This window comes from Bombyx mori, chromosome 24, assembly GCF_030269925.1.
Source record: "Bombyx mori chromosome 24, ASM3026992v2".
In the NCBI taxonomy this organism is placed as follows: domain Eukaryota; kingdom Metazoa; phylum Arthropoda; class Insecta; order Lepidoptera; family Bombycidae; genus Bombyx; species Bombyx mori.
This window is the reverse complement of record NC_085130.1, coordinates 12,987,929-13,060,017: the sequence shown is the minus strand read 5'-3', so window position 1 is coordinate 13,060,017 and position 72,089 is coordinate 12,987,929. Positions and strand designations below refer to the sequence as shown.

General features: G+C 48.3%; 3 protein-coding genes across 3 annotated transcripts; 2 read left to right on the top strand and 1 right to left on the bottom strand.

Annotated features, from left to right (window-relative positions):
* Positions 1 to 907: 907 nt before the first annotated feature.
* Positions 908 to 9,533, top strand: LOC110386554 (uncharacterized). The gene is made up of 7 exons (XM_062675810.1): positions 908 to 950; positions 2,259 to 2,384; positions 2,822 to 3,032; positions 4,307 to 4,414; positions 7,601 to 7,748; positions 8,640 to 8,829; positions 9,395 to 9,533. Exons 1-7 carry the CDS (start codon positions 927 to 929, stop codon positions 9,515 to 9,517), a joined length of 930 nt encoding a protein of 309 aa, XP_062531794.1. The 5' UTR covers positions 908 to 926; the 3' UTR covers positions 9,518 to 9,533.
* An 11,577-nt stretch (positions 9,534 to 21,110) lies between these two features.
* On the top strand, positions 21,111 to 52,782 carry LOC134201321 (uncharacterized). The gene is made up of 4 exons (XM_062675846.1): positions 21,111 to 21,462; positions 38,820 to 41,552; positions 41,671 to 42,635; positions 52,744 to 52,782. Exons 1-4 carry the CDS (start codon positions 21,111 to 21,113, stop codon positions 52,780 to 52,782), a joined length of 4,089 nt encoding a protein of 1,362 aa, XP_062531830.1.
* A 25-nt stretch (positions 52,783 to 52,807) lies between these two features.
* LOC134201320 (serine/arginine repetitive matrix protein 1-like) lies at positions 52,808 to 63,608 on the bottom strand. The gene is made up of 3 exons (XM_062675845.1): positions 62,930 to 63,608; positions 61,612 to 62,392; positions 52,808 to 52,991 (listed from the first exon to the last, which is right to left on the bottom strand). Exons 1-3 carry the CDS (start codon positions 63,606 to 63,608, stop codon positions 52,808 to 52,810), a joined length of 1,644 nt encoding a protein of 547 aa, XP_062531829.1.
* Between the last annotated feature and the right edge of the window lie 8,481 nt (positions 63,609 to 72,089).

Here is a 72,089-nt window from a genome sequence, read left to right as displayed (position 1 = left end):
GGTTAGCAAAAATCGGGTTACTCGAGGTTTTTATTTTTTTACTAGTTTTTTTTAAGTATGAAACTAACAAGTATTACCGTTTTAAAATTCTGATTAAATGCGCAAACTTTTAATGGCACTTGCCAAGGCACTTTAGTACTTTTTTTTTACAGGAGATCCTTTCAAATCGACAAATTTTGAAAATTTTAGATTCATAGTTTAACAAATAGTCTTAATTCCTAGAAAACTTGGGGCAGTTGTGTCATTATTTTTGACTGTGGTTCTAGAAATGCTATTTAGGGTTACGGTTCCAAAGTTTAAATAAACAAAAATAATAAAAAATTAACCACAATAACCGAAAAATGGTTGTAGTTTGACCAAATTTCTAAGTTTTTCTTAAATGCCCATAATTTCCAAACTGCATGGGATAGATTTTTTTCTGATTTTTCTCATGATGGTTACAATTAATCCTGTCACCCCGTTTCGGCTTAACGTTGAGTTCTGGGACACCCTGTATATATCGACGCTTGAAAGGCAAACGTGGCTAAGCGACAATGCGTAAACTTTACAGTAGACTAATTTAAAGTTGAAATACTTAAAAAATATATATATTTTAACGGATCTAGCTGTAGGATTGAAATGATTTTAATATACCTAGAAATAATTTTTTTTTGCGCATCGAATATGGTTATTGCCTATCATTTATGTACAAAGCAGTTATTGTCGCTTAGTCACGTTTGCCTTTCAAGCGTCGATATATATATTTCATAATATGGACTCCAAAACGGCGGATGAAATTTTGAAGAAATCTTCAGATTGGCGCAGCGGGTAGTCCGGTGAAGCTTGGTAGCCGCCGGATCAAGGTCAAATTAGAGATCAGCCATTATACCCTCTTTAGTATGCCTATTTCAACGAAAACCATGTTTTTTTCCTTTCAGCTAGCACGAATGTCGTTTCCTACAGTCGATTCGGTTAGTATTTTATTTAAAATAAACAATTTTACATCTTTAGCTTTGATGGTTCGTTTGTATTAAGTCCTGGGAAAGTGACGTCATCTCTGGTGCAACCAGTATTATGCTTGGCTTCGACATCATAAATGTGATAGCTATTAGACTCCATTGCGCGCGCACATTATTATTATTATTTTTTTCTTCGATGGCTGGACGAGCTCACAGCCCCCCTGGTGTTAAGTGGTTACTGGAACCCACAGATATCTATAGCGTAGGTGCGCCACCCACATTGAGATATATTAAGTAAGTTCTAAGGTCTTAGTATAGTTCAAGGCCCCGGCTGCTCGGGTTATCTTGAGGCAACGAGTCATTTCAAAGTTGAACTTTAAATTTGCATTATTGCTACCACTGTCTTTAAGTTTTTCTGCTACTTACCAATTATTAGTTGATTTTCTTAAAAAGCAATTTTTTTTTTTTTTTTTTAAGTTTTTAATGCCTGACTCAGAATTCACGCGGCATTACCGGTATCATAGTTATTACGACTTGAATGCCACCACCCACTTTGAGGAGACCCCCACCCTTAAAACCGGCGTGTCACTGTCAACTGACCCTTTACAAAGACACGTCGAAGTGTATTATATTTTAAACAAACAAATAACAACTGTACTTTTGAAACATGTGATTATAAAGTAAGTATGGGACCACATACTGTCTCTTTTGATTCACGAGACGCCCTACCACTATACTGGTACGCATGGGTACAAGCACCCTGCCTATTTCTACTGTGAAGCAGTAATGCGTTTCGGTTTGAAGGGTGACGCAGCTGTTGTACTATAAAGCTGAGACTTAGAACTCATGGCTTAATGTGGGTGGTTTTTTACTGGCGGTAGGACCTCTTGTGAGGCCGCATGGGTAGGTACCACCGCCCCGCCTATTTCTGCCGTGAAGCAGTAATGCGTTTCGGTTTGAAGGGCGGGGCAGCCGTTTTAACTATACTGAGACCTTAGAACTTATATCTCAAGGTGTGTGGCGCATTTACGCTGTAGATGTCTATGGGCTCCAGTAACCACTTAACACCAGGTGGGCTGTGAGCTCATCCACACATATAAGCAATAAAAAAAATAAAAACATCTAAGCAATCAAAAAAGGAATGCTGACAAAGACAATTTTTCGTAAAGTATAGATATTCCATTATCACATCCATAAGCGACGGTAACCACTTACTATCAGGTCGGCCTTGTGCTCGTCTGACAACAAGGGCTATAGGACTGTTTTTTTGGCGATTTAACAACGATTTAAATAACTGTGCTGTGCTTGATTGAAACACAGAAACCCTACAATATGCCGAGCAGCAAGGAAGTGGACCCTCGTGAAAGCTACGGCGACGAGAAATTTGAACGCCTCCAAGAATACTACAGTTACATGAACGGAAGAATTAAGGAGCCACACAATCCTGTACGTATTCCGGTCTCGCGCTGCATACGGACAGGTGACAATGAGATAGGGAACAAGGGGTTTTGTTATATCATAGCCATTACGACCTGGATTTATGTGGCGGGAAGACTCTGCAGTAAATATAGGCAATGTGGCAACAGCAGCTATTGCTCAGTTGGGTGGACGAGCTCACAGCCCACCTGGTGTTTAGTGGCTACTGGAGCCCATAGACATCTAAAACGTAAATGCGCCACCCACCTTGAGATATAAGTTGTAAGGTCTCAATATGGTTAGAACGGCTGCCCCACCCTTCAAACCGAAACGCATTACTGCTTCACGGCAGAAATAGGCAAGATGGTGGTACCTACTCGTGCGGAGTCACAAGAGGTTCTACTGTTAAATTTAAAAATTTAGGAGATTGAATTAAAAACTTAAGATTTAAGATTTGACTGAAACAGACCGAGCGACATGAGATCCTCGAGAGCGCCCAGAAGAAGCTCTTCTCCTTCATAGACGTCCACATCAAGGATCTGAAGAGGTTGCTGTTTGCGACGGACATGGCTCTTATGTCTATGGTGTTACTGAAGTTAAACAAGAAGATGGACACGTCCGAGGCCAAGATAAAGTCGACTCAAGCGAAGATACCGTTCGGATTATACACGAGTCCCGGTGAGATCTAATAGTAGATTGAAAGGCATTTATGTTTTGATTATTTTATTATTATTATCTATTAATGAAATATTTCCAAAAAGTAGTTAGTTCCGCCTTCGTAATACTTTGATTGCCAGATTGATGAGTTTTGACAACAATCGCTGTTACATCAGAATCTAGTGGTTTTGTTTAGTTTCGTTTGTTTGATTTTGACGCTTTGAAAGCAGTAGAGAATCTGAAGAATTCCTTCTTTTTTTTTGTTGCTTAGATGGGTGGACGATCTCACAGCCCACCTGGTGTTAACTGAAGCCCATAGACATCCACAACGTAAATGCGCCACCCACCTTGAGATATAAGTTCTAAGGTCTCAAGTATACAACGGCTGAACCACCCTTCAAACCGAAACGCATTACTGATTCACGGCAGAAATAGGCAGGGTGGTGGTACCCACCCGCGCGGACTCACAAGAGGTCCTACCACCAGTAATTACGCAAATTATAAATTTGCGGATTTCATTTTTATTACACGATGTTATTCCTTCACCGTGAAAATCAGTCGTGAACATTTGTTGAGTACGTATTGCATTAGAAAAATTGGTACCCGCCTGAGATTCGAACACCGGTGCATCGCTCAACACGAATGCGCCGGACGTCTTATCCGTTAGGCCACGACGACTTAAATTATTTTTGCCATTTACCCTCGTCAAAATACCTAAGCTATGATACAAAATTGAAACAAATTAAACAACATCAAACAAACAAAATAGAATGAGACTATCATCAGTACAGTCGAAGTAAATTAAATTATTATTAAGGATAGGTAACTCTAGAACTGACGCGGACAATCGGATCTTGATAAAATTTAATTAGGACTACATACACAGATGAACCGGCTTTAAATAAAAAATAATTAAATCCAAAAAAAGAAAAGGGAATTCAGTACCTCCTCATTTTCTTGAAGTCTGTTATTGTGTTAAAATTGGTGTATCATTACCCACAAATAGTTGACCACTGCTCGATACGGGCCTCTCCCAATTTACGCCACAAGCCAGGTCTAGTATAGTCAAATTTGTAATTCACAATGAAACTCCTTACATTCTCCCAGGATACAAAATCTTCATTTAGAAAAAAATTCTAAATTAACCAGACATGAATGATACAGCCGAATCGAGAACCTCGTCCCGTTTTGAAATCGATTAAAAATAAAAGAAAATCGATTGACTAACAGTGAATGCATGAATACTTTTTCTTGATGTTTTTTTACCCTATTTAAATATACATTTCTCGATTTAGAATTCAAATGTTTGGACACGTCTTATTACATTGCGTCAGCGCACAACCAGGAGGATGTGCAAATGATCCTCTCCAGCGAACGGAAGCCGCATTGCTACACGTTCAGAGGTAACTGTGCCGACTGTTTTGTCTATACTAATCTAAAACTAAAAAATTGGAGTCTCTGTTTGTAATGTTGAAATAACCGCTTTTTACTACATGCATATGAACATATAATATATATGGTACATACACCATAATAACATTTTTTACAATTTTTGTCTGTGTGTCTGTTTGTTCCGACTAATCTCTGGAACGGCTGAACCGATTTTGACGAGACTTTCACTGATAGGTAGCTGATGATATAAGGAGTAACTTAGGCTACTTTTTTTAGACTAGCCTCGCCCCGCGGCATCACCCGCAGTACGAAAATAACCGCTAGTAACATCGCAGGACTCAGCTATCAATAATAAAATTTAATGTTTCTGAAGCGCAGCGAGGGCGGGTCGCTAGTCTATACTAATATTATAAAGAGGAAAGATTTGTTTGTTTGTATTGAATAGGCTCCGAAACAACTGAACCGATTTGAAAAAGTTTTTCACTGTTTGGAAGCCACACTATTCCCGAGTGACATAGGCTATATCTTTTTTGAAAAAAATTAAGGATCCTTACTAAAATTCCAATAATGAAACTCCAATAATGTAAAAAAATTATCTAAAATATTCTATATATCGCGTGCCCTGCGAAAACTATTGACGTCAAATATTGTTGAAATTTTTGTTAAAGACCCGAGCGGAGCCGGTGCGGGCCGCTAGTGTTTAAATAAGTACAAAGCGACCGCGCGGAAATGTGTTTATAAACATAATGTCATAAAGAATATATAATGTCATAAATGTCGCAAAGAGAATTACGGTGAAACTGTGTTTGTGGAAACATTGGAACGAACTCCTTGTTCTCCTTGGAACGGAAGTTGGGTCTTACTTCCGTTGCCTAATTCCTCTCTCAGTCCTCGATTCGCGCCATCTGTTGACGCTCCAAAAGAAATAGGGCATGTCTCAAGAAGAAAGTAAAAAAAATGGCGGTGCTCATAGCAATAACGAACATTAGTTTATGATGCTCGTCCTTGCGTCGATAATCCTCAATTCCTCAACGTCCAATGGTCGTGGCCTCCTCTAATAAATGTATCCTTATCCTGCGCCACTTTTGCCTATCCTCGACTGTGTGAATGTCAACGTAGACTGGAGTGTTGAGAGCGGAGCGTATCTGGTCCGACCAGCCAATTGGACTTATTAATGTATAACGTTCATCAATCTGCTCAGAAAACTGTCGAAAATGAAAAATCAAAAGTGATTGCTCTGGAGTAAATCCTATCCTATTCCCGGTCCCCACAACATTAAACATATAACACTACCTCAGACGCAACCCTCTGAGTTTCTCGTCGGATCGTCTCAGTGGGTCGCGATTTCGATCCGGTGGTAGATTCTGCGAAGCACGGCTCTTGCTAGGGCTAGTGTTAGCAATTTCCCAGGTTAGAGCCCCGTAAACTCACCTACTCGTTCGGTTATGCTGACATAGCCTCTCAAGGCTATCAGCTTGGGTAGGGGAAAAAAACTAACAAATTAACTTGAACGAAACCACGAGGTAAGCCTAGCCCATATGGAGTTCATCTATCAATGGTTAATGTACCTGCTGGTCCTTCGCTGCGGTGCGCTCTCTGTAATTCAGCGCGGCCGTAGCATGACCCCTCAAGGTCACTAGAATAGTTAGGAAAAAAAAACTATAACACTCCTTTATTCCGTATGGGATTTGTTGAGGTTTCAATAAAAGGAGACCAGTAGTGTTTTTAGACAATTATATTGACGGAAAGAGAAAGAAGGAACCATGACAGACATTTTTGAACAAGTAACCATAGATTAATATAAATCAGTATTATAAAATTACCATAGATTACAACAGGATTGAATGCGATTGCGGATAGAAACTAAACAGGACAAGTATTTTGAATATTACCCTCTCCCATCTTCTTGTGGATTTGTCGTAAGGCGAATTACTGTGATACTCAAATAGCGGTGCTGCGTATTGCAAACTCGCACAAGTGAACACCGCCGTCCTGTCTATTTCTGTCGCGACGCAGTCACGCGTTTGAAGAGTACAGTCGTTAGCAGTACAGGTAGCCCTCCTATAACACGGTATTTTACAACACGGTTCCACTGTAACAGGAAAAGAAAAACTCCCCAAAATACTCTTACAACATGCGGTACTTTTATAATACGATAACGAGATTTTTCTTTACAATATTTAGAAAATTACTTTTTTTTTCCTACCTAAACTGACAGCCTTGAGAGGCTATTTCAACTAGTAGGTGAGCTCACGGGGCTCAAACTCAAACCTTACGACGTTGCTAACACGAACCCTAGCAAGAGCCGTGCTTCGCAGAATCTACCGCCGGATCGGAAACGCGACCTACTGAGAAGACCCGGCGAGAAACTCAGTGGGCTGTGTCTGAGGGTTAATTTATTAGTCGAGCCCTTCGTCGCAAGCGACGGGTTCGACGAGAACGGTGACCGGCTTGAGGTACCTAAAAGCACCGTTAGTGGAAAAAGAAAATTACATTATGCACTATGAACACATAATATGTAGGAATACCTGAAATTTTACTGCTTATTTTTTATGTATAATAAGTAAAAAAATACGAACACGCACAGTTGAGATGTTTAATTCATAAAAATTATTCGTCCTGTTTGTAAGGGCTTCTAGTCTCATATAACACGGTTTCGGACAGCACGGGACTTTTTAGGAACGTATCTAGCGCGTTATAGGAGGGTTACCTGTACCATTGAAACTTTGATCTCCTGTTTCGAGGTGGGTGCAAGAATTCACTGTTATAGGACATTCGGCACGTTCACCCATATTTTTTTTTGTTATTGAAAGATTACTGGTGGCCCAGAAGCCTTAGTTTCACCAGGACAAGTGGACGAGCAACGGCTCAGCCAGAAGAGGTGGGATTTGCTAACAGCTGCCCGAGTGCCTCCGAAGGAGACCTAACAACTCAAGAGCAATTGCTTCACGAATGAATCTACTACCGGATCGGAATCGCGACCCGCTGAGAAGATCCGGCGAGAAAACCAGCGGGTTGTTGCATGGGTTAGGTTGCACGTCGACCTCTTTGTCGATTTCGACGAGTTCGGTTAGGGGAGTCCCTAAGCCGGCTCCTAGTGTCAGACCTAAAGACGTCTAATGCAATGATTATTGGATTTGATGGATCCGATGTTCACTGCGCAATGTAAGCTAAAACTCAAATACCGACATGTGCAGGTGCATTCGCATTCGGTGGGTTCTACCATCGCCATTCTGAGAACACATACGTGGGACCGCACGCGGAGCAATTCGAAACGAAAGAGCTCAGTCAAGGCCTGTACTGTCACACTGACGACAGTTGGAGTGACGCGCAATGTATATACAAGTTAGTCTGTTTTAGAAATCACACAATTCTTCAAGCGCATCTGGTTCTTCGGCCATTAAGCTACAATTAAGGTAGTATTAGGAATCTATAGTAAAAATGTAAGGTTATTGAACGCCTTGGTTTAAATCGTTCAAAAGTTTCGAAGTCGATTTAAACCGACTGAATTTCTCGACAGTTTTTATTTATTGCTTAGATGGGTTGACGATCTCGCAGCCCACCTGGTGTTAAGTGTTTATTGGAACCCATAGACATCGACAACGTAAATGCGCCACCCACCTTGAGATATAAGTTCTAAGGGCTCAGTATAGTTACAACGGCTACCCCGCCCTTCAAACCGAAGCGTATTACTGCTTCACGGCAGAAATAGGCAGGGTGGTGGTATGTACCCGTGCGGACTCACAAGAGGTCCTACCACCAGTGTAACATCACAGATCCTACCACAGATCTTCTCAGTGGATCGTAATTCCGATTGCTAGGCTAGTGTTAGAAAATTCTTTCAGGTTGAGCCCGTGCGCGTAGCCAGAATGAAAAAAAAAACGTTATGTTTTTAAAAAAGCCTCATATCTCCTGTGTGCTTAGTGCCAGTCTTTTGCCCCTAGCGACAAACGAAGGAAAGCTAACTGTTCCAAATTCATACAAATATGAGCTAACTTTTACGTGTTCGAGAAATTAAAAAACTCACACTAAACACACTGGTGTGGTATCAAAACTGCGTCCTTTCGTCTGGTACTGGAGGCGACTGTGATGACAATTCTATGGGTATCAAGTCTTATACGCACTGGAATAAAGTCCGCTGAAAATCCCGCAGTCAACGTGTTAAAGACTCAGAAAGGCTTTAGATAAATTCCGTCCTTAAAGTGATGTGTTCTAAGCTATAAGTTCCTTTGACAGGATAAATCCGCGCGAGGAATTCCCCGAATCCGTCGAATACGAACCCAAAGTGTCGTACTGGTGCGGCCCGTACAGATATTTCATACCGGCCACTAGTGACGTCCGCTGCGTGTTCTCGATATTTTCAATGAACTTCGTTTTCCGTTTCGGCTACGACGGAGTCACGTACAAAAGCTCGGACCTGTCTTTCGTGAGTATATCCGGTTGGATTCACTCAGTTTTCAGCGGCTATTAACAGTGTCAAGTGTATGTGGAGCTGTTGAAAGATAAGTCGCCGTGACCTGCTACGTAAAATACGTACTGGACACGTGCTCAGAAACGACTTCCATAACGAAGGAATAACATAGTGTAATAAAATCAAAGTCACTCATTTTAATTTCCGAGAGCCCTCAGGGGGTTGTTACCACCCCTGAAAAATGCTTGGGACGTGGTCTGCTCCCAACATCTGCAGATCATCACGTCCCACATAGCCCGTACGCCCCTTAGGCGGGGATATCTCGTATGACATTCGGCCCCCTGCCAAAAAAAAGAAACAAAAGGAGGTTAGTTACCATCATTCTCCCTATGATCTCTGTGGGTTCAGGCAACTACTTACCAGTACGTGGATAGACAGTTCGTTTACCTATGCAAGAAAATCGATACTTGTTTTTCCGACAACAACTGGTGGGAAGGCTTCAAGCCGGAATACAAGATGGCCGCACGCCATAAATACGCCGTAACTATAAGAATCGCCTTATGATCACTTCAACTTGTAGATGTACCAAAACGGCCAAGTGTTCTACACGGACGAGCCCTGGGCCGGGATGTCGTGCTGGAACTGGGCCTGCAAGTGGCGGCACAACCAGAACATGCGCTCCAATGAGTTTTTTGTTAATTAAATAAAATATGAAATTATTTTTCATTTCTTTTCCTACTTAAACTGAGAGCCTTGAGAGGTTATTTTAGCGTAACCTTAAATAATAGGTGAGCTCACGGGGCTCAAACCAGAGTTATGCTAACACTGACCCTAGCCCCGCAAAATTATAATTTACGTAATTACTGGTGGTAGGACCTCTTGTGAGTCCGCGCGGGTAGGTGCCACCACCCTGCTTATTTCTGTCGTGAAGCAGTAATGCGTTTCGGTTTGAAGGGTGGGGCAGCCGTTGTAACTATACTTGAGAGCTTAGAACTTATATCTCAAGGTGGGTGGCGCATTTACATTGTAGATGTCTGGGCTCCAGTAACCACTTAACACCGGGTGGGCTGTGAGGTGTCCACCCATCTAAGCAATAAAAAGAAAAAAAAAGAAAAAAGAAAAAAATTTGCAAGAGCAGTGCTTCGCAGAATCTAACACCGGATCGGAAACGGGACCCACTGAGAAGATCCGGCGAGAAACTCAGTGGCTCGAGGCCCAATCTCCTGATTTTGCCGACGACATGCGCCACCCCAGCCGTAGCAAGACGGGCAGATTCAGCAAAACTCCCCCCCCGGGCCACGACCAACGTGTCGTCTGCGTAACAGATTACACTCAGGCCCGGGAGGAGGGCACCCCTCAGCACCCAGTCATACCCGATATTCCACAAAAGAGGGCCGAGCACCGACCCCTGTGGAACACCGCGCACGACCGGGAACCGGTGCACGGTCCCACCGTGTCCGGTACACGTGACCGATCTGTCCTCCAAGTAGGAACCCACCAGCCGGCGAAGGTAGGGGGGCACTCCGTGTCGTTCCAGCGCCCCCCCTATCACGGACCAGGGATTAATATATAAATCTACAGTGCTTTTACGGATGTTCCGTAATAATTACTGAGCCATGCGTCCGATTGACTTGAAATTTGGTATCCATGTAGAAAATACATGTACTTAATGGATAAGCTAATATTTATATGAGTGTTGGACTCCCTACACCAGATGCGGGGGCGTTAATGATGAGAATCTTTATGGGAGCGAGAAATAATAATGTTAATTTTAAATGCCCAGCGAAGCGGACGGGTACAGCTAGATTATTATATTTCTTCTGTGCGTGTGTTTGTCACTGAACTCCTCCTAAACAGCTGGACCGATATTAATGGAATTCTCTGTGTACCTTTAGGTGGATTCGAGAATGGTGTTCGAAACCAATCCGTTAGTTTTTGAATTCTTACCACGGCAACACGGGTCGCGATTTGACGGTGCCGTCGCGATTTGACATCTGTCACTTTGTCTTGCTTCTCGAACGGGACGGTACCTGTATATTGACGGTCTACGCTAAAGTTGTGTATCATCGCTAATCCTTATCCATTCCTGCCCTATACCCTTCTCCCTAAGTGATACGGCGTGAGAAGACGAAGGCATCGGTTCCGGTGAGTGATTGCATGATATTTTGTTAAAATAGTACATACGGCGCCGCGAATCGCGGCACAAGTTCGACGCGCACCTCGTGCTGGTTTCCGTAGCCCTAGGCTGCCACGAGGTCGCTGGGTTCGAATCGAACAATTTCTGGTAGCAGAGCGTGGTTAGATTTGTGAAATCTATAGTAATTACCACGAATGTAAAATTTTTTACGTCTAACCTCACTTAATTTTGTTACTAGTCAGCAGAAGTAGTGTAGGCATAGGGTTCGGTTCTGTTTAAACTATCATTCTGCTGACCTAGGTCAGGTCGTTTAGTGTGTTTCTATCCACCTGGTTAAGAAAATTAGTGAGTAGTAATAGTTAGTAATAGTAAGACTGATTTATTAGCTTCCACTGCGCATAGCTGACTAATTGTACGTGAGTTGGACAGCTGTGCTGGCTGAGTTTATGACCTAGCACACAGCTGCTACAGTGGTCAGCTATTTTCATACTATTACTACAGATTTATGTTAATTCTGCTCATCATAGCAGTAGATTACCACATCTATTTAAGCATAATTGTGTGTAACAATCTGAATGTTATTACAGTTTGGGTTTATAATTTATTATTAATTTGTGTATGATTGTAGCTCACTTCCTACTTATGTTTTAGTATAATTGAGCTGCAACACATTTGTAATTGAATATAACTGGAGTACTTGTTGAACTTGTAGTAGTAGATTGCTGGTTGGGCCCTGTTTGGAGACTAGCTTAGTTATAGTCCAGAGGCCAACGGTGTATGAGTGTCATTTCAAAACTTATACCAGCAATTTACTATTATATATATTTTTTTGTTATTTGTTTTAATTTGTTCTAAATTTAAATTACTTGTTTGAATTTGTGGTAGTGGATTGCTGACTGTGGGCCCTGCTTGGTGACTGGCTTTGGTATAGTCCTGAGGCCATCAGTGTTTGAAAATTAATTCACAAATTTTTATCAGCAATTTGCTATCATATAATTAATTTTTAATTTTAATTTTGTTATTTGACTTACCCGTTGAACGGTGTGAATACTTTGTGATAGTAAATTGTTGATTGGGTCCTGCTTGGTGACTAGCTTCTAGTTATAGTCTAGAGGCCAGGTGTGCTTGAGTTTAGTTGCAACTCAAAACCTGGTATCAGCAATTTTCTATCTTATAACTTTTAATTTTAAGTTTGTTCTTATTTGTTGGGGTGTCCTTGGTACAGTGGTGAGGTCTAGGTTACCTAAATACTTAGGAGTAGGAATATTTTGGTGGGCTCACTCGTACACTCCTTTAAATAATTCCTTTGATTTTTTTTTGAATTTTTATTTTGAATTTTTTTTTTGATTTTTTTTAATTTTTTTTTTGATTTTTTTTTTTTTTGAATTTTTTTTTGAGTTTTTTTTTGTTCTGGTTGTAAACTGCAAGTAACATGTCGGTGTCCTACATTCGCGGGAAGGTGACTAGTGAGCTCCGATGGTTCGCATCAGCTCATGCTTTGGTTGACAGAACGGATAGGGATGCGGCATTGCTCGATAGGGCGTCTCAGGTGCACGAACGGTTGGAGGTAGTGTACGATCGGTTGTCTGACCTCGTTGCTTTGGGGTCCGAAGTGGAGAAGGAGGTGATCCATGCCATCGGTCTTGACGTGGACCAGTGTCAGGAGTACGCTGATGCCATTCTGCAACGGGTGGCCGATATTAAGAAGCAGTCGTCATCCGGTGGTAATGGAGGTTCGGGAACTACGTCAGGCGTCATATCGCGCCTCCCCTCCATCGACCTGCCGATCTTCCACGGTGATCTGAACGAGTGGGTCGGCTTTATAAATTTGTTTGACAGCCTGGTCCATGGTCGGTCGGACTTGACTGCCTCTTATAAGATGGCTCAGCTTCGGGGTGCTCTGCGAGGTGAACCTGGTGAATTGGTGGCACACTTGCCTATCACCAACGACAATTATGCGGTCGCACGCCAGATCCTGTTCGACCGATATCAAAATCAACGACGGTTGGTAGACGCTCAGCTGGCCAGGCTGTTTGCGATACCCAAACTTTCTCGGGCGTCCGATATCAGAACCGAGGTACTGAATCCAGTTACGGTGGCCACTAAGGCCTTGGGCAATTTGGGTCTACCAGTAGACCAATGGTCATATCTGCTCTTTTATATTGTTGCAGGTAGGCTGCCGGTTGAGGTGCTCACTCGCTTCGAGCAGCAGGACAACGCAGGTAGGGACGAACTGCCTACCCTGGCCAATCTGCTGGCATTTTTAGAAGGCGAAAGTCGCAGACACGAGATTATGCCACCACCCTCCTCCTCTGGGTCGCGTGTGCCGGCTTCCGGCCACGCCGTTTCGGTTGCTCAGAGGGGAGGGGGAGGGGATAAGAGGGGGCCGTCTCAACGACTGACTGCGCTCATGGCAGCGGTGGGAGGCCCACGGTGTGCCTTCTGTCATGAGAGCGGGCACGACGTAGCCGCCTGTCCGAGGTTCCGGTCGACGCGCATCAGGGGTAGACGCAACATCGTTGCCCAGCGGCGATGGTGCTTTTTTTGTTTTGGGCCGCACACGGCGAGCGTCTGTCCACAGCCACAATTGTGCCCTAATTGCGACGGTCGGCACCATGCCCTCCTGTGTCTGGAGTCTGCCGCCACTCCGAGGTCATCCGGACGCAGTCATCCAGCCTCGCCGACCGGTGAGCGCACCGGTCGTAGCCCTCGCCAATTCGGCGGCGTGGACCCTCGGGAAGAGGCTTCGCAGGGAGGCGCCGGGTTAGGTACTGCGGGCGGGTGCCAGCGGATGCCCACTAGCTACGCCGGGGTGGCCACGTTGTCCCCCCGTGCGGGGCCGTGTTCGCCGGCTGGATCGAGTAGCCCTGCTCACTCGTCTCCCCTTCCCTCAGAAGTACGGTTTTCCCCTCCGCTGAGGGAGCGGCCGACGCTGGAGCGACTCCCTCCAGTGTTTGGCCCGTTTGGCCATCGTACACGGAGGTATATGAGGCGGGACGGGAAACGAGGGCCTTATGTGGGAGCGTGGGATCCGCTGGCACGCTACGACCTTCCGTCGCGCGCCGACCGGGATAGCGGGGACCCGGGCCCCCGCTAGGAAATTGCCGCTCACTGCAGTGTTGCCCCAGCCCCAGAAGCTGTTTTACTTCCTACCGCTTCTGTTCGGGTGTTGGATTCGGATGGCAACACTGTGGTTGCTCGAGCTCTGTTGGATTCCGGCGCACAGGGCAGTATTATGTCGAGCAACCTTGCAGTACGGTTGGGCAATCCTATTTACAAGTCTTCTTATTCTATTCGTGGAGTGGGCAATGTTAGAATTTCGGACGTGATCGGTCACACTTCATTTATTTTCTCATCGAATCCCAACCCTCGCTTACAGTTTAGAGTCTCAGCTTTGGTGATGCCTGAGGTGATAGGTCGTCACCCTCCGGTGAAGGTAAATAGTTACATACGGTCATTGACTTCAGACTTACGGCTAGCGGACCCCAAGTTTGACACACCGGGGCCAGTAGACGTACTACTTGGAGCGGATGTACTAGGGAAGCTGCTCCTAACTGGGAAGCGCGTTCTTCATGCGGAGGGTTTGGTTGCAATGGACACAAAATTAGGGCATGTATTGTTGGGTCCTGCGTTCCGGCCGGTCGCTGCGAGGAAATCGGACAATTTTCTGGTCGGGTCTACACTTTCGGAAGTAGTCCAACGGTTTTGGGAACTAGAAGAACCTCCTACAGCTTATCGAGTTAACCCGGATGAGGAGGAATGTGAGCTGTTTTACCAGAATAATACGGGTCGTCTCTATTCGGGCCGGTTCTTGTTAAGACTTCCTTTTCGGGCGAATCGCCCACTGCTAGGCAGTTCGAGGAAGGCAGCAGAGACTAGACTTTTGTCAATGGAGAGACGCATGAGGCGCGACGCGGTGTTCCGTCAGAAATATGTAGAGTTTATGCGGGAGTATGAATCCTTAGGTCACATGTCGGTTTCCAAGGTAGATTGGAGTGCTACGGAGCACTGTTTCCTGCCTCATCATGCGGTTTTGAAAACTCCTAACGGTAAAATTAGGGTCGTGTTTGACGGTTCGGTTACGACCTCCTCCGGCGTCTCGTTAAATCAGTGTCTCCATTCGGGTCCAAAGCTGAACCGGGACATTTCAGACATACTGACGAGCTTCCGCAGGCACCAGATCGTTTTCGTGGCAGACATCCGAATGATGTTCAGGCAAACGGTGATTCATCCGGAGGATAGGCGGTATCAACTCATTCTCTGGCGTGAAAGCTCAGATGAGCCCATAAAAATTTATGAACTGAACACGAACACTTACGGGTTGCGGTCGAGTCCATATTTGGCGGTTCGTTCTTTGCGGGAGCTGGCAGTGAGGGAACGGTTGCACTACCCTCGTGCTGCGGACATTTTGGAACGGGACCTATATGTCGATGACGTATGTACGGGCGCCGACAGTGTCGAAGAGGCCTTATCACGCAAGGATGAACTGATCCGCCTTTTGAGCAGGGGCGGGTACGAGTTGAGAAAATGGCTGTCTAACTGTCCTGAGTTGTTGACTGGTTTGCCAACGGAGTATCAACAGGATCCCCATCTTTTCGAGAATGTCGATAACCCTAACATGCTGTCGGTCCTAGGGATTCAATATCGTCCGATTCAAGATGAATTTACCTATCGGGTGGAGTTGGAAAATCCAAAGGTATGGTCTAAGCGAACGGTGCTTTCCACAATTGCTCGAACCTTCGATCCAAACGGTTGGATCGCTCCTGTCACTTTTCTCTTAAAGTGCTTCATGCAGCGACTGTGGTCTGCTAACCTGTCATGGGACGAGGGGATTGCTGGTGACCTATTGAAGGATTGGTTGAACTTTTTCTCGTCTCTTCCTGATATTAACCACGTGTCAATACCTCGGAAGCTGGTTCCTGCGGGCAAATACAAGGCGTCTCTCCACGGGTTTTCGGATGCCTCGGAACGCGGATTCGCAGCTGCGGTATACTTGCGAACGGTTTCTTCAACTGGAAGGGTTGATATACGGTTGGTGTTAGCTAAGAGTAAGGTCGCTCCGCTTCGGACACGCATGACAATTCCGAAGCTCGAGTTGTCTGGTGCCGCTCTACTGACTAGGTTGTTAAACCATACAGCTACTAGTTTACGGTCGGTTATTGATTTAGAAAACACTGTGTATGCTTGGACAGACAGCCAGATAGTGTTGTGCTGGTTGAAGGCTTCGGTTCATACACTTGAAGTTTTCGTGGCCAACCGTGTCTCCCAGATTCAAGGATCTGAGGTCCCTCTAACATGGAGACACGTGCCTGGTGAGCTCAATCCGGCGGACTGCGCTTCTCGGGGATGCTTAGCATCGGAAATAGTTGATCATCAGTTATGGTGGGGTCCCCAGTGGCTCACAATGAAGGCTTCTCAGTGGCCACCCTCTCGCATAGGAGTTCCTCCAGGTCTCGTGGCTGCACCGGCGCAGTTCGAGGATCGAGGAGTGATTCAGGGGTTGGATTTGGATCTGCTCATCAACCGTTATAGCTCCTTGGACAAGCTGGTTAAGGTTACCGCCTGGATTTTGAGGTTTATTCGGAATTGTCGTTTGCCGGTGTCTCAACGCAATATGACACCTGTTGTGTGTCCCATCGAGCGGAAGAAGGCGCTGCTGAAATTAATTGAAGTTGTGCAAGCCACCAGTTTTCATTCAGAATTGAAGGCGCTAAGGACTGAGCGCCCTAAGCTTCGTGGAGCTATCGCTCGTCTTAGCCCCTTTGTAGACGGCCAGGGGCTGATTCGAGTGGGAGGTAGATTAAGTAACTCCAATTTACCTTATTCGGCGCGCCATCCTCTTTTACTTCCCAAGAAGAGCCAGTTAGTTGACCTGTTGGTGATGGATCGCCACATCGCAAATTCGCATTCCGGTTGCAATGCGCTGCTGGCATCCCTCCAGAGGGAATTTTGGATTCTGTCAGGGCGTCGTACGGTTCGGAGCGTCCTTTTCCGGTGTTTACCCTGTTATCGGCTTAAGGCGTCTACGATGCAGCCTCAGATGGGAGATCTGCCTCCAGACAGAGTGAAGAAGATGAGGCCATTTTCTGGAGTTGGTACGGACTTCGCTGGGCCCTTCATGATCAAGGCTTCACGTTTGCGGAATGTTAGGTTAATTAAGGCTTATCTGTGCGTCTTTGTCTGTCTTTCAACCAAAGCTGTACATCTTGAAGTTGTTGCCGACCTTACAACTGAAGCCTTTATTGCGAGCTTGGATAGATTTGTGTCCCGTCGAGGTTTACCCGAATTGATACGCTCCGATAACGGAACGAATTTTGTAGGTGCGGACCGTTACTTGCGGGATGTAGTAAATTTCTTGAACAATAACCAGGTGGATATTGAAACGGCCCTCTCTCGTCGCGGTATTCGGTGGACCTTCAGTCCTCCAGGATGCCCCCACTGGGGTGGAATTTTCGAGGCAGTAGTAAAATCGGCTAAGACTCACTTGATGCGCGTGATAGGGCAAACCTCGCTCACCTTTGAGGAGTTAACTACGGTATTTTGTAAAATTGAAGCGGTACTTAATTCACGGCCTTTGTGCCCGCTCAGTTCAGACCCGAATGACTTGGAGTCGTTAACTCCAGGCCATTTCTTGATAGGACAGCCACTCAATGCGTTGCCGGAGTATCCCCTCTCGGATATCAAGCCTGGACGGTTGAGGCGATACCAGATGTTGCAGCAGATGTCCCAAGATTTTTGGAAACGTTGGTCCCTTGAGTATTTACATCTGCTCCAGCAGCGCTTTAAGTGGACGGATAGAACCAGTCCCCCTCACGTCGGTGACCTTGTGTTGGTTAAGGATGCTAACCTGCCGCCACTGCGTTGGCGTAGGGGGCGCATTGTTAATCTGTTTCCCGGTAAGGATGGGACCCCTCGGTCTGCAGAGGTTCTGGTCGGGGACTCGGTTCTCAAACGAGCGGTCACAACGTTGTCCCGGCTGCCAGTTGATTAGGGACAGGTAGGGGACCTGTCCGGGCGGGTGACTGTTCGAAACCAATCCGTTAGTTTTTGAATTCTTACCACGGCAACACGGGTCGCGATTTGACGGTGCCGTCGCGATTTGACATCTGTCACTTTGTCTTGCTTCTCGAACGGGACGGTACCTGTATATTGACGGTCTACGCTAAAGTTGTGTATCATCGCTAATCCTTATCCATTCCTGCCCTATACCCTTCTCCCTAAGTGATACGGCGTGAGAAGACGAAGGCATCGGTTCCGGTGAGTGATTGCATGATATTTTGTTAAAATAGTACATACGGCGCCGCGAATCGCGGCACAAGTTCGACGCGCACCTCGTGCTGGTTTCCGTAGCCCTAGGCTGCCACGAGGTCGCTGGGTTCGAATCGAACAAATGGGTTAGATTTACAAATCAGCCCGACAGATGGCGCTGCAGTCGGTGTCTAAATTATCTTTCGTAGAAATAATTTAAATGACAAAACAACGCTTGCCGGGTCAGCTAGTATTTTCGTAATGTCTCGTTCGTAATGTTTGTTTTCTCAAGCTACGGAACTGAGTTCAAATTGCTTTTAGACTTTAACCTTTCTTAGACGTTAGTCAGTGAAAACGAAAGGTATTATTAGAAACGTTAGGTAAGAAGAAAAAAAAAGGTTAAAAAAAACACGCTTTTATAGAAAATCCAACTAAAAAATTATAAATCAATTTATTGAAAAAAAGGCGCGGGCTGGGCGTGTTTTTTTTAACTCCTATTTATTTTTCATACATAAATTATTCATTATTGTTTATTCACGCAAATACAAAAATATCTTATTAGCTAAGCGAAAAAAAGAAGGCGCTCCAATTAATTTGTTGTTTTGACTGCCGAAAGTAAATAATAACAAGAAACTCAGCGGGCATGTGTTTTTTTTAAATATTAGTTTTTTTATATTAGTTTTTTTTTTTAATATCCATTTTTACAATGAGTATTATAACGTGACAATTCGATTCGTAATGGTTTGATTCTCACAAAGAGACCTTAAGAAAGCCCAATTGCCAAAACCGACAACCCAGGACAGATCAGCCTGGCGTCGTAGAGTGAGGAGACCTGACCCCAGATAACGGGAACGGAGACGGATAGTAGTAGTAGTAGGTTTGATTCTCGCATCTACTAGTTCGGCGTGGAAATCAGAACTTAATGATGTGGACTCCTTTACACGTGTTGGCTACTTTGCACTGTGCAACAATAGATGGCGCTGTTAGGTTTTTCTGAATCGCGCTATTGTTGCTACCAACGGCTTTATATAAAAATATGTAGTTTAGACAGCGGTTCTCACGGCACGGGCACTCCCCCTCTTGTAGCTGATACAGCGTAGACTTGCGCAAAACATCACTTCCCAATGTAATGTGATATGACATCACTTTTACAGACAGGTGATATTACTCGAAAACATTACACATCACTCTTAACATTACTCGGTGCGTTCAATAGATACTGTGACGACGAATACATTGTATCTATACACCCGAATCATTACCTAAGTGATGTGTTGATACACATCACTTAGGTAATGATTCGGGTGTGTCATTACAGTTATATTACTTGACAGAGATTGACTTACTTAATAATATAATAATTTTATTTTTTACTTAATATAATTTATTGTGGGATGAACGGATTTCATATGGCGACTTAGACTGCAAATTGAGCTCGACAATAATGTTAATATACGAGAGCAGTAGATGCATTGTTTCGGCGCGATATCCTCAAAGTGCATCCAAGGAGGACTGTACTTTCATTTAGACGCCGTTATTTCTTTCACTTATTAAACACGCATTAAAACAGATAATAAAACTATCTTCAAACAAGTGCTTAAGTAATTCAAATCAAACACAAAAATTAATATGAAATATTACTAAACAATTACGAGCGACTAGCGATTTTACAAAAGTTGCGAATAAAAAATTAAGTACTTGCGGGGAACTAACGGCTGGCCGAATGAAAAATATAAACACAAATACCTATATTAAAATTCAGACGTACCATAGGTATAAAAATGTACCTAGCGGCCAGGACATACGGTTCAAAATCACTAGGAATAATTCCGTGTCGCTTGCTCATTTATTTTGCGTCGATCGGTCTGTCTCGCTCGCTCGGTTCCGTTCGTGTATTAAGCAACATTACACGACAAAGAAAGAAACATGTTGGGTGATAGTGTGATGTTTGTTTCCTTCGCGTAATGTGTGATGTTGCATTACATCGTAGAGTAATATTACCCGAGTAATATCACTCGCATTACTTACACATGTCTAACACAGCGCAGGGGTGTATAATTCCCACTCAGGGGACAAGCTTTTCGGCGAGTTTGCTTTAAGTCCCCGGGACGCCACCCCCCGGGCACTCAAACACCATGAGTGACGCTAACGGCGCGCTATTCTTCAAATTCGTCCGCGACTTCTTTCCGGATATAATCTCGCGTTTCGAGGCCTACAAGGCCGGCCTTGACGCGCCGGCACTCCGCGACTCACTGCTGTCGCCCCCCGCGCCGGTACTCCGCGACTCGCCACTGTCGCCCCCCACCCTAACCCCCGCGCCCGTGTCGATCGCGTCCTCCGTAGCCGCTAGCTCCGACTCCGCGTCGGAAATGGAGTACGAGTCCGCCGCGAGTCCCCAACCGGGAACCTCGGAAGGGTTCACCACCGTCGCGCGCGGCAAAAAACGCGCCCGCGCCGTGGATCCGCCCACGGCGCCAAAGCAACCCAAAGCCGCGAACGCGTCGCGGCCAAAGACCGTTATGACCCCGGACTCGCCGCGCCGCCGCCGGTCATCCTGCGGGAGAAATCGTCGTGGGATCGCGTGTCCCTGGCCCTAAGGCCCAAAAGATCAATGTCATCCATGTGAGGAATATCCCGCATGGAATTCAGATCAAGGTAGAAACCATAGATTATACACTTAATATATGTAGAAACATCCGACGACCATAGGTCGTTGACCGCATATCTCCGCAAGGAACGCATAGGTTATCACACCTATGCGCTCCAGGAGGAGCGTGAACTCCGCGTCGTAATACGCGGAGTCCCGAAAGAGCTCGACGTCGAGCAAATTAAGAATGACCTGGTAGGTCAGTCCTACCCCGTTATAAGTGTGCACCGGATGCACAGCGGGCGCGACAAATTCGCGTACGATATGGTGCTCGTAGCACTGGAACCCACACCGGAGGGCAAGAAAATTGCCTCATGTCTCCGCACCGTGTGCGGCTTATCGGGGGTCACCGTAGAGGCCCCCTACAAACGTGGTGCTCCCGGGCAGTACCACCGTTGCCAGCTGTACGGGCACTCAGCACGTAACTGCAACGCGCGACCGCGTTGCGTAAAATGTTTAGAGGATCACGCGACCATAGACTGCCCGCGCGTTAAGGAGACAGCGACGGAGCCGCTGAGCTGTGTACTCTGCCGTAAGCAGGGTCGCACGGCCAACTACCGCGGATGCCCCAAGGCTCCACGGAAGCGCCCGGCCAACGCGCCCCCCAAAACCGCTGGCCCAAAGACTTCGGCGCCCCGTGCGCCGAAACCGGCTTTCGTACCGGCTCCGGTGCTCACCGTCTCCGCGTGGGCGAAAACGTTGCCGTTCACGAAGGCAGGAACGACACCGGCACCTCAACCGCGGTACGCGCCGCAACCTCTACTCGCGCCGCGCCCCGCCCCCGCGCCCGCGCCCGCGCCCGGTCCCGCGCGCGCCCCCACAAACGACTTCTCGATCATACGCGACTACATCGCCGCGATAAACATCGACCGCATGCGTTCGTTCGCCGACGCCATGCGCAGGGCGGTCACGGCCGATGACCGCCTATACGCGACGTTCGATCATATGGACGTCATCGAGTCCGTCCAGCACACGCTGGTTTAATTACCGGTAATCGATGGCGTACAACGCGAGACTAAAACCCCATTCTTTGAAGTTAGCATTCTACAATGCTAACGGACTCGCGCGTCAGCGCGACCAGGTTTATGAGTTTCTACGCGACAATCTCATCGACATCCTTCTGGTGCAGGAGACCTTCCTAAAGCCCTCGCGTCGCGACCCCAAAGTCGCGAATTACGTCATGGTTAGGAATGACAGACTCTCCGCCCCCAAGGGCGGGACTGTCATTTACTATAGGAGGGCCCTGCACTGCGTCCCTCTCGATACTCCCTCGCTCTTACATATCGAGGCGTCAGTGTGCCGCATCGCGCTGACGGGACACCAGCCGATCGTCATCGCATCCGTCTATCTCCCCCCTGACAAACCCCTCCTGAGCAGTGACCTCGAGACACTGCTCGGTATGGGGGACGCGGTCATCCTGGCAGGCGATTTAAATTGCCACCACATTAGGTGGAACTGCCATCGCACGAATATGAACGGTAGGCGTCTCGACGCGTTCATAGACGACCTCACATTCGAGATATTCAATCCCCCGACCCCCACGTGCTGTCCGTACAACGCCGCGCGTCGTCCGAGCACAATAGATCTGGCACTGCTGAGGAACGTAACTCTGCGCTTGCGCTCCATCGAGGCAATGTCAGAACTCGACTCAGACCACCGACCTGTCGTCATGCAGCTCGGTCGCCCACTTAACCGCGAACCAGATACGAGGATTCAAACCGGACTCGGATGCGTCGCTTACAGCGTGAGGTCAAATCCCGCTTAAGCGACGCCTGAAACGAAAACTGGGATAGTTATTTAGAAGAACTCGCGCCCACTCACCAAGCATACTGGCGACTAGCTAGGACCCTCAAGTCCGAAACTATAGCCACTATGCCGCCTCTCGTACGCCCCTCAGGCCAATCACCGGCATACGATGACGATGACAAGGCAGAGTTGCTGGCCGATGCACTGCAAGAGCAGTGCACCACCAGCACTCAACACGCGGACCCCGAACACACCGAGTTCGTCGACAGGGAGGTCGAGCGCTAAGCTTCCCTGCCGCCCTCGGACGCGTTACCCCCCATTACCACTTCCGAGGTTAAGGAGGCGATCGATAGCCTACAACCACGGAAAGCTCCCGGCTCCGACGGCATCCGCAACCGCGCGCTTAAATTGTTACCAGCCCAATTGATAACGATGTTGGCCACCATTTTAAATGCTGCTATGACGAACTGCATCTTTCCCGCGGCGTGGAAAGAAGCTGACGTTATCGGCATACACAAGCCGGGCAAACCGAAAAATGAAACAGCGAGTTACCGCCCCATCAGTCTCCTCCCGGCGATAGGCAAACTATACGAACGGCTCCTTCGTAAACGCCTCTGGGACTTTGTATCCGCGAATAAAATTCTCATACACGAGCAGTTTGGATTCCGCGCCAGACACTCGTGCGTCCATCAAGTGCACCGCCTCACGGAGCACATCTTACTAGGGCTGAATAGGCGGAAACCCATTCCGACAGGAGCCCTCTTCTTCGATATAGCGAAGGCGTTCGACAAAGTCTGGCACAACGGTTTGATATACAAACTGTATAACATGGGAGTGCCAGACAGACTCGTGCTCATCATACGAGACTACTAGTCGAACCGTTCGTTCCGATATCAAGTCGAGGGAACGCGTTCCCGGCCCCGTCACGTCACAGCCGGAGTCCCGCAAGGCTCCGCCCTCTCCCCGTTACTATTTAGTTTGTATATCAATGATATACCCCGGTCTCCGGAGACCCATCTGGCGCTCTTCGCCGATGACACCGCCATCTACTACTCGTGTAGGAAGAAGGCGTTGCTTCATCGACGACTTCAGACCGCAGCTACCACCATGGGACAGTGGTTCCGGAAGTGGCGCATCGACATCAACCGACAACGAAAAGCACAGCGGTGCTCTTCAAAAGGGGTCGCCCTCCGAACACCACGCTGAGCATCCCCCTCCCGACTAGGCGCGTCAACACCTCCGCCCCCGCCATTCACGCCAATCACGATGTTCGACCAGCCCATACCGTGGGCTCCGAAGGTCATATATTTAGGCGTCACCCTCGACAGTAGAATGACATTCCGCCCTCACATCAAGACGGTACGCGACCGTGCCGCCTTCATTCTACGACGTCTCTACCCGATGATATGTAGGCGAAGTAAAATGTCCCTTAGAAATAAGGTGACACTCTACAAAACTTGCATACGCCCCGTCATGACCTATGCAAGTGTAGTGTTCGCTCACGCGGCCCGCACTCACTTAAAATCATTCCAAATTATTCAATCCCGTTTTTGCAGGATAGCCGTCGGAGCCCCGTGGTTCGTCAGGAACGTCGACCTCCATGACGACCTGGACTTAGAGTCCATCAGTAAGTCTACATCTACAGTCGGCGTCGATGCGCCACTTCGATAAAGCGGCACGACACGAGAACCCTCTCATCGTGGCCGCCGGTAACTACATTCCCGATCCTGCGGACAGAATGGAAAGCAATCGACGTCACCCAAAACACGTCATCTCGGATCCTCCCGATCCACTAACGGTGCTTTTAGGTACTTCAAGCACCGGTCACCGTTCTCGTCGAACCCGTCGCTTGCGACGAAGGGCTCGACGAGTAAATTAACTCTCAGACACAGCCCACTGAGTTTCTCGCCGGATCTTCTCAGTGGGTCGCGTTTCCGATCCGGTGGTAGATTCTGCGAAGCACGGCTCTTGCTAGGGTTCGTGTTAGCAACGTCATCAGGTTTAAGCCCCGTGAGCTCACCTACTAAAGTTAGGGTTACGCTGAAATAGCCTCTAGGGCTATCAGCTTAGGTAGGAAAAAAAAAAGCCGGGTCAGCTAGTATTTTCGTAATGTCTCGTTCGGAATGTTTGTTTTCTCAAGCTACGGAACTGAGTTCAAATTCTTTTTAGACTTTAACCTTTCGTGAAAACGAAAGGTATTATTAGAAACGTTAGGTAAAAAGAAAAAAAAGGTTAAAAAAACACGCTTTTCTAGAAAATCCAACTAAAACATTATAAATCAATTTATTGTAAAAAAGGCGTGGGCTGAGCGTGTTTTTTTTTTAACTCCTATTTATTTTTCATACATACATTATTCATTATTGTTTATTCACGCAAATACAACAATATCTAATTAGCTAAGCGAAAAAAAGAAGGCGCTCCAATTAATTTGTTGTTTTAACTGCCGAAAGTAAATAATAACGAGTCTAACTCTTTAAAATATTGAATTGTCATCGGTCCGCGATAACTAGATAGGTACTTCGAATTTTGAGTTAATCCGACATTTTGAGGGGGTCAAAACACATTCAAAGTTTCTGTTACATACATACATACATACATACTAACATGCGTCGATACCGATCCGGTGGTAGATTCATTCGCGAAGCAGTTACTCTTGAGTTGTTAGGTCTCCTTTGAAGGCGCTCGGGTAGCTGTTAGCAAATCCCACACCTCCTGGCTGAGTTATTGCTCGCCCACCTGTCCTGGTGAAACTAGAAAGGCCTCCGGGCCACCAGTAATCCCTCATCATAAAAAAAACTAACATGCGTAAGAAAAAGGGGGTTAATTCTAGCTAAAAAATTAGTTTTAGTTTTAATGTAAATCAAATCAAATCAAATGAAATCAATTTTTTTTTAAATTAAGTAATTTTTTTTTTTAAATCACATAATTTTTTTTTATTCAACATAAATGAAAGTACATACTTGTTGAACGTCAAAAGAACTACCGCCAATTCACAAAAACTAACCTCCGTCCTGAGAAGAACTGGTAAGAAACTCAGCGGGCATGTTTTTTTTTTTTAAATATTAGTTTTATTTACATATTTATTTTATTTTATTTTATGCTTATTGTACACACAAAGAAAATACAATCAAAACAGATTTAAAGAATGTCTAAATACTATGTACAAAGGCGAGCTTAACTCATTCATGAGTTTTCTTCCAGCAAACCATTAGCAGAGAGAAATACGATGTATAAGAGGGGAATAGTGTACAATATAAAAGCTATTATGTTAGTTTTTTTTTAAATATTCATTTTTACAATGAGTATTATAACGTGAAAATTTGATTCGTATTGGTTTGATTCTCACAAAGAGACCTTAAGAAAGCCCAATTGCCAAAACCGACAACCCAGGACAGATCAGCCTGGCGCCGTAGAGTGAGGAGACCCGACCCCAGATAACGGGAACGGAGACGGATAGTAGTAGTAGTAGGTTTGATTCTCGCATCTACTAGTTCGGCGTGGAAATCAGAACTTAATGATGTGGACTCCTTTACACGTGTTGGCTACTTTGCACTGAGCAACAATAGATGGCGCTGTTAGGTTTTTCTGAATCGCGCTATTGTTGCTACCAACGGCTTTATATAAAAATGTGAAGTTTCTAGTACTATCTCATCATACGAGACTACTTGTCGAACCGTTCGTTCCGATATCGAGTCGAGGGAACGCGTTCCCGGCCCCGTCACGTCACAGCCGGAGTCCCGCAAGGCTCCGCCCTCTCCCCGTTACTATTCAGTTTGTATATCAACGATATACCCCGGTCTCCGGAGACCCATCTGGCGCTCTTCGCCGATGACACCGCCATCTACTACTCGTGTAGGAAGAAGGCGTTGCTTCATCGACGACTTCAGACCGCAGCTACCACCATGGGACAGTGGTTCCGGAAGTGGCGCATCGACATTAACCCCACGAAAAGCACAGCGGTGCTCTTCAAAAGGGGTCGCCCTCCGAACACCACGCTGAGCATCCCTCTCCCGACTAGGCGCGTCAGTAACCCCGCCCCCGCCGTTCGCCCAATCACGATGTTCGACCAGCCCATACCGTGGGCCCCGAAGGTCAAATATTTAGGCGTCACCCTCGACAGTAGGATGACATTCCGCCCCCACATCAAGACGGTACGCGACCGTGCCGCCTTCATTCTAGGACGTCTCTACCCGATGATATGTAGGCGAAGTAAAATGTCCCTTAGAAATAAGGTGACACTCTACAAAACTTGCATACGCCCCGTCATGACCTATGCAAGTGTAGTGTTCGCTCACGCGGCCCGCATACACTTAAAATCCTTTCAAATTATTCAATCCCGTTTTTGCAGGATAGCCGTCGGAGCCCCGTGGTTCGTCAGGAACGTCGACCTCCATGACGACCTGGACTTAGAGTCCATCAGTAAGTATCTGCAGTCGGCGTCCATGCGCCACTTCGATAAAGCGGCACGACACGAGAACCCTCTCATCGTGGCCGCCGGTAACTACATTCCCGATCCTGCGGACAGAATGGAAAGCAGTCGACGTCGCCCTAAACACGTCATCTCGGATCCTCCTGATCCACTAACGGTGCTTTTAGGTACTTCAAGCACCGGTCACCGTTCTCGTCGAACCCGTCGCTTGCGACGAAGGGCTCGACGAGTAAATTAACTCTCAGACACAGCCCACTGAGTTTCTCGCCGGATCTTCTCAGTGGGTCGCGTTTCCGATCCGGTGGTAGATTCTGCGAAGCACGACTCTTGCTAGGGTTCGTGTTAGCAACATCGTCAGGTTTGAGCCCCGTGAGCTCACCTACTAAAGTTAAGGCTACGCTGAAATAGCCGCTAGGGCTATCAGCTTAGGTAGGAAAAAAAAAAAAAAAAATAGTACTATGCAACGGACTCGCGCGTCAGCGCGATCAAGTATATGAGTTTCTCCGTGACAATCTCATCGACATCCTTCTGGTGCAGGAGACCTTCCTAAAGCCCTCGCGTCGCGACTAGCGATGTGAACCGATTACAATTTCTGGCTCCGGTTTATTACCGGTTTTTTTTCTCAAAAAACCGGTTTTTTTTGGTATTTTTAGGTTTTTTTAGGTATTTTTAGGTTTTTTCTATAAAGGCTGAATAATCACTAAATAAAACAAATTTACGTGCAAACGAAGAGTTTTCTTCATACAATTAATTGGGTGAGCATATTTTATATAGGCTTTTAATGATCATATTTATATTATCCAATAAAAATAAAAAGCTTTTTAATTTTTTTAATTTTTTTTTATGAAATTTTTTGCAAGAAGCATATTTGGTCCACTGTGTCATCCAGAAGCCGGCTTCTTTTGGATGTTAGCACGTACCCCGACGTCGAAAACATACGTTCGGAAGGCACAGAAGTTGATGGGACTGATAGGTATTTAAATGCTATTTTGTTTAAAGGCCTTAAATGAGTATTGCTCATCCAAAACGTACCAGCAATTTCGGTATGGTTTCCTGTGGCGGCTTCAGTCTCAATATAGAATCGTATTATATACACTGCGGCCGCCGTGGCGTTCGGAATATCCCGTTTTCGCGAATGCAAAAAATCCAGAATACCAGGCTTTTTAAAATTGTTTGTGGTTTCTTCTGGCTGTTCCGATGATAAAGCTAGAGTTGAAAATTATTTAGGAAGATTCCCCAGTTCACGACGCACCATCTCTTTTGCAGACAACATGTGCTCTGGTTGACGAAAGCCATTTCTGAGTGTTGGGTGCAGATATGTGGATATTTGGGTCACGGTCCCCATTTCGTACGCTAAAAGTCTACCAACCATATTGTGGTTATTGCACTGTAGTTTTTAAATGTAATGCACGGTAATTTGAGTCTGAAACACGGTTTTTTTAGGTAGCTTGTATATTTGATCTGGTAGCACTGGTGTGAACTGTGAATGTAACGCGTAATTAAAAACCGGTATTCTTAAATAAAAACCGGTGTTTATCGGTATGTATAAAAACCGGTTTTTCTCCGGTTTTCTTCGAACCGGTTTACATCCCTAGTCGCGACCCCAAAGTCGCGAATTACGTCATGGTTAGGAATGACAGACTCTCCGCCCGCAAGGGCGGGACTGTCATTTACTATAGGAGGGCCCTGCACTGCGTCCCTCTCGATACTCCCTCGCTCTTACATATCGAGGCGTCAGTGTGCCGCATCGCGCTGACGGGACACCAGCCGATCGTCATCGCATCCGTTTATCTCCCCCCTGACAAACCCCTCCTGAGCAGTGACCTCGAGACACTGTTCGGTATGGGGGACGCGGTCATCCTGGCAGGCGATTTAAATTGCCACCACACTAGGTGGAACTGCCATCGCACGAATGTGAACGGTAGGCGTCTCGACGCGTTCATAGACGACCTCACATTCGAAATATTCAACCCCCCGACCCCCACGTACTATCCGTACAACGCCGCGCGTCGTCCGAGCACAATAGATCTGGCACTGCTGAGGAACGTAACTCTGCGCTTACGCTCCATCGAGGCAATGTCAGAACTCGACTCAGACCACCGACCTGTCGTCATGCAGCTCGGTCGCCCACTCAACCGCGAACCAGATACGAGGACCATGGTGGATTGGAAGAAGCTGGGCACGTGCTTAGCTGACACCGCTCCACCAATCCTCCCTTGCGGCCCGGATTCAACTCCATCCCCCGAGGATACCGTCGAATCCATAAACATCTTCACTGATCACGTCTGGACGGCGATCATAAGATCTTCGAAACAAGTCGATGTGGAGGACTGCTTCCACCGCATCAGACTTTCCCCCGATCTTAGGGACCTCGTTAGAATCAGAAACGCGGCAATCCGGGCCTACGATCGATATCCCACGGATTCAAACCGGACTCGGATGCGTCGCTTACAGCGGGAGGTCAAATCCCGCTTAAGCGACGCCCGAAACGAAAACTGGGATAGTTATTTAGAAGAACTCGCGCCCACTCACCAAGCATACTGGCAACTAGCTAGGACCCTCAAGTCCGAAACTATAGCCACTATGCCGCCTCTCGTACGCCCCTCAGGCCAATCACCGGCTTACGATGACGATGACAAGGCAGAGTTGCTGGCCGATGCACTGCAAGAGCAGTGCACCACCAGCACTCAACACGCGGACCCCGAACACACCGAGTTCGTCGACAGGGAGGTCGAGCGCAGAGCTTCCCTGCCGCCCTCGGACGCGTTACCCCCCATTACCACTTCCGAGGTCAAGGAGGCGATCGATAGCCTACAACCACGGAAAGCTCCCGGCTCCGACGGCATCCGCAACCGCGCGCTTAAACTGTTACCAGCCCAACTGATAACGATGTTGGCCACCATATTAAATGCTGCTATGACGAACTGCATCTTTCCCGCGGCGTGGAAAGAAGCGGACGTTATCGGCATACACAAGCCGGGCAAACCGAAGAACGAAACCGCGAGTTACCGCCCCATCAGTCTCCTCCCGGCGATAGGCAAACTATACGAACGGCTCCTTCGTAAGCGCCTCTGGGACTTCGTATCCGCGAATAAAATTCTTATAGACGAGCAGTTTGGATTCCGCGCCAGACACTCGTGCGTCCATCAAGTGCACCGCCTCACGGAGCACATCTTACTAGGGCTGAACAGGCGGAAACCCATTCCGACAGGAGCCCTCTTCTTCGATATAGCGAAGGCGTTCGACAAAGTCTGGCACAACGGTTTGATATACAAACTGTATGACATGGGAGTGCCAGACAGACTCGTGCTCATCATACGAGACTACTTGTCGAACCGTTCGTTCCGATATCGAGTCGAGGGAACGCGTTCCCGGCCCCGTCACGTCACAGCCGGAGTCCCGCAAGGCTCCGCCCTCTCCCCGTTACTATTCAGTTTGTATATCAACGATATACCCCGGTCTCCGGAGACCCATCTGGCGCTCTTCGCCGATGACACCGCCATCTACTACTCGTGTAGGAAGAAGGCGTTGCTTCATCGACGACTTCAGACCGCAGCTACCACCATGGGACAGTGGTTCCGGAAGTGGCGCATCGACATTAACCCCACGAAAAGCACAGCGGTGCTCTTAAAAAGGGGTTGCCCTCCGAACACCACGCTGAGCATCCCTCTCCCGACTAGGCGCGTCAACACCCCCGCCCCCGCCGTTCGCCCAATCACGATGTACGACCAGCCCATACCGTGGGCCCCGAAGGTCAAATATTTAGGCGTCACCCTCGACAGTAGGATGACATTCCGCCCCCACATCAAGACGGTACGCGATCGTGCCGCCTTCATCCTAGGACGTCTCTACCCGATGATATGTAGGCGAAGTAAAATGTCCCTTAGAAATAAGGTGACACTCTACAAAACTTGCATACGCCCCGTCATGACCTATGCAAGTGTAGTGTTCGCTCACGCGGCCCGCATACACTTAAAATCCTTTCAAATTATTCAATCCCGTTTTTGCAGGATAGCCGTCGGAGCCCCGTGGTTCGTCAGGAACGTCGACCTCCATGACGACCTGGACTTAGAGTCCATCAGTAAGTATCTTCAGTCGGCGTCCATGCGCCACTTCGATAAAGCGGCACGACACGAGAACCCTCTCATCGTGGCCGCCGGTAACTACATTCCCGATCCTGCGGACAGAATGGAAAGCAGTCGACGTCGCCCTAAACACGTCATCTCGGATCCTCCTGATCCACTAACGGTGCTTTTAGGTACTTCAAGCACCGGTCACCGTTCTCGTCGAACCCGTCGCTTGCGACGAAGGGCTCGACGAGTAAATTAACTCTCAGACACAGCCCACTGAGTTTCTCGCCGGATCTTCTCAGTGGGTCGCGTTTCCGATCCGGTGGTAGATTCTGCGAAGCACGACTCTTGCTAGGGTTCGTGTTAGCAACATCGTCAGGTTTGAGCCCCGTGAGCTCACCTACTAAAGTTAGGGTTACGCTGAAATAGCCGCTAGGGCTATCAGCTTAGGTAGGAAAAAAAAAAAATACTATGCACCGTACCCGATCGTAAGTGTGCACCGTATGCACAGCGGGCGCGACAAATTCGCGTATAACATGGTTCTCGTCGCGTTGACACTAGACTTGCGCAAAACATCACTTCCCGATGTAATGTGATATGACATCACTTTTACAGACAGGTGATATTACTCGAAAACATTACACATCACTCTTAACATTACTCGGTGCGTTCAATAGATACTGTGACGACGAATACATTGTATCTATACACCCGAATCATTACTTAAGTGATGTGTATCAACACATCACTTAGGTAATGATTCGGGTGTGACATTACAGTAGTGTATTACAATACAAAGTATGAACTTTGCATTGTAATACACTGTTATATTACTTGACAGAGATTGACTTACTTAATAATATAATAATTTTATTTTTTACTTAATATAATTTATTGTGGGATGAACGGATTTCATATGGCGACTTAGACTGCAAATTGAGCTCGACAATAATGTTAATATACGAGAGCAGTAGATGCATTTTATAACACAAAAATTAATATGAAATATTACTAAACAATTACGAGCGACTAGCGATTTTACAAAAGTTGCGAATAAAAAATTAAGTAAGTACTTGCGGGGAGCTACCGGCTGGCCGCATGAAAAATATAAACACAAATACCTATATTAAAATTCAGACGTACCATAGGTATAAAAATGTACCTAGCGGCCAGGACATACGGTTCAAAATCACTAGGAATAATTCCGTGTCGCTTGCTCATTTATTTTGCGTCGATCGGTCTGTCTCGCTCGCTCGGTTCCGTTCGTGTATCAAGCAACATTACACGACAAAGAAAGAAACATGTTGGGTGATAGCTTCGCTAGAAGTAATAGTGTTCTGTGGGTGATAGTGTGATGTTTGTTTCCTTCGCGTAATGTGTGATGTTGCATTACATCGTAGAGTAATATTACCGGAGTAATATCACTCGCATTACTTACACATGTCTAGTGTGCAGTTGTGCACCGTATGCACAGCGGTCGGGACAAGTTCCCGTATAACATGGTTCTCGTCGCGCTTGAACCAACTCCGGAAGGCAAACGGATTGCCTCAAGTCTCCGCACCGTTTGCGGTTTATCAGGGGTCACCGTCGAGGCCCCACACAAAAAAGGCACTCCCGGGCAGTGCCATAGGTGCCAACTTTATGGCCATTCCGCTAGAAATTGCCACGCGCGCCCGCGGTGCGTCAAATGCCTCGGCGACCACGCGACAGCCGACTGTTCGCGGGTTCGCTCTGCCAGAAGCAGGGCCACACAGCCAACTACCGCGGATGCCCCAAGGCCCCGCGAAAGCGTCTGGCCAACGCGCCACCAAAAACCGTCGGCCCAAAGACTTCGGCGCCCCGCGCGCCGAAACCTGCCTTCGTGCCGGCACCGGTGCCCACCGTCTCCGCGTGGGCTAAACCGCTGCCGCTCACGCTGGCAGGGAAACCATCGGCACCCCTGCCCCTGCTCGCGCCGCGCCCCGCCCCCGCGCCCGGTCCCGCGCCTCGCCCCGGCCCCGCGCACTCAAACGACTTTTCGATTATTCGCGACTACATCGCCGCGATTAACATCGACCGCATGCATTCATTCGCCGACGCCATGCGCAGAGCGGTCACGGCCGAAGACCGCCTATACGCGACGTTCGAATACATAGACGTCATCGAGTCCGTCCAGCGCACGCTGGTTTAATCACCGGTAATCGATGGCGTGCAACGGTAGGGAAAAACCGCGCTCCTTAAAGTTAGCATTTTACAATGCTAACGGACTCGCGCGGCAGCGCAATCAAGTATATGAGTTTCTCCGCGATAATCTCATCGACATCCTTCTGGTGCAGGAGACCTTCCTAAAGCCCTCGTGTCGCGACCCCAAAGTCGCGAATTACGTCATGGTTAGGAATGACAGACTCTCCACCCGCAAGGGCGGGACTGTCATTTACTATAGGAGGGCCCTGCACTGCGTCCCTCTCGATACTCCCTCGCTCTTACATATCGAGGCGTCAGTGTGCCGCATCGCGCTGACGGGACACCAGCCGATCGTCATCGCATCCGTTTATCTCCCCCCTGACAAACCCCTCCTGAGCAGTGACCTCGAGACACTGCTCGGTATGGGGGACGCGGTCATCCTGGCAGGCGATCTAAATTGCCACCACACTAGGTGGAACTGCCATCGCACGAATGTGAACGGTAGGCGTCTCGACGCGTTCATAGACGACCTCACATTCGAAATATTCAACCCCCCGACCCCCACGTGCTATCCGTACAACGCCGCGCGTCGTCCGAGCACAATAGATCTGGCACTGCTGAGGAACGTAACTCTGCGCTTGCGCTCCATCGAGGCAATGTCAGAACTCGACTCAGACCACCGACCTGTCGTCATGCAGCTCGGTCGCCCACTCAACCGCGAACCAGATACGAGGACCATGGTGGATTGGAAGAAGCTGGGCACGTGCTTAGCTGACACCGCTCCACCAATCCTCCCTTGCGGCCCGGATTCAACTCCATCCCCCGAGGACACCGTCGAATCCATAAACATCTTCACTGATCACGTCTCGACGGCGATCATAAGATCCTCGAAACAAGTCGATGTGGAGGACTGCTTCCACCGCATCAGACTTTCCCCCGATCTTAGGGACCTCGTAAGAATTAGAAACGCGGCAATCCGGGCCTACGATCGATATCCCACGGATTCAAACCGGACTCGGATGCGTCGCTTACAGCGGGAGGTCAAATCCCGCTTAAGCGACGCCCGAAACGAAAACTGGGATAGTTATTTAGAAGAACTCGCGCCCACTCACCAAGCATACTGGCGACTAGCTAGGACCCTCAAGTCCGAAACTATCGCCACTATGCCGCCTCTCGTACGCCCCTCAGGCCAACCACCGGCTTACGATGACGATGACAAGGCAGAGTTGCTGGCCGATGCACTGCAAGAGCAGTGCACCACCAGCACTCAACACGCGGACCCCGAACACACCGAGTTCGTCGACAGGGAGGTCGAGCGCAGAGCTTCCCTGCCGCCCTCGGACGCGTTACCCCCCATTACCACTTCCGAGGTCAAGGAGGCGATCGATAGCCTACAACCACGGAAAGCTCCCGGCTCCGACGGCATCCGCAACCGCGCGCTTAAACTGTTACCAGCCCAACTGATAACGATGTTGGCCACCATATTAAATGCTGCTATGACGAACTGCATCTTTCCCGCGGCGTGAAAAGAAGCGGGCGTTATCGGCATACACAAGCCGTGCAAACCGAAGAACGAAACCGCGAGTTACCGCCCCATCAGTCTCCTCCCGGCGATAGGCAAACTATACGAACGGCTCCTTCGTAAACGCCTCTGGGACTTCGTATCCGCGAACAAAATTCTGATAGACGAGCAGTTTGGATTTCGCGCCAGACACTCGTGCGTCCATCAAGTGCGCCGCCTCACGGAGCACATCTTACTAGGGCTGAACAGGCGGAAACCCATTCCGACAGGAGCCCTCTTCTTCGATATAGCGAAGGCGTTCGGCAAAGTCTGGCACAACGGTTTGATATACAAACTGTATAACATGGGAGTGCCAGACAGACTCGTGCTCATCATACGAGACTACTTGTCGAACCGTTCGTTCCGATACCGAGTCGAGGGAACGCGTTCCCGGCCCCGTCACGTCACAGCCGGAGTCCCGCAAGGCTCCGCCCTCTCCCCGTTACTATTTAGTTTGTATATCAATGATATACCCCGGTCTCCGGAGACCCATCTGGCGCTCTTCGCCGATGACACCGCCATCTACTACTCGTGTAGGAAGAAGGCGTTGCTTCATCGACGACTTCAGACCGCAGCTACCACCATGGGACAGTGGTTCCGGAAGTGGCGCATCGACATTAACCCCACGAAAAGCACAGCGGTGCTCTTCAAAAGGGGTCGCCCTCCGAACACCACGCTGAGCACCCCTCTCCCGACTAGGCGCGTCAACACCTCCGCCCCCGCCGTTCGCCCAATCACGATGTTCGACCAGCCCATACCGTGGGCCCCGAAGGTCAAATACTTAGGCGTCACCCTCGACAGTAGGATGACATTCCGCCCCCACATCAAGACGGTACGCGATCGTGCCGCCTTCATTCTAGGACGTCTCTACCCGATGATATGTAGGCGAAGTAAAATGTCCCTTAGAAATAAGGTGACACTCTACAAAACTTGCATACGCCCCGTCATGACCTATGCAAGTGTAGTGTTCGCTCACGCGGCCCGCATACACTTAAAATCATTTTAAATAATCCAATCCCGTTTTTGCAGGATAGCCGTCGGAGCCCCGTGGTTCGTCAGGAACGTCGACCTCCATGACGACCTGGACTTAGAGTCCATCAGTAAGTATCTGCAGTCGGCGTCCATGCGCCACTTCGATAAAGCGGCACGACACGAGAACCCTCTCATCGTGGCCGGCGGTAACTCCATTCCCGATCCTGCGGACAGAATGGAAAGCAGTCGACGTCGCCCAAAACACGTCATTTCGGATCCTCCCGATCCACTAACGGTGCTTTTAGGTACTTCAAGCACCGGTCACCGTTCTCGTCGAACCCGTCGCTTGCAACGAAGGGCTCGACGAGTAAATTAACTCTCAGACACAGCCCACTGAGTTTCTCGCCGGATCTTCTCAGTGGGTCGCGTTTCCGATCCGGTGGTAGATTCTGCGAAGCACGGCTCTTGCTAGGGTTCGTGTTAGCAACATCGTCAGATTTGAGCCCCGTGAGCTCACCTACTAAAGTTAGGGTTACGCTGACATAGCCGCTAGGGCTATCAGCTTAGGTAGGAAAAAAAAAAAAACTATGCACGCCCCCCTTACTAGCTGGTATAGCGCAGAGGGTATAACTTCTACTTAGGGGACTCGCCTTTTGGCGAGTTTGCTTAAGTCCCGGGGACGCCCCCCGGGCACACCACCAACAATGGAAGAGGAACTATTAGGATTCCTAGGGTCACTTGCGTTTTTTTTTTTTTTTTTTTCCTACCTAAGCTGATAGCCCTAGCGGCTATTTCAGCGTAACCCTAACTTTAGTAGGTGAGCTCACGGGGCTCAAACCTGACGATGTTGCTAACACGAACCCTAGCAAGAGTCGTGCTTCGCAGAATCTACCACCGGATCGGAAACGCGACCCACTGAGAAGATCCGGCGAGAAACTCAGTGGGCTGTGTCTGAGAGTTAATTTACTCGTCGAGCCCTTCGTCGCAAGCGACGGGTTCGACGAGAACGGTGACCGGTGCTTGAAGTACCTAAAAGCACCGTTAGTGGATCAGGAGGATCCGAGATGACGTGTTTAGGGCGACGTCGACTGCTTTCCATTCTGTCCACAGGATCGGGAATGTAGTTACCGGCGGCCACGATGAGAGGGTTCTCGTGTCGTGCCGCTTTATCGAAGTGGCGCATGGACGCCGACTGAAGATACTTACTGATGGACTCTAAGTCCAGGTCGTCATGGAGGTCGACGTTCCTGACGAACCACGGGGCTCCGACGGCTATCCTGCAAAAACGGGATTGAATAATTTGAAAGGATTTTAAGTGTATGCGGGCCGCGTGAGCGAACACTACACTTGCATAGGTCATGACGGGGCGTATGCAAGTTTTGTAGAGTGTCACCTTATTTCTAAGGGACATTTTACTTCGCCTACATATCATCGGGTAGAGACGTCCTAGGATGAAGGCGGCACGATCGCGTACCGTCTTGATGTGGGGGCGGAATGTCATCCTACTGTCGAGGGTGACGCCTAAATATTTGACCTTCGGGGCCCACGGTATGGGCTGGTCGTACATCGTGATTGGGCGAACGGCGGGGGCGGGGGTGTTGACGCGCCTAGTCGGGAGAGGGATGCTCAGCGTGGTGTTCGGAGGGCGACCCCTTTTGAAGAGCACCGCTGTGCTTTTCGTGGGGTTAATGTCTATGCGCCACTTCCGGAACCACTGTCCCATGGTGGTAGCTGCGGTCTGAAGTCGTCGATGAAGCAACGCCTGTTGAGTTGGGTAATCTATGTTATAGGTATAATCTGTGTCATTGCATTTTCCCTCCATTACTGCTGCAAATTTTATACAAATTGTTTGTCTCTAAAAAGTTACGTTTAATAAATTCTATAAAACTATCCAAGTTATTATTTAAATACGACAAAGTGGGTGAACAAACATATTTTGGTCCTTATCGAACCGGATTTGCAACAAACTCGAGTGTGTTCAACTTGAATTGACTTCGACAATATGAGCAAAATCACAGAACTTATCAATATTCTGGAGGAAAAAGCTGATCTGATATTAAAATGCACGACAAACATTAAAAAATGTCCGAAGACACGTATGACGAAGGGGTACGTAGAAACGAGGTTGAATACCATCGAAGATTACTGGCAAATATTTAAAGAAACACACGACACTCTTGTGAAGTCCCTCACCAAAGAAAAAAGATCGGATATATTATATTTCAAAGAAAATGTGTATAGCAATATTGAAGAGTTATATATGGATACAACATCAGATTTAAAGGATACTTTGTCCAATTTCGTACAAACTGCAGGTACCCCCACACCAATTAAACAACAAGATTTGAATATAAAATTACCCCATATACAATTACCTACGTTTACTGGACATTATGATGATTGGCCGACCTACAACGACATATTTACTTCACTTGTTCATCACAATATCACATTATCTAAAGTTCAAAAATTACATTACTTAAAGGCAAGTGTTGCTGATGAAGCGGCTTCTCTACTCAAACACATATTAGTGACTGAAAGCAATTATGAACAGGCATGGGACATATTAAAACACAGATATGGCAATAAGAAACTTATTGTTAATTCACTTTTGAGAAGATTGTTTCAACAACCAAAAATAAACACACCTAATGCCATTCAACTAAAAGGATTATTAGATACTACAACTGAATGCCTGAGCAGCCTACAAAACCTTAACTTACCTGTTGAGTCATGGGATTTAATTATCATCTACATAATTGTGCAACGACTGGATCCTGAAACACATAAAGCATGGGAAGAGTATAGTTTCCATAGAAATAGTGAAGACCTAACTACTTGGCAAGAAATGAAAAACTTTCTAGATTGTAAATTTAGAACAATGGAATTAGTAACATACACACCTCAAACAAAAGAATTGAAATCTTATAAACAAAAAACATTCCAAATTTCCACAACAGAAAAGATCTGTATTAAATGTAAAGAAAATCATACCCTTTGTCATTGTGAAGAATTTATTAAACTGTTACCAGATGAACGAATTGGTTTTGTGAAGAACAAGAATTTATGCTATAATTGCTTACTACCAGGACACCCAGTGTTTAAATGTCGACTCAGAATATCATGCAGAATCTGTGGTAAGCGGCACCATTCGTTACTACACAAAACAATCAATGGATTAGAGACAAACTATAAACAAGTTGAAGACACAAACATCCAACCAGGCCCTATAAAGGATAATGATGCAGACGTTGCTATACTGTCGCATATGGCGACAAAGAGGTCCACAGCATTGCTGGCCACAGCATTGATAACTGTTAAGAATAGTACAGGACATTATACAGTATTGCGCGCCTTAATAGATCAAGGGTCACAGGCTAATTTTATTAGTGAAAGAGCAGCACAACTTTTGAAAGTCAAAGGAACACCCACTAAGGGGACAATCACTGGAGTTGGATCTACACAAACGGAAGTAAATCTGGCAGTCCAGCTTGAAATATTATCTAGATACCAATGCAATTTCAAGCTCAACGTGGAAGCATATGTGATGCCTTCACGTTTAACAACATACTTACCGTCCACAACTATTGCCGACTCCACACTCACCTGGTCGCATTTGAAAGGTCTCAAGCTGGCAGATCCCACCTTTAATCAACCAGGGAGAGTTGATATGCTTCTAGGTGTAGAAGTATATGCAGCCATTCTGAAAAATGAAATTATTCGAGGTCCTCCTGGCTCTCCATGCGCACAACATACAAGTTTTGGATGGATTCTCTTTGGAAAGGTACACAATGACATTGAAGAAAGGAAAATAACAGTAATGCACCACCACATGGATTTTGATGAACTGTTACACACATTATGGGAGTTAGACTGTGATAATCAAAGAAAACTTACACAAGAAGAGGAACTCTGTGAGAACATTTATTATGAAAATGTTAGGAGAGACAATGAAGGAAGATACATTGTGAAATTACCTTTTAAATCATATGTCATACTAAGTACAGAAGGTAATACCAGGGATATAGCACTAAGAAGATTAACACAACTAGAGAGAAGATTACAGAGAGACATGAAGTTAAGGACAGAATACACTAAAGTGATGCAAGAATATATTGAATTGAATCATATGGAAGAAGTACCAGAAGAAGAATTAGGGAAACCCTCTGTCTACCTTCCTCATCATGCAGTTGTAAAGGATACAAGTGAGACTACCAAAGTAAGAACTGTGTTCAATGCCTCCTCAATGGGATCTAATAATGTTTCCATTAATGATGAGTTACTAGTTGGCCCACAATTGCAAGAAGACATGAGATCATTGGTTATGAGATGGAGACTAAAACGAGTTTGTTTCATAGCAGATATTGAGAAAATGTATCGGCAGATATTGGTTACCAAACAGGATGCAGATTACCAACGAATCTTGTGGAGAATTGATCCAAATTTTAAAGTCAAAGATTACAGATTGCTTCGGGTAACATTTGGAACTGCTTCAGCTCCGTTCCTTGCTGTAAGAACTCTACAACAAGTTGCAGAAGATGAAGGCAAAGATTTCCCTGAAGCAGCTAGAATGATTAAGGAAGACTTCTGGATGGATGACTTATTATCTGGTAACGATACAGTAAGTGAAGCCATTGAATCAGCAAGAAATGTCAGTGACATTTTGAATCGTGGCGGTTTCAAATTACAAAAATGGTCTTCTAACAGTATTGAATTTATGAAAAATATTTCACCTACAGAAAGAAGTACATTGATAAATGTGGATATGAACCTGGGAGGAACTGTTAGAACATTGGGGTTATCATGGAATATAGGAGATGATGTGCTACAGTATAATCTTAATTTGCCAGAAGTGCCACTTACCATTACTAAGAGAAGTATACTTGCTGAGATACAACGCTTATTTGATCCACTTGGTTGGATAGCACCTGCCTTGTTACCTGGAAAACTAATAATACAAAGACTATGGTTGAAAAGACTTACCTGGGATGAAGAAGTAGACTCTGAAACTAAAAGAGATTGGTTAGAGATGAGAAACAACTTAAATTATTTAAAGGAAATTAAAATACCACGCTGGTTACTTATTACTAGTGATGTCATAGAAGATGTGTCAATACATGGATTTTGTGATGCATCAACAATTGCATATGGAGCAGTTGCTTACCTGAGAGTCAAAACTTACAATAATGAATATAAAACTATGCTGATAGCAGCGAAGACTAGAGTCGCACCTGTTAAACCAGTCTCACTGCCCCGTTTGGAACTGTGCGGTGCGGTGTTATTATCAAAGCTCTTGAAACACATCAGTCGTGCTACACGGATACCAAGGAAACAAATCTTTGCTTGGACAGATTCTACCATAGTACTATCATGGCTTACTGGAGACCCGACGAGATGGCAAACATTTGTGAGAAATCGTGTAGTAACAGTGCTTGACAATATTGGAAATGCATGGTATCATGTACAGTCTCAAGACAACCCTGCAGACATAGCATCAAGAGGAATGCTTCTTTCAGATCTCAAAGAATTTAGTTTATGGTGGAACGGCCCTAAATGGCTCACCCATGAAGAAATATTGATGTCTCGCGGAGATAATATTTCTACTGACCTAGAGTTGAGAAGAACAATTATCAATACAAACATAAAAATGGACAATAATCATAATGAAGGAAATTATATACACAATCAATTTGAAAACTTTAACAACTTGATGGAACTACAAAGAACTATTGTGTACTGCAAAAAATTCTTGAATTTTAAACGAAGTAGCGATAACATTAGTACGAAGTGCTTCAGCCCACTGGAGTTAACAGAGGCTCTTGAAACGTGTGCGTTTAGCACAGCATAATGATTTTGAACATGAAATCCACGATTTGCTACAAGGGACTGGAGTAAGTAATAGAAGTGTACTGAAGAATCTCAATCCTTATCTAGACAAGAAAGGTCTTCTCAGAGTAGGCGGTCGATTACGAAATGCGGAAATGGAAAATGACGCTAAATATCCTATGATCATAAGTCATAAGAACCCCATTGCAACATTGATAGTTAGTGATGCACACTTGAAGACACTTCATGGAGGACTCCAACTCACAATGAATTTTGTTAGATCAAGATTCTGGATCATAAGAGTAAAATCATTAATATCAGCTACAATACATAAATGTTTAATATGTGCAAAGCAGAAGGCTAAGGTCCGACACCAACTCATGGGAGACTTACCTGCAGCACGAGTAACACCCACTCGTCCATTCCTACACTCAGGAGTAGATTTTGCAGGCCCACTACAGATTCTGGTTTCCAGAGGAAGAGGCATGAAATGCACTAAGGGATACATATGTATATTTATATGCATGTCAACTAAAGCAATCCACTTGGAACTGGTTGGAGATTTAAGCACCGAGTCATTTTTAGGATGTTTTAGAAGATTTGTTGCCAGAAGAGGTCGATGCTCCCACATTTGGAGTGATCAAGGTACAAACTTTGTAGGAGCCAGTAAAGAATTAGCTAAAATGTGGCAAGAAGCAAAATTAAGTATACCTGAAGATTTAATAAACATTTTAGCTGAAGATGGAACCCATTGGCACTTTAACCCACCTTATAGCCCAAATTTTGGAGGTTTATGGGAAGCTGGGGTGAAATCTATAAAATATCACTTAAGAAGAATTCTTGATAGAACACTTACCTTTGAAGAGATGTCCACCACACTGTGCCAGATTGAAGCCTGCTTAAACTCACGGCCACTATGTCCAATAGATCATAATGATATTGACAATTTAAATGTACTTACTCCTGGACACTTTCTCATTGGAGAAGCTCCAATCAATGTACCTGAACCAGATCTTAGCCAGGTGAATGTAAACAGACTGTCTAGATGGCAACATACTCAGAGGATACTTCAAAACTTTTGGCATAAATGGAAGACGGAATATCTCACACGTTTACAACAAAGACCTAAATGGTTAACTTTAAAGGATGAGTTTAAAATTGGAGAAGTGGTTCTGATTAAGGAAGATCACCTTCCTCCAGGCAAATGGGCCTTAGGTCGCATAGTTGATAAATATCCTGGCTCTGATAACATCTGTAGAGTTTACAGCTTAAAATGTTGTGGTAAATTGATTAAGAGATCCATTAGTAGACTGTGTAAATTGCCAATTAATGAATAACTTTCATTTAACTTAAAATTTGGTTACTTTATAAACTTTATTGTTTTGTTTTTTACTAAATTAAATTTAAGTAAATCTATAAATATATTTAATACAAATAGTTAACAATTAATTGGCAATAATGGTTAAAGGATTGGTAAAGAAGGATGTTTAAAAAATAGATATTTATTCATGTAAAGTTAATGATACATTAAGAATGACCTAATGTTCATAAAATTCACCTATTTATTATAGGTTGTTTTGTACTTTCTGATATGTATTTTAAAATCTGATTTATGTTTGATATTGTAAATTCTAGTAATTTGTTTGGTTAAACTCTTGGAGCTTATCAGAATGAAAACTTACAATTTTGCTATGATTTACTGTGTTTCTCAAAAACTTCGTTTTTGGGGGGGCGGTATGTTGAGTTGGGTAATCTATGTTATAGGTATAATCTGTGTCATTGCATTTTCCCTCCATTACTGCTGCAAATTTTATACAAATTGTTTGTCTCTAAAAAGTTACGTTTAATAAATTCTATAAAACTATCCAAGTTATTATTTAAATACGACAAAGTGGGTGAACAAACAACGCCTTCTTCCTACACGAGTAGTAGATGGCGGTGTCATCGGCGAAGAGCGCCAGATGGGTCTCCGGAGACCGGGGTATATCGTTGATATACAAACTAAATAGTAACGGGGAGAGGGCGGAGCCTTGCGGGACTCCGGCTGTGACGTGACGGGGCCGGGAACGCGTTCCCTCGACTCGATATCGGAACGAACGGTTCGACAAGTAGTCTCGTATGATGAGCACGAGTCTGTCTGGCACTCCCATGTTATACAGTTTGTATATCAAACCGTTGTGCCAGACTTTGTCGAACGCCTTCGCTATATCGAAGAAGAGGGCTCCTGTCGGAATGGGCTTCCGCCTGTTCAGCCCTAGTAAGATGTGCTCCGTGAGGCGGTGCACTTGATGGACGCACGAGTGTCTGGCGCGGAATCCAAACTGCTCGTCTATAAGAATTTTATTCGCGGATACGAAGTCCCAGAGGCGTTTACGAAGGAGCCGTTCGTATAGTTTGCCTATCGCCGGGAGGAGACTGATGGGGCGATAACTCGCGGTTTCGTTCTTCGGTTTGCCCGGCTTGTGTATGCCGATAACGTCCGCTTCTTTCCACGCCGCGGGAAAGATGCAGTTCGTCATAGCAGCATTTAATATGGTGGCCAACATCGTTATCAGTTGGGCTGGTAACAATTTAAGCGTGCGGTTGCGGATGCCGTCGGAGCCGGGAGCTTTCCGTGGTTGTAGGCTATCGATCGCCTCCTTGACCTCGGAAGTGGTAATGGGGGGTAACGCGTCCGAGGGCGGCAGGGAAGCTCTGCGCTCGACCTCCCTGTCGACGAACTCGGTGTGTTCGGGGTCCGCGTGTTGAGTGCTGGTGGTGCACTGTTCTTGCAGTGCATCGGCCAGCAACTCTGCCTTGTCATCGTCATCGTAAGCCGGTGATTGGCCTGAGGGGCGTACGAGAGGCGGCATAGTGGCTATAGTTTCGGACTTGAGGGTCCTAGCTAGTCGCCAGTATGCTTGGTGGGTGGGCGCGAGTTCTTCTAAATAACTATCCCAGTTTTCGTTTCGGGCGTCGCTTAAGCGGGATTTGACCTCCCGCTGTAAGCGACGCATCCGAGTCCGGTTTGAATCCGTGGGATATCGATCGTAGGCCCGGATTGCCGCGTTTCTAATTCTAACGAGGTCCCTAAGATCGGGGGAAAGTCTGATGCGGTGGAAGCAGTCCTCCACATCGACTTGTTTCGAGGATCTTATGATCGCCGTCGAGACGTGATCAGTGAAGATGTTTATGGATTCGACGGTATCCTCGGGGGATGGAGTTGAATCCGGGCCGCAAGGGAGGATTGGTGGAGCGGTGTCAGCTAAGCACGTGCCCAGCTTCTTCCAATCCACCATGGTCCTCGTATCTGGTTCGCGGTTGGCTGGGCGACCGAGCTGCATGACGACAGGTCGGTGGTCTGAGTCGAGTTCTGACATTGCCTCGATGGAGCGTAAGCGCAGAGTTACGTTCCTCAGCAGTGCCAGATCTATTGTGCTCGGACGACGCGCGGCGTTGTACGTGGGGGTCGGGGGGTTGAATATTTCGAATGTGAGGTCGTCTATGAACGCGTCGAGACGCCTACCGTTCACATTCGTGCGATGGCAGTTCCACCTAGTGTGGTGGCAATTTAAATCGCCTGCCAGGATGACCGCGTCCCCCATACCGAACAGTGTCTCGAGGTCACTGCTCAGGAGGGGTTTGTCAGGGGGGAGATAAACGGATGCGATGACGATCGGCTGGTGTCCCGTCAGCGCGATGCGGCACACTGACGCCTCGATATGTAAGAGCGAGGGAGTATCGAGAGGGACGCAGTGCAGGGCCCTCCTATAGTAAATGACAGTCCCGCCCTTGCGGGCGGAGAGTCTGTCATTCCTAACCATGACGTAATTCGCGACTTTGGGGTCGCGACGCGAGGGCTTTAGGAAGGTCTCCTGCACCAGAAGGATGTCGATGAGATTGTCACGGAGAAACTCATATACTTGATCGCGCTGACGCGCGAGTCCGTTAGCATTATAAAATGCTAACTTTAAGGAACGCGGTTTCTCCCTACCGTTGTTGGCCATTGATTACCGGTAATCAAGCCAGCGTACGCTGGACGGACTCGATGACGTCCATATGGTCGAACGTCGCGTATAGGCGGTCATCGGCCGTGACTGCCCTGCGCATGGCGTCGGCGAACGAGCGCATGCGATCTATATTTATCGCGGCGATATAATCACGCACGATTGAAAAGTCGTTAACGGCTGGCCGGGCGGGGCCGGGGCGAGGCGCGGGACCGGGCGCGGGGGCGGGGCGCGGCGCGAGCAGGGGCTGGGGTGCCGGTGGTTTCCCTGCCAGCGTGAGCGGCAGCGGTTTTGCCCACGCGGAGACGGTGGGCACCGGTGCCGGCACGAAGGCAGGCTTCGGCGCACGGGGCGCCGAAGTCTTTGGGCCGACGGTTTTTGGAGGCGCGTTGGCCAGACGCTTCCGCGGGGCCTTGGGGCATCCGCGGTAGTTGGCTGTGTGGCCCTGCTTCTGGCAGAGCACACAGCTCGGAGGTTCGGTCGCGGTCTCTTTGACCCGCGAACAGTCGGCTGTCGCGTGGTCACCGAGGCACTTTACGCACCGTGGACGCGCGTGGCAGTTGCGCGCGGAGTGGCCGTAAAGCTGGCAGCGGTGGCACTGCCCGGGAGTGCCTTTTCTATATGGGGCCTCGACGGTGACCCCGGATAAGCCGCAAACGGTGCGGAGGCTTGAGGCAATCCGTTTGCCTTCGGCGGTTGGTTCTAACGCGACGAGAACCATATTATATGCGAATTTATCGCGCCCGCTGTGCATTCGGTGCACGCTTACAATCGGGTACGCCTGCCCGATGAGGTCCTCCTTGACCAGCTCGACGTCGAGCTCCTTCGGTACTCCGCGTATTACTACGCGGAGCTCGCGATCCTCCTGGAGCGCATAAGTGTGGAAGCTTATGCGCTCCTTTCGGAGGTGGGCTGTCAGCGCCCTGTGATCGTCCGGTGAGGCCGTTTTGATCTGTATGCCGTGCGCGATGTTACGCGCATGGACGACGTTAACGTTTTGTGCCTTACAGGCACGGGATACGCGATCCCACGCGGTCTTATCTTGTAAAATTACCGGCGGCGGCGCGGGAATTTTGCGGACGGACGCGGGTTGGGGTCGCGGCGACGGGGTTGCGCGGCGAGGGGAGTCGGGTGAGACCACGACTTTAGGCCGCGACGCGTTCGCGGCCTTGGGTTGTTTCGGCGCCGCGGACGGTTCCACGGCGCGGGCGCGTTTCTTCCCGCGCGTGACGGTTTGGAACCCATCGGAGGTTCCGGGTTCGGGGCTGGCGGCCGACTCGAACTCCATCTCCGACTCGGAGTCGGAGCCGGAGCTCGATGCCGCGCAGGACGCTATCGACGCGGGCGCGGGGGTGGGGGGCGACATCGGCGAGTCTGGGATATTCGCGGCGGCGGCGAGCGGTGCGCGGGACTGAGCTGCTAATTTGGCTTTATGGGCCCTAAATTGAGTCATGATGTCCGGGCAAAACTCCCGGACGAAAAGGACGAACATGGCGGGGTCGTCGTCCGCCATGGTGGTTGTGCCCAGGGGGGGCGTCCCCGGGACTTAAAGCAACTCGCCGAAAGGCGAGTCCCCTGAGTAGGAGTTCACCCCTTGTGCTTTACCAGCAACAAGGGGGGGAGTGCCTTTGCCGTGAAAACGGCAGTTGGCTGGGGATTGGGGTGGAGTTTGGAAGGTGGGGCCCCACTGGGTTGTGAGTGCCACAACAAGCGGTGATCGCAGTGGGGGTTCAGTCTTTAAAAAGACTATTTTGCTCGCCGAATAATATAAATAAATTTAATAATATGATATGCGTGAAATGATAGTGAGGATGTCGTTTCGAATGCACAATCAACAAGTTCGAATTGTTTTTACGATCCAAGGTCGCGACGCCAGCGACAATGCGTCAAGAATTCACAACAATGCCGCGATCGGTGCGACAACGACAATGCAGTGAAACTCAGGACACAAGATCGCGACGGCAGCGACAATTTTTCGTAAGAACGCGTCCGGACTGTACGGCGATGCAATCGGAACTGTGCGTCACTTGCGGAAAAGTACCCGATACTTTCTAACCTTACGGCCGAATTCACGGCCTACAGGGCCACCCGCGCAAGTACCCCCCCCCCCCGCCCGCGTCCCTCGCCGCGTCGTTTCGAGCCGCGCAGTCATGCCCCGCCCCCAAATCCAATTCGAGCGCACGTACGCACGTAGCGACTCAGGGAGCGCCTAGCGCCAACGAAGCGCCTAACGCACCCGCGACGTCGTTCACGCCGATTTCGTCCGTCGCGTCGTCCATAATTACCAACTCAGGTTCAGACTCCGATACCGGATCGGAGATGAACTTCGAGTCCGCGACGAGCCCGCAGCCCGGAACCTCGGATGGGTTCCAAACGGTAAAACGCGGGAAAAAACGTACTCGCGTCGTGGAGTCCCGGAGTTCCACGACAAAACAAACAAAGTCAGCGACTGCCTCCCGTCCGCAGGTAGTCGTGACACCGGAGTCGGACTCCGGCCGCCGCGTCCCAAACCCGCGCCCGATCCTAAAGTAGCTGCCCCGCCCCCGCTGATTCTCCAGGAGAAGTCAGCATGGAACCGCGTTTCCCAGGCCCTTCAGGCAAACAAAATTAATTATACCCATGCGCGTAACGTCGCGCATGGGATCCAAATCAAGGTCGCAACGCCGGGCGACCATAGGGCTCTATCCGCGTACCTCCGAAAGGAGAACATAGGTTTCCATACCTATGCTCTTCAGGAGGACCGCGAGCTCCGCGTAGTAATACGCGGAGTTCCGAAGAAACTCGACATAGAGTACGTCAAGGAGGATCTGACCGCTCAGTCCCTCCCGATAGTAAGTGTGCACCGGATGCACAACGGACGGGACAAAAAACCGTACAACATGGTTCTAGTCGCGTTAGAACCAACCCCGGAGGCCAAAAAGAAGATCGCATGTCTCTCGACAGTATGCGGCCTATCCGGGGTCACCATCGAAGCCCCCCATAGACGTGGCACTCCCGGACAGTGCCATAGATGCCAACTCTATGGCCACTCGGCTCGAAATTGCCACGCGCGCCCTCGCTGCGTGAAGTGCCTCGGCGATCACGCCACGTTAGATTGCTCGCGAGTTAGGGAAACCGCGACCGAACCTCCAAGCTGTGTCCTATGCCTTAAGCAAGGGCACCCTGCGAATTACCGTGGATGTCCTAGGGCTCCGCGTAAACGTCCGACCCACCCAGCCCCCCGTACCGTCGGCCCAAAGACTTTCCCGGCCGACAAACCCGCCTTCGTACCGGCTGCGGTTCCCACCGTCTCGGCGTGAAATAAACCGCTGCCGTATACGAAGTCGGGAACACAAACCGCACCCCAGCCCCCGCTCGCGACACGTTTCGCGCCGCAGCCCCTGCTCGCACCTCCCCCCGCGCCCGCGTACCGTCCCCCGCAACCCTCAGCCGTCAACGACTTCGCGCTCGTACGCGACTTCGTCACCACGGTCAACTTCGACCGTCTGCGATCGTTCGCAGACGCGATGCGAAGGGTAATAACCCCCGAACAACGGCTCGCGGCCGCGTTTGAGCACATGGACGTTTAAGAGTCCGTGGCCCGTACTTTCTAAAAATCTACCGGTAATCAATGGCGCAAAACGCTAGAGAGAAACCATATTCCCTTACGTTAGCATTCTATAATGCTAACGGACTCGCGCGGCAACGCGATCAAATTTACGAATTCCTCCGCGACAATCTTGTAGATATTCTGCTAGTGCAGGAGACCTGCCTGAAGCCCTCGCGTCGTGACCCGAAAGTCGCGAATGACGTCATGGTTAGGAATGACAGACTCACCGCCTCCAAAGGCGGGACTGCCGTTTACTATAGGCGGGCCTTGCACGTTGTCCCTCTCGATACTCCCTCGCTCTCACATATCGAGGCGTCAGTGTGCCGCATCTCGCTGACGGGACACCAGCCGATCGTCATCGCATCCGTTTATCTCCCCCCCGACAAGCCCCTCCTGAGCAGTGACATCGAGTCACTATTCGGCATGGGAGACTCTGTCATCCTGGCAGGCGATCTAAATTGCCACCACACTAGGTGGAACTGCCACCGTTCAAACATAAATGGTAGGCGTCTCGACGCGTTTATAGACGACCTTACCTTCGAAGTAGTCGGTCCCCCAACTCCAACATGTTATCCGTATAACATCGCGCTCCGTCCGAGCACTATAGACCTGGCACTGCTGAGGAACGTAACTCTGCGCTTGCGTTCCATCGAAGCAATGTCAGAGCTCGACTCAGACCACCGACCTGTCGTTATGCAGTTCGGTCGCCCCCACAACCCAGTCACAGTTACGAGGACCATGGTGGACTGGAAGAAGCTGAGCAAGTGCTTAGCTGATGCCGCTCCACCAATCCTCCCCTGCGGCCCGGATTCAACTCCATCCCCCGAGGACACAGTCGAATCCCTAAACATCATCACGGATCACATCTCTTCCGCAATCATAAGATCTTCAAAAGAAGTCGATGTGGAGGATAGCTTTCACCGCATCAGACTGTCCCCCGAACTTAGGAACCTCCTAAGAGTTAGAAACGCGGCAATCCGGGCCTATGATCAACTTCCCACACACTCAAACCGGATTCGGATGCGTCGTCTACAGCGGGATGTAAAATCTCGCCTAAGCGACGCCCGAAATGAGAATTGGGATAGTTATTTAGAAGAACTCGCGCCCTCTCATCAAGCATACTGGCGACTAGCAAGGACTCTCAAGTCCGAAACTACCGCTACTATGCCTCTCGTACGCCCTTCAGGCCAACCACCGGCTTTCGATGACGATGACAAGGCAGAGTTGCTGGCCGATGCACTGCAAGAGCAGTGCACCACCAGCACTCAATACGCGGACCCCGAACACACCGAGGCAGTTGACAGGGAGGTCGAGCGCAGAGCTTCCCTGCCTCCCTCGGACGCGTTACCCCCCATTACCTCTGACGAAGTTAGAGAAGCAATAGATAACCTTCAACCTAAAAAGGCACCCGGCTCCGACGGCATCCGCAACCGCGCGTTAAAACTCTTACCAGTCCAACTGATAACAATGTTGGCTACCATCTTAAATGCCGCTATGACGCACTGCATCTTTCCGGCGGTATGGAAAGAAGCGGACGTTATCGGTATACACAAGCCGGGCAAACCGAATAATGAAACCGCTAGTTACCGACCGATTAGTCTCCTCCCAGCGATAGGCAAAATTTACGAACGGCTCCTTCGGAAACGCCTCTGGGACTTCGTTACCGCGAATAAAATTCTAATAGACGAGCAGTTTGGATTCCGCGCCAAACACTCGTGCGTACAACAAGTGCACCGCCTCACGGAGCACATCTTAATAGGGCTAAATAGGCGTAAACAAATCCCGACCGGCGCCCTCTTCTTCGATGTAGCGAAGGCGTTCGACAAAGTCTGGCACAACGGTTTGATCTACAAACTGTACAACATGGGAGTGCCAGACAGACTCGTGCTCATCATACGAGACTTCTTGTCGAACCGTTCGTTTCGATATCGAGTAGAGGGAACTCGTTCTCGTCCCCGTCATCTGACCGGAGTCCCGCAAGGCTCCGCACTCTCCCCGTTACTATTTAGTTTGTATATCAACGATATACCCCGGTCTCCGGAGACCCATCTAGCGCTCTTCGCCGATGACACGGCTATCTACTACTCGTGTAGGAAGATGTCGTTGCTTCATCGGCGACTCCAGATCGCAGTAACCACCATGGGACAGTGGTTCCGGAAGTGGCGAATAGACATCAACGCCACGAAAAGCACAGCGGTGCTATTCAAAAGGGGTCGCCCTCCGAATACCACTTCGAGCACCCCACTCCCCAATAGGCGCGCAAACACCTCCGCCGTTAGCCCCATCACTCTCTTTGACCAGCCCATACCGTGGGCCTCGAAGGTCAAATACCTAGGCGTCACCCTCGACAGAGGGATGACATTCCGTCCCCACGTAAAAACGGTACGCGATCGCGCCGCGTTTAGACTAGGACGACTCTACCCAATGCTTTGTAGACGAAGCAAACTGTCCCTCCGTAACAAGGTAACCCTCTACAAAACTTGCATACGCCCTGTCATGACGTATGCAAGCGTAGTATTCGCTCACGCGGCCCGCACCAACTTGAGACCCCTTCAGGTTATACAATCCCGATTCTGCAGGATAGCCGTCGGAGCACCATGGTTCCAGAGGAACGTGGACCTCCACGATGACCTGGAGCTCGACCCCGTCAGTAAGTATCTACAGTCGGCATCGCTGCGCCACTTTGAGAAGACGGCACGACATGAGAACCCTCTTGTCGTGGCCGCTGGAAACTACATACCCGATCCTGTAGACCGAATGGTAAACCGTCGACGTTGCCCAAAGCACGTCATCACGGATCCTCTTGATCCATTAACGGTGCTTTTAGGCAATACAAGCACCGGTCACCGTCCTCGTCGAACCCGTCGCTTGCGACGAAGGGCCCGACGAGCAAATTAACCCACAGACACAGCCCACTGAGTTTCTCGCCGGATCTTCTCAGTGGGTCGCGCTTCCGACCCGGTGGTAGATTCTGCGAAGCACTGCTCTTGCTAGGGCGGTGTTAGCAATTCTCCGGTTTGAGCCCCGTGAGCTCACCTACACAAGCTAGGGTAAGCTGAAATAGCCTCTCAAGGCTATCAGCACAGGTAGGAAAAGAAAAAAAAATACTGTGCACGCCGAAGATAGGATATACGCGACGTTCGACCATATGGACGTCATCGAGTCCATGCAGCGTACGCTGGCGTAATACCGATAATCGATGGCGTACAACGGTAGGGATAAACCCCGTCAGTGTTGCCACCTTAGATTTATTTAAGGCGCTTGGTCATGAGAAAAATTTCGCCAGATTTCGGAAATTTTGCTAATAAAAAAACCACCAACTTCCGCTAAGTTTTTGAACTTGAATCAGACTATAGAAATCCTAAGTCGATTATGTTTACTGCCAGTTTCACCAGTTCCGTAATAAGAAATATCTACGATTGGTTAAATTACAGTTTTGAATGAACGATTCGTTAGCTATAGACTACGGGAACTCATCTGGAAACTGTAAAACTGGCTCCTATATTCTATTGGCAGTAAAATAAAACCAAATTAATATGTTTATTTTTTAATCAGAAGAGTAAAATAAGAGAAGAACAAGAATTAGAAGAGTAAATTAAAATTCTAGTCTAAAAAAATTCTAGTAAAAATCTTCTACAACTTCATCATCATTCTTACTCGTAGATGCTACCGTCGACGCTAAAGGTGTTGATAGCTGTAGTCTTGTGATTTTGTAAGATTTTTTTGTGTTTAGACCGTTATTAGGTGCTATGACATCGCTTGGTAATTCATAGTTGAAATACTTTGCATCAATAGCTTTAAGCCTATTTTTTATAAAAATAATAGTATTTAAAAGTGGACCAGCCATCCTGTTCCGCAGTTTACTTTTTACAATGCTCATTACACTAAATACTCTTTCGATACCCGCGTATAATGGGACAAAGTAAAAACAAAACATTCATTAACAAACGACCTCGCCTAGGAATTCCCCGGTTATAGAGTACCTAAGCTGAAAACATTATCATGAAATTTCGGGATATCAGGAGATTTCCCTATCAAAGGTATGTTGCCAGATTCCTTATAGAAAAACCGCCAAAAACCACTAAAAATTATAAATGCGCTATAGAATGAAAAAATGTGGTATTTTAAACGCCTCGAAAAATCACCAGTTCTGGTGGGAAAACCACCAAGGTGGCAACGCTGAACCCCGTTCTTTAAAATTAGCATTTTACAATGCCCTCGCGTCGCGAATTACGTCATGGTTAGGAATGACAGACTCTCCGCCTCCAAAGGCGGGACTGTCATTTACTATAGGAGGGCTCTGCACTGCGTCCCTCTCGATACTCCCTCGCTCTTACATATCGAGGCGTCAGTGTGCCGCATCGCGCTGACGGGACACCAGCCGATCGTCATCGCATCCGTCTATCTCCCCCCTGACAAACCCCTCCTGAGCAGTGACCTCGAGACACTGCTCGGTACGGGGGATGCGGTCATTCTGCCAGGCGATTTAAATTGCCACCACACTAGGTGGAACTGCCATCGCACGAATGTGAACGGTAGGCGTCTCGACGCGTTCATAGACGACCTCACATTCGAGATATTCAACCCTCCGACCCTCACGTGCTATCCGTACAACGCCGCGCGTCGTCCAAGCACAATAGATCTGGCACTGCTGAGGAACGTAACTCTGCGCTTGCGCTCCATCGAGGCAATGTCAGAACTCGACTCAGACCACCGACCTGTCGTCATGCAGCTCGGTCGCCCATTTAACCGCGAACCAGATACGAGGACCATGGTGGATTGAAAGAAGCTGGGCACGTGCTTAGCCGACACCGCTCCACCAATCCTCCCCTGCGGCCCGGATTCAACTCCATCTCCCGAGGACACAGTCGAATCCATAAACATCTTCACTGATCACGTCTCGACGGCGATCATAAGATCTTCAAAACAAGTCGATGTGGAGGACTGCTTCCACCGCATTAGACTTTCTCCCGATCTTAGGGACCTCGTAAGAGCCAGAAACGCGGCAATCCGGGCCTACGATCGATATCCCACGGATTCAAACCGGACTCGGATGCGTCGCTTACAGCGGGAGGTCAAATCCCGCTTAAGCGACGCCCGAAACGAAAACTGGGATAGTTATTTAGAAGAACTCGCGCCCACTCACCAAGCATACTGGCGACTAGCTAGGACCCTCAAGTCCGAAACTATAGCCACTATGCCGCCTCTCGTACGCCCCTCAGGCCAACCACCGGCTTACGATGACGATGACAAGGCAGAGTTGCTGGCCGATGCACTGCAAGAGCAGTGCACCACCTGCACTCAACACGCGGACCCCGAACACACCGAGTTCGTCGACAGGGAGGTCGAGCGCAGAGCTTCCCTGCCGCCCTCGGACGCGTTACCCCCCATTACCACTTCCGAGGTTAAGGAGGCGATCGATAGCCTACAACCACGGAAAGCTCCCGGCTCCGGCGGCATCCGCAACCGCGCACTTAAATTGTTACCAGCCCAACTGATAACGATGTTGGCCACTATTTTAAATGCTGCTATGACGAACTGCATCTTTCCCGCGGCGTGGAAAGAAGCTGACGTTATCGGCATACACAAGCCGGGCAAACCGAAAAATGAAACCGCGAGTTACCGCCCCATCAGTCTCCTCCCGGCGATAGGCAAACTATACGAACGGCTCCTTCGTAAACGCCTCTGGGACTTCGTATCCGCGAATAAAATTCTCATAGACGAGCAGTTTGGATTCCGCGCCAGACACTCGTGCGTCCATCAAGTGCACCGCCTCACGGAGCACATCTTACTAGGGCTGAATAGGCGGAAACCCATTCCGACAGGAGCCGTCTTCTTCGATATAGCGAAGGCGTTCGACAAAGTCTGGCACAACGGTTTGATATACAAACTGTATAACATGGGAGTGCCAGACAGACTCGTGCTCATCATACGAGACTACTTGTCGAACCGTTCGTTTCGATATCGAGTCGAGGGAACGCGTTCCCGGCCCCGTCACGTCACAGCCGGAGTCCCGCAAGGCTCCGCCCTCTCCCCGTTACTATTTAGTTTGTATATCAATGATATACCCCGGTCTCCGGAGACCCATCTGGCGCTCTTCGCCGATGACACCTCCATCTACTACTCATGTAGGAAGAAGGCGTTGCTTCATTGACGACTTCAGACCGCAACTACCACCATGGGACAGTGGTTCCGGAAGTGGCGCATCGACATCAACCCCACGAAAAGCACAGCGTTGCTCTTCAAAAGGGGTCGCCCTCCGAACACCACGCTGAGCATCCCCCTCCCGACTAGGCGCATCAACACCTCCGCCCCCGCCACTCACGCCAATCACGATGTTCGACCAGCCCATACCGTGGGCCCCGAAGGTCAAATATTTAGGCGTCACCCTCGAAAGTAGGATGACATTCCGCCCTCACATCAAGACGGTACGCGACCGTGCCGCCTTCATTCTAGGACGTCTCTACCCGATGATATGTAGGCGAAGTAAAATGTCCCTTAGAAATAAGATGACACTCTACAAAACTTGCATACGCCCCGTCATGACCTATGCAAGTGTAGTGTTCGCTCACGCGGCCCGCATACACATAAAATCATTCCAAATTATTCAATCCCGTTTCTGCAGGATAGCCGTCGGAGCCCCGTGGTTCGTCAGGAACGTCGACCTCCATGACGACCTGGACTTAGAGTCCATCAGTAAGTATCTACAGTCGGCTTCGATGCGCCACTTCGATAAAGCGGCACGACACGAGAACCCTCTCATCGTGGCCGCCGGTAACTACATTCCCGATCCTGCGGACCGAATGGAAAGCAGTCGACGTCGCCCATAACACGTCATCTCGGATCCTCCCGATCCACTAACGGTGCTTTTAGGTACTTCAAGCACCGGTCACCGTTCCCGTCGAACCCGTCGCTTGCGACGAAGGGCTCGACGAGTAAATTAACTCTCAGACACAGCCCACTGAGTTTCTCGCCGGATCTTCTCAGTGGGTCGTGTTTCCGATCCGGTGGTAGATTCTGCGAAGCACGGCTCTTGCTAGGGTTTGTGTTAGCAACGTCATCAGGTTTGAGCCCCGTGAGCTCACCTACTAAAGTTAGGGTTACGCTGAAATAGCCACTAGGGCTATCAGCTTAGGTAGGAAAAAAAAAAAAAAACAAACAAAAAAAAAAAACCGATGTTCCGTAATATTTCCTGAACCATGCGTCCGATTGACTTGAAACTTGGTATCCATTTAGAAAATACATGTACTCAATGGATAGGCTAATATCTATATGAGTGTTGGACTCCCTACACCAGATGCGGGGACGTTAATGATGAGAATCTTTATGGGAGCGAGAAATAATAAAGTTAATTTTAAATGCCCAGCGAAGCGGACGGGTACAACTAGTATTATATATTATTATATTTCTTCTGTGTGTGTATTTGTCACTGAACTCCTCCTAAACAGCTGGACCGCGGGGCGAGTGAGGGAAAGCTCTCCTCACTACGCAGAAACCCGCCGCCGCCGAGCAGGGGGTCGGGATCGGGGTCGTATCCGTGACCTGGCCCCCTAAGAGCTAGGGGTCCCACCCGTTTTGTGCGGGGAGGGACCCAGACGTGGGGTGGCGTGCTCTGCACGCTCACCCGCAATGGGAAGCCGGGTGATGGTAGACCGCGTTCCCCCGACCGCTCTGGGGGAAGGTGTAACGCGGCGCCATCAAAGCGGGCTCTCGGCCCGCTGAACGAGGGAACCGGTGGTCGTGTCGCTGGCGGCCACCGGTCCGGCGTCCGTGGGACGGTGGGATGGATGTAATGTGCTCTGCGTCAACCCTGTCCCGCCGTTTCAATAGCCCCGACTGGGCTCCGGCCCGGTCCGAGGTAGGGCGCCGGTTGTGAGCGGCAGGAGTTTTTAGTGAGGTTCAACTCCCACATACCCCACCTGCCGCGCGGGTGGGGATCCGGCGATTTTCTCCTGTGGAAAAAAAAAAAAAAAAAAAAAACAGCTGGACCGATTTTAATGAAATTCTCTGTGTACCTTTAGGTGGATTCGAGAATGGGTTAGATTTACAAATCAGCCCGGCAGATAGCGCTGCAGTCGGTGTCTAAATTATCTTTCGTAGAAATAATTTAAATGACAAAACAACGCTTGCCGGGTCAGCTAGTATTTTCGTAATGTCTCGTTCGTAATGTTTGTTTTGTCAAGCTACGGAACTGAGTTCAAATTGTTTTTAGACTTTAACCTTTCTTAGACGTTAGTTAGTCAGTGAAAACGAAAGGTATTATTAGAAACGTTAGGTAAGAAGAAAAAAAAAAGGTTAAAAAAACACGCTTTTATAGAAAATCCAACTAAAAAATTATAAATCAATTTATTGTAAAAAAGGCGTGGACTGTGCATGTTTTTTTTAACTCCTATTTATTTTTCATCCATACATTATTCATTATTGTTTATTCACGCAAATACAAAAATATCTTATTAGCTAAGCGAAAAAAAGAAGGCGCTCCAATTAATTTGTTGTTTTGACTGCCGAAAGTAAATAATAACAAGAAACTCAGCGGGCATGTGTTTTTTTTAAATATTAGTTTTTTTATATTAGTTTTTTTTTTAATATCCATTTTTACAATGAGTATTATAACGTGACAATTCGATTCGTAATGGTTTGATTCTCACAAAGAGACCTTAAGAAAGCCCAATTGCCAAAACCGACAACCCAGGACAGATCAGCCTGGCGCCGTAGAGTGAGGAGACCTGACCCCAGATAACGGGAACGGAGACGGATAGTAGTAGTAGTAGGTTTGATTCTCGCATCTACTAGTTCGGCAAGCAAGCAAGAAGGGTCGTCGTACCCCCTTTCGGGGGTACGGAACGGGCCTCGGGGCAATCCCCACTGCCCGGGACGAAGCTCCCTGCCACACAGGGCAGGGGTGATGTGGATGCAAGATGTTATACTAGGGGGGGGCTGTTCGTTATGCGCGTCTCGGCGCACTACATCGACAAAATAAATAAATACTTAAATATAATACGATGGGCTTGAATGGCTCCAGGGATGACGCCCGGCAGCAGGATCCTCCGGCGTCGTGTTGTCCTCTGCTTCCTAAAGCTAATTTTTTTTTTTTTTTTTTTTTTTTTTTTTTTTTTTTTTTTTTTTTTTTTTTTTTTTTTTTTTTTTCCTTACTGACTAACTACAAGCTAACTAAAACTAAACTACACTACTATTTACAACAGCACAGGACAACAGTCAGCGGATACGAGGGGCCCGCCACCGGCCCCATGCCGCGGCCCCGCCTCTACAAGTCAGAGGGGGAGCCGCGGCACTAGTAAGGCGCTCACCCGCTCCGGGCTCCCCAGAAGGGGAAGTCCGTCACGGGGAGGGGCCGACTTAAAACACTCCCCAGACGGGGGAGTGGTCCACCCTCTGGGGTGGAAAATGGGTCCCCATAGGGGGGCACCCCAACAATGTGGGGGGAAGTGACGAGTGTGGACAGCTCAGTCCCATGGGGGCACTCATTATGAGCACTCCCATATCACTCCGATTAAGCCGACTATCTTACCATAGCCGGGGGTTCCAGTAGCTCCCTTGGTAGCGCCAGACCATCAGGTGGTCTAGCGTGCAAGGGAGCTAAATTGTGGAGATGCTCGTGGGGTCCACCGTCAGCCCGCTCGTAAAGATTACGAGCTAGCCTCCGGATGAACTCCTCGAGCGACTCCACATCCAGATCCCGGGCGATTACGGCATTACTGACGTAACGCCCTGCTCCGACTATCGTGCGAAGAGCCAGATTCTGCTGGGCCTGTAACTTCACCCGCATGGCCTGCGGGATGAGGTGATACCAGGCCGCAGCTGCGTACGTGATACGGGAACGGACATACGTCTTATAAATGCCGAGCTTAGTCCTGACCGGCAACCTGGAGGCCAACACCGGCCGGAGGAGGAATCTCGCATAGCGAGCTGCCGCCAACGCCGACATGGCGTGGGCGGTCATCCTCAAACTCCGGTCGATATCGACCCCCAAGTACCGGACGCTGGATCCAAACTCGACATTAGCGCCACGGAGACTGAGCTGTCCCGGGACGACTGTTGTGCGGACTGGACCGAAGAGAATAGCCGCAGTCTTCCCCACGTTGACCGCGACCCTCCATCGGTCCAGCCACTGGGGCAGTAAGTCCAATAACCTCTGCATCCTCGAAATGGCCGCAGAGGGGAAGTTGGATGACGCGAAGTAGGCGCTGTCGTCGGCAAACAGCGCCAACTTCACGTCGGCTTCCCACGCTTGGAGGTTGCCCTCGAGCGTGGGAATATCGTTGGTATAGAGAGCGTAGAGGAATGGTGCCAGGACGCTCCCCTGCGGAACTCCGGCCGTGACTGGGCGCACCGACGACTTGGCGCCCTCGACCGCGACAAGGAAGGATCTTCCCTCCAGGTACGACCCCAGCAGTCGCACGTAGGCGTGCTGGAGGTCCGTGTTCTGCAACAGCTTGTGGATCAGTCCCGCATGCCAGACACGGTCGAAGGCCTTCTCGATATCGAGAAAGACTGCGGCCGTGTACTGGCGCGCGTTGGACCGATCCGCCAAGTGATGCATGACGCGGACCAATTGCAGCGTTGTCGAGTGACCGCTACGAAACCCGAATTGCTCGGGTCTGAGAAGGATGTGCGGCGACATCCTTCTCAGCAGCAGCCGCTCGAACAACTTGCCCACGTGCGACAGCAACGTGATCGGACGATAACTGGAGGGATTTCTCCTGTCCTTGCCGGGTTTGGGCAAGGCGATAACCTTGCCCAATTTCCAAATTCCCGGGAAGTGTCCTGTGGACAGAATGGAGTTGAACAGCCGTGTCATATATGACACGACCGTTTCAGGGAAGTGGAAAAAAGCGAGGGAGGGAATACCGTCCTCGCCCGGCGCCTTGCGCCTCTTCATCCGCTTGATGATGAGGCGCAATTCGCTGGGAGTGATGAGATCACCATCTCCCAACGGTGGCACCGGGGAGGAGAGTAGGCTTGCTACGCTCTCTTCCACCGATTGGTGGAATGCGGCCTCTGAGGGTGCAGAGTCATTAGGAGCGAACTGCCGCTCCAGCATTTCGGCCAGGATATCGGCGCGGGCCTGAGCCGAGAAGCATCGGTTGCCCCTCTCGTCCACGAGTGGACAAGTCGGGGCAGGCCGATTTGAGAGCTGGCGACAAAGCCGGTGGAGGGATACTGAGGAGGGGTCCTCGCGGGCCTCCTCGATCCTCTCCTGCCAGGCATAGCCCCTAAAGGTGCTAATCTTTGTCGCCAGCTCCGCTTCCAGCTCATTAAGCTCGCGCTTTATCCTGGGACAACGAGTTGTCGCCCAGAGCCTCCTCAAGCCCCTCTTCCGGCGAATAATCGCCTTCAGATGGGCCGGGAGTATACCTCTGGGCCCGCCGCTGGGCACAAGAGTCGTCGCCTGGTCGATCGCTCCCCTGATGGAGTCAACAAGGCGGGTTGCCGCATCGTCGACCCCATCAGGGGTGTTGGGGTCCTGAATCACGGGAAGGTCGACTAGTCGTCTCTTAAAGAGCTCCCAGTCGACCTTCGGTCGTAGGGGCGAGGTCGCAACCCGGGTGAGCCCCATTCCCAGTGTCACCAGGACAGGGAGATGTGGGGTACCCAGGTCGTACAGTGCCTCGATCGTTACGGGGCACCGTAGCCCCTTGTGCACACACACATCCAGCACATCGGGCTGATATCGCGCGGCGGTCGGGATGTGTGTGGGTTCGTCGGGGCCGACCACAGAGTAGTCGCCCCTATCGGCATCTTCTAACAGCCGCCTGCCCACTGCTGAGTTAAGTCGGGAGCCCCACGCGACGTGCTTCGCGTTGAGGTCCCCGACCAGCAGAGCTGGGCGGCTGTCGTGATTCAGGGCCCGCCTTATGTCCTCAGGGTGAAATTCAGGCCCCGGGGGTCTATACGCGGCATAAATCCGCATATCTCCCCCCGAGGTGTGTACCCTCACACCGACTGACCTTGTCGATGTGAAGGACAGCAAATCCAACTGATCATGCACCACGTCCCGCCTGACGAGGGCCGCAGTGCCCCTGAACGGCCGCCCGGCAGGGGTAAGCTCGTCACGTCGGTACATGAAGTAGTTTGGAATCCTGAACGCATCCTGAGGACGTAGCTTGGTCTCGCCCAGGAGCACAACCTCTGGGTTATACTCCCGGGCGAGAACAAGCAGGTCGTTCTTTCGGGACTTTATCCCGTCGGGGTTCCAATAAATGATGCGCAGCTCCTGGCTAGCCATTGAACTGCGCAATCATTCGGTAGAACCCCGACAGGAGCGCCCCGAAGGGACTGGCTCCCGAGGCGATCTCACGGATTACTCCGGAGATCACCTCGGACAATTTCTCCCACAGTGCGAGCAGCCATGCAGCAAAGCCGGCAGGCTGGGAGGCCTGTCGACCGCTGCGGCGCTCGCGCTGAGGGCGGGGGGGTAGGGGGGGCTGGTTGTTCAAGTCGTGCTTGCCTTCGGCCGGATGGGCTGTAGGCAGTGGTTGGCTTGATGTCGGTTGTTGGGCAGTAAGGGGGGCCTCAGCGACCTCCATGGTTTCGATATTGGTTTGTTGGGGTTCTGGCAATGTGGGCTCAGATGTACCCCTTAGTCTCTCTCTTTCTTCCCTTTTTCTTAATTTCCTTTTAGCCTTTTTCCTCTTGTTCTTCTCCCTTTTAGTGGACGTAGGGCCGCTAGTCGGGAGTAGTTTAGGCACTGGTATACCAGCAGATGTACGACCACGGGGAGCAGGAGTGGGTTTGGGTTTATTTATCCGCCGTGGTGGGTTGGCCTGTGCCATCAGCGTAGGCGCCGATGGCAGTGCCTCCACCACCACAGCAGACGGAGCGGAGTGGGATGGGGGAGGGGGCTGGGAAGTTTTCCCTTTCCCCTTCCCCTTCCCTTTTGCTACAGGTACTGAAGCCGGAAGAGCTGTACTCCCGGCCCGAGGCGCCTGTGGTACAGGAGGAGGGACGGTTACTCCCATCATCCTGGCCCGTTTGCGGAAGACCGCACACCGTCTGTCTACGGCGGCGTGGTCCTTCCCGCAGTTGGCACAGGAGAACGGGCCGTCCCTCGGCCTCGGGCAGTCCGCTACGATGTGCTCCCCGGCACACCTTACGCAACGGACCGCACGATGACAGTTGTAGGAGGCGTGTCCGAAGGCCTGGCAGCGATGACACTGCGCAGGCCCTCGGATTGGACGCCATCCTTCGACCGTCACCCCCGGCAGGTACAGCAGTTCGTTGACTGCGTACAAGCGGGCGAGGTCGTCCTTCGAGAGGTGGTCCAGAGCTACGTGAAACACGCAGCCCGGACGCCCTCTTTGGGACCTAATGCACCTGGCATATCGGGCCGGGAATCCCAGCTCCTTCAGGGCATTGATGATTTCTGCCTCGTCGGTGTCGGCAGGGAGGCCCCGGACCGCCACCTTCGAAGGCATCTCCTCCGCCAGGGCGTAACAGTACCATTTAATGGTACCGTCCCTGGCAGAGGCCTCCGACAGGTAGGCCTGGACCGCCCTATACTCCTCAGCCGACGTCGGCAGAAATCTGAAACCGGCGCCGAAGGGTCGCACCGAGGGGGCGCGGCCCAGGCGCTCCCTAATGGCCGCCATGTGGCGGGACCAATTTGGAAGGGCCTCCACCATAATTGGCGGGTGTCGGCGCAGTTCCTCCTGGGCGCGACCCTTCGGCCTCGGGGGAGGGACTCGTGAGGATTGGGAAGTCCTCTGGGCGGTAGGGATACCTGGCCTAGCTGCCATGGCAGCATAGGAGGTGGAGGGAGTGGGGTTGGGCTTAGTGACTTGTTGAGGTCTGGTAGACTCGAGGTCCATGTACCTGGTCGAATCCAGGTTGCCCGCCGTGCCGCTTAGGGCGGGGGCACCTCGGGTTGAGTCTACCGGGATTGGAGATAGCGTTGGGGAAGGAGAGCGAGGAGGGGATCTTACTTGCCTTGGGGCTGTCCCTGTCCTGGCGGGAGCCCTAGGCTTAGGAATTGGTTGAGCTGGGATTGGACTCCCAGAGGGGGACGAAGACCTAGACGAGGAAGGAGTGACCGATTCGGTTGAGGAGTGTGCAGAGGATGTGGTCGCACTCTCCTCTCCCTCCGATCTAGACGAGGGGCCTATTCTAGGACGCTTGTCCTTTTCGCTCGATGAGCCTCGGTCAGACTCGGACCTGGCCTTCTTCCGCGGCCGAGAGGGCCCAGAGGGATCGGTCAACGGGGGAAGGACATCTTCCTCCGGTTCGATCCTCGGAGTCCTCTGGGCCGCGACCGGAGGCCCGGGCCGGCTGTCCGTCCCGAGTCCCATCGAGACTGTACGGGTTGCTGGTGCTGGTCTGAATCTTAGACTCGACATAACTTGGCGTCCCTTACGGGACGGGCCGGGGGTGCTGATAATGGGGGGTGATGTCCCCCCAGACATGTTTTAGCCAATTATTTTAACGGGTCCCACGACTGTCGGTACATCCGTGATAGTTACTATATAACCATATACTTCCGCTAACCGACCGATGTATTTGTTGGCTTTAACTAATAAATTAATAGGTGCTTATAATTAACTGAACTAAACTAATTAACTGGTCAAAGATACCCTAATTTAAGCTACTTGAAAAGAATTATAGAATAATAATAATAAAAAATTGGATTAAACTAATAGCAAAGACAAAAAATTGAACATACACTAAAATTAATCTGCAACGGTCCACCCTGCAGGCATCCGCCGCAGCCGGCCACTTGTAGTGTGCGTAGGAAAATTAACATAAAATAATAAAAATCTACAAAATTAACAATGTACTTACTATTGAAGACTCGAGTTCTTATTTATATGCATCTAAATGTTGTAAAATATTCAACCTAGTAAATACTAAACTATAATAATTTGGTGTAAAATAAAGAAATAAGGAGACTATTAACAATTATGTATATGTATGCGTCGAGCGTTCAATCGCCCCGACACGATACCGATGGACCTGCAGGATTCCACCCCAGCTTGTAGTAAGGTGGGGATAGAATTCCAACAGACACATAAATTTAATCTACAATCTACAAAGAAAACAAACTACTGTAAGTCGGCAACGACGGGGAAACCTACAGCGTGTTCGTACTAATTACTAAAAGAAAAATTGAAATGACCACTTACAAGGGTCGGTCGGTTCGCCAATATTGGAACGTAAAAATTAAATTTATATTTACATGAATTTAAAATATTAAAACTATGGAGGGTATATTTGAAAAGACTTAATTATAGTAAATAGATCTGCCACAGTGGCGCTAGTGGGTGATTACAAAATAGGAATTATAATTAATATCTCAAAATTAGTTTAAATAATTAGTAATAGAAATAATAACAATTTAAAGACAATAAAGCAAGAATAAAGAAAACTACTATGAACTACTACTATATCTAAAAACAAACTGTATACGGGGTTCCCGACGTTGCCGAGGTCCACCACCGTAAATCGGCTTACGCGGGTTTAGTAACAGCCCCTCCTAACCCCGAAGGGTAGGGGAGGACTGGGAACGGACACAGATGGCCAGACTCGAAGGCGCTAACGTAACTCGGTTTTTATTCTTAGAATAAAATGAGTACGCAGCTTTTCCAGGCTGAACGACAACTACCCGCAATTAACCAATGTTAGGAAAGAAAGTGTCGAACAACTCACCTGTTCCCGGGTCCTGCGTTACGTTGCTCGGAACGTCTCCGCGCCGAAACAACACCGCTAGATAACAACACGCACGCTTTGGGCACTCACTATCCGCACAGCACAACACAGTAGGGGCCTCGTAGCACTGGTGTCCCGGGCACTAGTTCGGCGTGGAAATCAGAACTTAATGATGTGGACTCCTTTACACGTGTTGGCTACTTTGCACTGTGCAACAATAGATGGCGCTGTTAGGTTTTTCTGAATCGCGCTATTGTTGCTACCAACGGCTTTATATAAAAATGTGTAGTTTAAACAGCAGTTCTCACCAGTTCCGATTGCATCACCTTACAGTCCGGACGTGTTTTTGCGAGAAACTGTCGCTGCCGTCGCGATATCGTGTCTTGAGTTTCGCTGCATTGTTGTTGTCGCATCGATCGCGGCATTGTTGCGAATTCTTGACGCACTATCGCTGGCGTCGCGACCTTGTGTCGTAAAAGCAACTCGAACTTGTCGATTGTGCATTCGTAACGACTTCACATTATCATCCACTCATATCATTTATTAAATTTATTTATTTATTCGGCGAGTAAAACAGTCTCTTTCGAGACTAACCCCCCGCTGAGATCACCGCTTGTTGTGGCATTCTCACAACCCAGTGGGGCCCCACCTTCCCAAACTTCCACCCCAATCCTAGCCGACTGCCGTTTTCACGGCAAAGGCACTCCCCCCCCTTGGAGCTGGTAAAGCTCAGGGGGTGAACTCCTACTCAGGGGACTCGCCTTTCGGCGAGTGAGCCTTAAGTCCCGGGGACGCCCCCCCCGGGCAAAAACGAAAAAATGGAAGAAGAGCTTTTAGGGTTTCTCGGGTTACTTGCCGAGAAGTACCCGGTTCTATCCAAAAAACGTACTCGCGCCGTGGAGTCCCGGAGCTCCACGACAAAACAAACAAAATCAGCGACTGCCTCCCGTCCGCAGGTAGTCGTGACACCGGAGTCGGACTCTGGCCGCCGCGCAACCCCACCGCCGCGTCCCAAGCCCGCACCCGCGCAAAAAACCGTCGCCCCGCCCCCGCTGATTCTCCAGGAGAAGTCAGCATGGAACCGCGTCTCCCAGGCCCTTCAGGCAAACAAAATAAATTATACCCATGCGCGTAACGTCGCGCATGGGATTCAAATAAAGGTCGCAACGCCGGGCGACCATAGGGCTCTATCCGCGTACCTCCGAAAGGAGAACATAGGTTTCCATACCTATGCTCTTCAGGAGGACCGCGAGCTCCGCGTAGTAATACGCGGAGTTCCGAAGGAACTCGACATAGAGTACGTAAGGGAGGATCTGACCGCTCAGTCCCTCCCGATAGTAAGTGTGCACCGGATGCACAACGGACGCGACAAAAAACCATATAACATGGTTCTAGTCGCTCTAGAACCAACCCCGGAGGCCAAGAAAAAGATCGCATGTCTCGCGACAGTATGTGGCCTATCCGGGGTTACCATTGAAGCCCCCCATAGACGTGGAACTCCCGGACAGTGCCACAGATGCCAACTAACTTTTTTTTTTTTGTTGGGCGGTACTTGTGAAGTAGGTTGTGATTAAAAGTGCTCTTAGTTAAATACATTTTTAAAATAGTAAATCAGTTTAATTTTAAAGTGTAATGATATATATGCATAGACTGTAACACTTTTAACCTGCCGGCAGTGATTCCACTGGATAAAAACACTACAGAACTTTTTTTTTTTTTTATTAAACTTCACAATCTCACAATGGAAGGTATTCAGCAGTCCATGGCACAATTGACTGATACATTCAACAAGAAATTTGCAGAATTTGAGGTAAGACAGCAGAAACTGAGCGCTCCCTCCACTTCAACACTCTCCACACTGGAAGAAGAGTTTCTTGCTTTTAAAACTTTCACTCTGAATGCGCTTCGTGCACTACAGACTCAAGTGGAGCTCATTTCACTTGAAAATGATCGCCTAGAAATGCACTCAAGGAGAAAAATTCTTCTGATACACGGTGTTCCTGAACAACAGAAAGAGGACACTTTAGCTACAGTTGTCGAAACCATTGTCAGTAAATTGAAACTTATGGACTTTAATACATCTAACATTTCCCGGTGTCACAGAATGGGTAAAACATTTACTCCAGAAAGATCTAGGCCCATTCTTTTGAAGCTATGCGACATGAACCTGCGTTCTAAGGTTTGGGCTGCCAAGACTTCGCTCAAGGACTCAGGAATAACACTCTCCGAGTTCTTGACTAAAAGACGTCATGATATTTTTATGTCTGCACGTCAACGCTTCGGAGTAACCAGGTGCTGGACTCGGGACGGCTGCGTTTACGTTCAGGGATCGGATGGGGTGCGACATCGTGTCGAAGTGATGTCTGATCTGGATGCTCTTGCCAAGACGACTATGCCGGAAGATGCTGCTCAAAAGAGGGCACAAACCGGCAAGGACACAAAGGAGTCTGCAGCTGCGACCAGACCAAAACGTGTGGCTGCGAACAAGAAGTAGTGTTCGTTCTCGGTGTCATTCACTGCTTCTTTATTTGTTACCCACTGCAATTGTCTGTCCATTATTGTCATTGTCCAAATTTAGTAATAACTGATGTAGAATGTGGTTTAGAATTTAGTTAAAATATTATTTTTATTAAGTAGGTAAATACTCAAAGTTATTGTATTTTTGACTGTTGACATTACTTGTCATTAGTAGTTGTTGTTTTTGTATAAGGCTATGGAAGCTGCCATACAGCCACTCTGTTTATATGTTATTTGTTACGTTTTGTTTTTGCTGTTACATTATTCTTACGTTCTATTAATGTTTTAACAACTTTTTAAGTTTCCTTTTATTTTTAATTACCTATTAGTGTTATAATTAGTTATTTTTAATAATTTTGTGTTAATATTTTTTTTTTTTTTTTGTATTTGTTTTGTTTTAATTTATAAATAGTTTATTTTATTTTATTCTACATCAGTTCGTAATTTACAATTGCACTTCATGTTGTATTTGGCAAATGCAATGCACATGGTAAAATTTGTTTCTGTCTTGTTTAAGTTTTAATTTTTAAGTTTTCTCTTCGTATCAGACGCCGGCAGGTTGAGTGAATGTATTTATTTTTTTGTTTATTAGTATTGTTTATGTATATATATATATATATATATATTATTGTTAGTGTTATATATATTTTTGTTACTTATTTGTGTTTATAATAGGTATTATCTTTATGACTGATATGTTGAATTGTAGTGATAGTAGTGACTATTTATCTATTACTTCATCCAGTAGCGGAAGTGAAGATAGCTTCTTGAGTATCCCTTCTCTCGCAGAAACGTTGGACTCTAATTTCTCCGATGTGCCTAGGAATCTGAATGTAGTTCACATAAATGCGCAGAGCATTCCGGCTCATTTCTCTGATATGCTGGTATCTTTTGATATAAAAAACATCCATGCTGTATTAGTCTCCGAGTCTTGGCTTAAACCGTCTCTTCCTTCTATCTCGTATTCTTTACCCGGCTTCAACCTAATTCGCAATGATAGAATCGGCAAAGGCGGCGGTGGTGTTGCCATATATCTACGCTCCCATATACCATATACTATCGTTAGCGCCTCCGACCAATCACCCTTGCCGAATGTCAGCGAGCACTTGTTCATTGAAGTCGGTCTAACACATGCTAAAATCTTACTTGGAGTCTTTTATAGCCCATCTCTTCACATTAATTATTTTTCTTCTTTTGAAAAGGTCTTGGAAGACCTACTTCCTTGCTATGAGCACACCATAATTATGGGTGACTTCAATACCTGCCTTCTTAAACGTGATCATCGTTCTTCTTCCTTAGAAAGCATTGTCACGTCGAGCAACATGCACATTCTCCCACTTAGCGCTACCCACCATTTTCCAAATTCTTCCCCATCCCTGCTTGATCTCATCTTAGTTTCTTCCCTAGAGCATGTTGCCAGGCACGGACAATGCTCAGCTGACTCTTTTTCCTACCATCATCTGATTTTCTTATCCTACAAAATTCGGCCTCCTAAACGTAAACCTACTGTTATTCTGCAACGCAATTTTGGTAGAATGGACATGGATGCATTTGTTGCGGATGCCAAAACTGTAGATTGGGAGCCTGTGATAGCGGCTAGCTCAATCGATGACCAAGTGGCAATATTTAATTCACTAATGATCAGTTTATATGACATCCATGCTCCCTTAAGGGCGATAAAAATTAAACATCAGCCGGCGCCTTGGATCACTGACCATATTAGAGATCTGAAGAGGAGGAAGTCTGCGGCTAAGACTAAGTATAAGTTGCGCCCAACCGAGTTTAACCGAACACGTTATGTTAAGATCAGAAATCGTTGCAATATGGTGTGTAGAGACGCTCAAAGACGTCACATTCATGATTCCGTTAAAGTTGAAGATCCAGCAAAAGTCTGGAAATTTCTAAGGTCATTAGGAGTTGGTAAATCTCGTCAAGAGTGTAATTCTACAAACATTAACATTGATCAGATGAACATTTTCTTTACTTCTTCGTCTTTATTAGATGACGTTGTTAAGTCATCTACCATTAATTCTCTTTCTAACATTACCGCTCCTGACCATTCTTCTTTTAAATTTCGTCAATTCACAGCTTGTGATGTTCGAAGGAGTATCCTTTCTATAGCGTCCAATGCTATCGGAACAGATAGTATAAGTCGTAATATGGTCATCCCATTAGTTGATATCCTGCTTCCTATTCTTTGCCACGTCCTTAATTATTCAATTTCCAACTGTGTGTTTCCTTCTGTTTGGAAAGAAGCACAGATAATACCTCTGCCAAAAAAACCTAACCCTAAATCCTTTTCCGACTATCGACCTATATCCATTCTTCCTTTCCTATCTAAAGTCCTCGAACGCCTTATCCATAACCAGTTGAGTTCGTTCCTTAATAGTCATGATCTCCTGAACCCCTTTCAGTCCGGTTTTCGTCCTGGCCATAGTACAGTCACTGCTCTGGTAAAAATCACCGACGACATACGCCTGGGTATGGAAAACGGTCAGTTAACTGTGTTGACACTGCTGGACTTCAGCAATGCATTCAATACGGTTGATTTTGACATACTACTTGCCGTTCTTCGCTCCTTCAACATATCTCCAACTGTGATTGAATGGTTTCGTAATTACCTGTACGGACGCCGACAGTGTGTTCGCCTTGGTGAATCGATTTCATCTTGGTGTAATACATCTGCCGGAGTGCCTCAGGGTGGCGTTTTATCTCCTCTTTTGTTTTCTCTTTTCATTAATTCAATATCTTGTAATCTCACTTCGTCCTACCACCTTTATGCAGACGATCTTCAGCTGTATTGTCAAGCTCCACTTCCTCAGTTACATGATGCTATTCGAACTATGGATAGCGACTTACGCGTCTTATCTGAGTGGAGTAACGCGTACGGCCTTAAACTGAATCCAACAAAAACGCAGTGTATAATTGTTGGCAGCCAAAGGACATGCAGTAAGATAGAGTGGACACATCTGCCCCAATTGTCTCTTGACGGGATAACCATCCCGTTTAGTGACACCGTTAAAAATCTTGGTGTTATCATTGACCGCAGTTTGTCATGGAGACCACAACTGGTGTCAGTCAGTCGCAAACTATTTTCCTCTGCAGGTTCCTTACGTAGGTTGCGTAATTTTCTTCCAACATCTACTAAAATTGCACTTGCACAGTCTCTGTTACTCCCCATTATTGATTATGCCGACGCCAGCTATCTTGATCTAACCGAGGCCCAGCTAAATAAACTTGAGCGGCTTCAAAATTTTATCATAAGGTTTATATTTGGTTTACGCAAATATGACCACGTCTCTGAGTATCGAGTTAAGCTCAAGTGGCTTCCTATTCGTTATCGCCGGAATGTTCATATATTGTCTCTTCTTTACAGTGTCCTGTTTAATTCCTCGTCCCCGCGCTACCTTCAGGAACGTTTTGATTTCCTACATACTGCAAGCTCTCATTCACTCAGGTCATCGGAGAATTTAATGCTGAAGTTTCCGGCTCACGGGACGTCATTTTATGACCATTCCTTTGCGGTTGAAGCTGTCCGTTTATGGAATGCGTTACCTTTAAGCGTTAAACAATCGTCCTCGCCGGAAATTTTCAAGTCCAGATTGAAATCGCACTACTTTGCTTCTATGATATAGCTGTATAAGTTTCTACTTCTTTTGTATTTTATCTTGTATATTTTTAGTATTTATTTGTATTTAATCGTATGTAAGTTTATCTTATATGGTATTTATTTTTCACATGTGTATTTAAGTATATATTTTTATGTAAGTTTATTAAGATATAGCACCGTCCAGTTAACTTATTCCTCTCCCTGCAAGGTTGCCTGGAAGAGATCGCTTTCAGCGATAAGGCCGCCGATTTATATACCGACTTTTGTTTTATTACTTTACTGTGTACATATTAAGGTGTTATATAAATAAAGAGTTATTATTATTATTATTATTATATGGCCACTCGGCTCGGAATTGCCACGCGCGCCCCCGCTGCGTGAAGTGTCTCGGCGATCACGCCACGGTAGATTGCTCGCGAGTTAGGGAAACCGCGACCGAACCTCCAAGCTGTGTCCTATGCCTTAAGCAAGGGCACCCCGCGAATTACCGTGGATGTCCTAGGGCTCCGCGAAAACGTCCGACCCACCCAGCCCCCCGTACCGTCGGCCCAAAGACTTCGGTGCCTTCAGCACCGAAACCCGCCTTCGTACCGGCTGCGGTTCCCACCTTCTCGGCGTGGAACAAACCGCTGCCGTATACGAGGTCGGGAACACAAACCGCACCCCAGCCCCCGCTCGCGGCACGTCCCGCGCCGCAGCCCCTGCTCGCACCTCCCCCCGCGCCCGCGTACCGTCCCCCGCAACCCTCAGCCGTCAACGACTTCACGCTCGTGCGCGACTTCGTCACGGCGGTCAACTTCGACCGTCTGCGATCGTTCGCAGACGCGATGCGAAGGGCGGTAAACCCCGAACAACGGCTCGCGGCCGCGTTCGAATACATGGACGTTTACGAGTCCGTGGCCCGTACTTTCTAAAATCACCGGTAATCAATGGCGCAAAACGATAGAGAGAAACCATATTCCCTTACGTTAGCATTCTACAATGCTAACGGACTCGCGCGACAACGCGATCAAATTTACGAATTCCTCCGCGACAATCTTGTAGATATTCTGCTAGTGCAGGAGACCTGCCTGAAGCCCTCGCGTCGCGACCCGAAAGTCGCGAATTACGTCAT

Coding starts and splice junctions, on each gene's coding strand:
- LOC134201321 (XM_062675846.1), top strand. CDS start 21,111: ATGGTGCTCGTAGCACTGGAACCCACACCGGAGGGCAAGAAAATTGCC. Junction 21,463..38,819: donor CGCGCCCCCCAAAACCGCTG/GCCCAAAGACTT, acceptor AACTGTTACCAG/ATGAACGAATTGGTTTTGTG. Junction 41,553..41,670: donor ATTCTTGAATTTTAAACGAA/GTAGCGATAACA, acceptor ATTTGCTACAAG/GGACTGGAGTAAGTAATAGA.
- LOC110386554 (XM_062675810.1), top strand. CDS start 927: ATGTCGTTTCCTACAGTCGATTCG. Junction 2,385..2,821: donor TTAAGGAGCCACACAATCCT/GTACGTATTCCG, acceptor TGACTGAAACAG/ACCGAGCGACATGAGATCCT. Junction 7,749..8,639: donor GACGCGCAATGTATATACAA/GTTAGTCTGTTT, acceptor TTCCTTTGACAG/GATAAATCCGCGCGAGGAAT.
- LOC134201320 (XM_062675845.1), bottom strand. CDS start 63,608: ATGTCTGGGGGGACATCACCCCCCATTATCAGCACCCCCGGCCCGTCC. Junction 62,393..62,929: donor TGCCATGGCAGCTAGGCCAG/GTATCCCTACCG, acceptor TGACGGTCGAAG/GATGGCGTCCAATCCGAGGG. Junction 52,992..61,611: donor CCCCTACCCCCCCGCCCTCA/GCGCGAGCGCCG, acceptor TATAAAAAATAG/GCTTAAAGCTATTGATGCAA.